General features: G+C 36.5%; 4 protein-coding genes and 1 pseudogene across 5 annotated transcripts; 3 read left to right on the forward strand and 2 right to left on the reverse strand.

The window, feature by feature from the left end:
- The first annotated feature begins 5,511 nt into the window (after positions 1 to 5,511).
- On the forward strand, positions 5,512 to 6,407 carry LOC113339472 (protein MAINTENANCE OF MERISTEMS-like). The gene is made up of 2 exons (XM_026584737.1): positions 5,512 to 5,958; positions 6,069 to 6,407. Exons 1-2 carry the CDS (start codon positions 5,512 to 5,514, stop codon positions 6,405 to 6,407), a joined length of 786 nt encoding a protein of 261 aa, XP_026440522.1.
- Positions 6,408 to 12,235: 5,828 nt separating this feature from the next.
- LOC113339473 lies at positions 12,236 to 20,318 on the reverse strand (annotated as a pseudogene).
- A 14,054-nt stretch (positions 20,319 to 34,372) lies between these two features.
- LOC113339833 (mitogen-activated protein kinase kinase kinase 7-like) lies at positions 34,373 to 37,249 on the forward strand. The gene is made up of 2 exons (XM_026585063.1): positions 34,373 to 36,739; positions 36,829 to 37,249. Exons 1-2 carry the CDS (start codon positions 34,813 to 34,815, stop codon positions 36,987 to 36,989), a joined length of 2,088 nt encoding a protein of 695 aa, XP_026440848.1. The 5' UTR covers positions 34,373 to 34,812; the 3' UTR covers positions 36,990 to 37,249.
- A 9,748-nt stretch (positions 37,250 to 46,997) lies between these two features.
- Positions 46,998 to 48,778, forward strand: LOC113340188 (cysteine-rich repeat secretory protein 3-like). The gene is made up of 3 exons (XM_026585402.1): positions 46,998 to 48,028; positions 48,126 to 48,275; positions 48,398 to 48,778. Exons 1-3 carry the CDS (start codon positions 47,278 to 47,280, stop codon positions 48,403 to 48,405), a joined length of 909 nt encoding a protein of 302 aa, XP_026441187.1. The 5' UTR covers positions 46,998 to 47,277; the 3' UTR covers positions 48,406 to 48,778.
- Positions 48,779 to 49,348: 570 nt separating this feature from the next.
- LOC113340187 (protein SUPPRESSOR OF PHYA-105 1-like) lies at positions 49,349 to 55,714 on the reverse strand. 2 transcript variants are annotated; one of them, XM_026585400.1, is made up of 8 exons: positions 55,578 to 55,714; positions 53,744 to 55,484; positions 52,862 to 53,019; positions 51,697 to 52,537; positions 51,223 to 51,369; positions 50,648 to 50,965; positions 50,206 to 50,265; positions 49,349 to 50,085 (listed from the first exon to the last, which is right to left on the reverse strand). In XM_026585400.1, exons 2-8 carry the CDS (start codon positions 55,397 to 55,399, stop codon positions 49,894 to 49,896), a joined length of 3,372 nt encoding a protein of 1,123 aa, XP_026441185.1. In that variant the 5' UTR covers positions 55,400 to 55,484; positions 55,578 to 55,714; the 3' UTR covers positions 49,349 to 49,893. The 2 variants fall into 2 exon arrangements, with proteins under 2 accessions (XP_026441185.1, XP_026441186.1); XM_026585401.1 differs by having other exon boundaries at positions 53,744 to 55,677.
- Between the last annotated feature and the right edge of the window lie 16,375 nt (positions 55,715 to 72,089).

Below are 72,089 nucleotides of genomic sequence, written 5' to 3' on the forward strand. Positions count from 1 at the left end.
AGGGTTCAGAATTGTGTGTGCACAAACCTATTAAAGGTTGCGTAACCCTACATTCCTTTTTCCTTCCCTGAAACTTCTTTTATCTTAAGATTGCTTGTTGAGTTGCATTGAGATTTCCTCTCACAAACCCATACGCTTATGGATACTCCACATATTATGTCTTCTGATGGAAAAGATGTTAATATGATTGTCAAGCCATCAATCATGAAAAAAAAGAGAAATCTATGTTGCCTCCAACTTTGAAAAGAAAAATAAGGAATGTGAGGAAGCCAAGAGCTGTTCCTTCAAATTCTCAGAAGTTTTCTGATGTTCTTGAAGTATTGAAGGAGACACGAAAGGAGATTCAACAGATAAAGGCTGTTGTGGTCAAGACTCTTGAGATTCAGAAGGCTCTGGTTCGACATCATTCAAGAAGGTTTATTGATATTAACTCCTATATTCATGAGCCTTATGTCCCAATGACTGTTGACGACAAGGAGTTCGGGACGATAAAGAATTCTTCAAAGGTCTTATGTCTAGTAAATCTTCTTATGAGAATTTTATTCTTGTGTTTTTAGGAAGAATAACTAGAATTTGGAATAGCCATTATTGTGATTACATATAGCTATGTCCAACGTTTTCATCTTTATTGTTTTTAGGTTTATTTGTTTAAATTCTAAAAAATTGTTTGGAAGATGATTTTTGCAGTATTAATCTTTATGGTTTTATATATTGCAAACTTATTATAGGATATGTGTGTTTGCGTCCGTGAACTCTAATTGTCCCATACCTTGTCAAAAGTTAAGTCTTTCATATGTCGATATGCATGTATTGATAAAAGAACGAATGAACTTTTGACATTACAAAAGTTTTAAGTATATTATGTCATTATGCAAGTATTGATGAAGATAGAAGGAACTTTTGATTACGAGGATTATGTCTAATGTATTTCATTGTGCAAATAGTGATGGAAATAGAATGAATCCTTGTCTATTCCGCAGTATTGATCTTCCATGATCCATTTTTTATGTATATACTGTGCGGCTCCGTAAGTTCTCTTATGTCGAGCATGACCAATTGAATTGATCACACTCTTGTGGTAATTTAGTTGTGTATTCCGATTGAATTAATCATGGATTTTCTTGTGGTTAATTTAATTGAGTATTTTTGGATTTAAATTCATATTCGTATGTGATTTTTTATGTCCAAAGAAATCCTTCTTTTCTTGTGAAAGTAAGGTCGCTCTTGTTGTTCTTTCGGGAATGACATTTTATGGGGGAGAGTTCTTAATTGAACTTGTGCTTAATTGCGAAATCTTTGTGGCGAGTGCGGCTGTGGAATATTATAGGGGTTATCTTGTATCTTTATAAACTCCTTGATGAATGCATTTATCTTCGGCTATATGATGACTTCTAAAAAGTTGATATGTACTTGATTTTGGTCATGAAATGTCTCTATGGAAATTTCATCAGGATCCCACTAGTTTTCGTACCATTGCAAATTTTATTACAAAAAGGGGGAGAATTAATGTGTAGTTCATACTACAAATACATATGGTTTCCGGATCATTATGTAAGAGGGAGTGGTTTCCATGTGAGATGGAGTATTGACTAAGGGGGAGTGATACATATCACCATAGTATTGTTATCGAAGTTGTGATACAATTGAACTTTGATGATGTATAATAATACTATGACACTATATAACAATGATTGAGAATTCTTGTTTTCTCATTATTATAGCTACGGATTTTCAACAACGGTGATACTAAACTTACAACCTTTGGGATCATTGGAGTACTTGGAAGTGACGAATATTTCGAATAATGTTGAAGATCAAGCATGGGGAAGAGAAGTTACAAAATTTTATTTATCTATTTTTGTATTCCATATGTATTGATAGTTTTGACAATAAAATTGACAAAGGGGGAGATTATTAGAGCACTGCTCGGTCGAACTCGCATGCGTTGCTATCTCAAGCATGTTTGTCAATGTTAGTGATCAAAACTATAAGTCTTGATTTCTAGTCTCCTTATAGCTAAGTCTCGGACTAGGATAGAAAGTGTAGTTGAGCTCAAGACTCCATGGCGATCATCATACAAAGACGAAGAACTACTCAAGGAACTGGTGGAACTTCATCGACTAAAAGGTATGTGGAGACTTGAACTTATCTATCACTCAAAATTCTATCTATTCTATCTCCTATCTTGAGACAAAAGTCGTTTTGCTATATAGACTTTGATTATACATATTTGCTATTTCGAGCCGAGTTTATCTCGCTTATCTATTTCTAGAAATATGTGTTGGTAAGCTTTCGCTTTGGTCAAGTTCATTTTTACTAGTGACGAAAGTCATATTAAGTTTCAATTACTTGAAAATGGCTTTGACGAAAAATGGTTTGTGAATAACAACTATATAACTTCCTCTAAGAATGTTTCAATGATTGAAATGAGAGTTTAGATCATATAACCATTGTTAGATTTAAGCATTGTATGGTAACTCATGCACGTAAAAATCCTTATTCCTTGAACCAAAGTATGCGTACTTTGCTTCTCAGGAAAACCGGAACAGGGTCCGCGAACCCAGTCCGCGTACTGTCGGAGGTTCTCTTCCCGAGAAAATCTGTTGGAGTTTGTAAACTATTTACAAACTTATTCCGGGTACTTCAGTCCGCGTACCAGTCCGCGTACTTAAGTTGGTTATTTTCTAAAAACAATTATTCGTGAACTTAAACTTATATAAACTAAGGAATGCAAGTTTGCAAACTGTGGGTATAAAGTTCATGCATCGAATCGAGTGAATCAAATCGTTTTTGTTTCAATTGTGTCTATTATAAAAATCTAAGCAATTGAACAACTCTCTAACTAGTTCAGTTGAGTCATTTGAACTAGTTGTGGTAAAGAAGAATATGGTTGATATGAAAGTTCTCATATGGCTAACCATTTGGTTAACAACTGTTGAACCAACTAGATGTGCATGTTTGGGTACGGTTACACAAACCTAGATAAACGTGCATTTCATTTGTGTGTAACAAGCTAAGTTTCGATCTAACGGTTAAAATATATTAGCTTGAATCTAATCAGGTTCTAATCTAACGGTGAATATTGAATGCTTTGTTACTAAGATAACATTGATTGCAAACCCTGATTTGAAAGACTATATAAGGGAGAACTCTAGCAACTGGGAAACCTAATCTCTACACCTCTTTTGTGATACTAGTTGTATTATCTAGAGTCAATTGTCCTTTAACCTTAGGTTTTTACCGAGACCCTGTAGGTTAACGACTTGAAGACTTCATTGAGATTGTGAAGCCAGACCGATACTACTTTTCTTGTAGTTATGTGATATGATCTTGTTGTTTCTATCGTACTAAGTACAATCGTAAGTATTATCTTGAGATTGATTTCTCCGATGGGCAAGATATAAAATTAGTCACAAACATATTCGTCTCATCGTTTGTGATTCCACAATATCTAGTTTCGCCATCATACGGTTTAGATTATTGGGAGGTAATTGATAATACTGAGTTGTTCTTCGGGAATATAAGTCTGGTTTGTCAATTGGTTCCTGTTCACCTTGATTTATGAAAATACAGAACAAAAACTCGTAGGCATTTCTGTGGGAGATGGATTTATCTATTACCGTAGACTTTTCTTTGTGATACAGATTTGTTTATTAAAGTCTTCAACTTCGGGTCGTAGCAACTCTTAGTTGTGGTGAGATCTAAGGGAATATAGTGCGTAGTATTCTGCTGGGATCATAGACGTAGGAGCACAATTGTACCTTGGATCAGTGTGAGATTTATTGGGGTTCAACTACAGTCCAGACCGAAGTTAGTTTGTAGTAGGCTAATGTCTGTAGCGTCTTAATACAGTGTGTGTGCAATCTGGACTAGGTCCCGGGGGTTTTCTGCATTTGCGGTTTCCTCGTTAACAAAACTTCCGGTGTCTATGTTATTTCTTTTCCGCATTATATTTTGTTATATAATTGAAATATCATAGGTTGTGCGTTGAATCAATCAATTGGGAAATCCAGCCTTTGGTTGTTGATTGTAATTGATTGATACTTGAACACTGGTCTTTGGTACCGTTCAAGTGATTTCTCTTGTATTCAATTAGACTCGCAATCTTCTATTTGCTTGAGTAGGTATTGAATCGAGAAAGAGAGATATAACTCTTTGATATACTTTTATTAAGATTGACTCTGACTGTCTAGTTGATTCTCTTAAAAGTATATTAGAGTTAGTCCATACAGATTGCTAATCGAAATATTGGGTGTGGTTGTTAGACCCCCGATTTTTTAACCGTTTTCCTGTAAACAGTTTTCGTTAGAATTGGATTACATATGTGTCCACATAGCCCGATTGAATATCCACTGCTTAGCCATAATCGGATTTCATTTGCATATATAAAAGATGATTTTTGATGTGTAATGTTACAATCGGGTTTTATAACAGTATCGAGTAAATCGATTATTGTAAGAAAGAATGCCCAAAGTTTCTGTGACTTTTCTTGCTAGAATCAGATTACATTAACACTTATATAAATCGATTGTCGATGTGCTGTGTTAGGAATCGGTATTTATATGTATATCGAGTAAACCGATTGTATACCTTGAATTCAAAAATATGCATTGAATTCCATTGTTTTTTGTCGCTTATCTCCGTATTTTACAGGCCAAACAAGTGCAAGCAACAACGTCAAGCAGAAAAGAAAAATAAGAGGAAAAATGATTCAGATTCTCCTCAGAGTTTGAGACCTCGTCAAGAGGGTGGTCAAAATATAAATGCTTCCCGCCGAAGGGGATCGGGGAGTAAATCCAAAGAGATCCACATCAATAACCCACCACCTCAAGCAGAGAAACCAGCACAAGAAGAATCTGATTTTGATACACCTACTGAAGAAGGAGGTGGTGATAGAGAAGTTGCTGAATAAGAAAGTGGTGAGGAGGAAGTTAATGAAGAATAAAGTGGTGGCAAGGATATAAATGAATAAAGAAGTGGCGGCAAGGAAGGTGATGGATAAGAAAGTGGTGTCAAGGAATACGATGGAGAAGAAAGTGAGGATCAAGGTGATGGAGAAGAAAGTGAGGATGAAGGTGATGGAGAGATAGGAAAAGTTCAAGAAAAGTGCAAGAAAAAGTCCAAGGAAGAGAAGTGCAAGAACAAGTCCAAGGAGGAGAAGTTCAGCAACAAGTCCAAAGAGGAGACACCCAAGAACAAGGTAAGACAGATGGTAAGAAAGATAGTACAAAGAAGAAGAAATGGGACCACATGCCCGACCCGGAGATGATGTTTCCTCGCGGCCCTAATGATCGTGTTTACGGGGTGATGGAGGACGGGTGTTATGGGGGTACAAAGAAAGTTGGGACGCGGTCGTTTTCCATACCATAGTAACTGCCTAAACCTTATGCTATGTAATATAAAACTTAGTATCCATATAATGTTTCGATTATTGTCTATCATATTTGTTTTATTTTATAGGAAGACATGTATGTCGTTCGTCATATGAAGCTATGAACGTCAGTGAGTATGATGAGGAATTGGCCACTGCAAGGAATAGAATCAACCGTTGGAGAAGTTGATTATGTAATCTATCTAGTCAAATCTACGGGGATGTTGCCTACGGTCGAGAATTTGGATCTTGGTTACGACAAACCTCTTTGTTCCGCCTTTGCCGAGAGATATTACAGGGAAACGGATACTTTGCATCTTCCGTATGGAGAAATGACGATAACTCCAAATGATGCGAAGTTCATTACCGGGGCAAGCATAGATGGTAAAGCCGTGAAACACAAAGAGTACGCGCAAGAGCTTGAGTGGGACAAGATTTATGCGTTCACCAAGGAAGTGTTCCAACGGGATGAGGAGATGACTAAGTCACAAATGTTAGTAGTCAAAGCAAAGCATAGGATATTCCATCTCTCGAAGTTGAGGGAACTCTTTAGTGGAACAAAGAAACTTTGTGCTGAGGGAAAAGAGGTGACCAAGGAACGTATCTTCACACGGCCAATGCGTATGTCCTCTACGTCATGGGATCTGTTATCTTTCCCGACATTTCCGGTGCCCGTGTGAACGCCAACTTTATTCAGTTGTTGCAACCATTTAAAAAGATTCACAAATACTCTTGGGGGACTGCTATCCTTGCACACTCATTGAACGAGTTGAGAAAGACTTTCAGGGCTGACAGGAACCAAATAGGAGGGAATATGAATTTTCTACATGCGTGGATATATTTGTACTTCCCAATATTTGCTGAAAGGGCTTTTAAGAACAAGGAATGGGATGGTAACTTTTATGGAGACATGTACATCTACAAGAGTAAGAAAAAGTCCCAAGATGTGGTTTATCTGAAATTGAGACGCCAGTTGAACAACTTGACGACGAAAGATGTTGTCTTTGACCCTTACAAGGGGGTTTGTCCAAAGTAAAAGGAAAGATGGTTGGGTGCGAAGAGTAAGCTCATTATTTTGGTCTGTTGTTTCACCCAAGAGAATATGTAATGTACAACCCGACGAGATTCGCAAGACAATGCGGATACATACAAAAAGTCCTAGAGGAGCACAAGAAGTTTCAAATCAATGAGATAAAAACCAAGTCATTTGATAATGATATTGCTCACGACCCTTTATCATCATGTAAATATTGGGATGAGAGAAGGTACAACGGACATGCTATGGATGGTCGATTGAAAACAGATGATGAGGTAATTCCGGGTTACATGCCGTGGTACCTCAATATTTCGCATACTCGAGTGATACTATTAGATGAGAGGCCCCGGATAGAGGACAAATATGCATCTCTTGAATTCCTGGTGTGTATTATTTCTCAATTACATTTTTGTTAATTATTTTATCATTATTTGTTTAATGTTTATTATTTAAAATGGAAACAGAGAAGACAAGTCGGGCACTTGATAACCCAAGCACAACTAGATATCAGGGGAGGGAAAAATGTTAAGGCCAATGAAATGTTTATTAATGAATTGAACAGTCTCGAAGATGTAGAAGCGGGTGCAAATTTTGGGGAACCGGTGGAGGAGGAGGAGCCAAAGAAAAAGAGGAAGAGAGTCGCCTCAAAAAAGTATTCTGAAAGTGCATCGAGAAACGCCAAATTAACCTACTAAACGAGGACGAGGTGGTAGTGTTCATGGAAGTGGTCATGATGGGGATGTTGATGAATGAATGATTTCAAATTTATGTCTTTACTATGGATAATTGTGGCATCAAAAATTATGTCTTAAACTTATTGTCGAATTATGTTTGGTTATATTTCTAGTTTATGAATGACAGAATCTGGTTTCTTTTGAAAATTCTTTGTGTTTGTCTAAGACGCTACAAAAGAACCAACTATAATGTGTGTGTGAAAAAATGCATGACTCTGGAAGTTTTCGATTCTGACAGTTCACCAGGGGCACAATTTCAGAATCGGGTTTTGAAGGTGCACCACATAGACCGATTCTGTAAATTTTGTTCACCTGGTTTTTAAGTTTTTAGAATCGGTTTATAAGGATACTTTTAAAGTCTAATTCTGATAAAACAAAAAAATCCATAGTCTTGTTAACCTTGAGAATCGGTTTATGTGGCATCCCATGTAATCCGATTCTAGTGAGGAAAAGTGACAATGTTCATGTATCTTTTTTTGACAAGAATCGGATTACAATTGACATATTAAAAACTGATTATTGAGAGACAGATTTTGAAAACCTTTATAATAGGTATATGTTTGCATCACATGTAATCCGGTTCTTGCAAGGAAAAGTGGCAGTTCTTCTGTAACTTTTTTTGCCAAGAATCGGATTACATGTGCAATATTAAAATCCGATTATTGAGAGGCACATTTTATATGATTTTGCAAGGAGACAATTGGACTATGTGGATATACCTAAACTCCAATTGTTTGAATTGAATTTGAAAAAATAGTCGTTGAGTCTTTATCTATATAAAGACAACCTCTTTGAGCCACTCCCACATCACACACTTAGCCTAGAAAATGGAGTGGGATCCGGAAGTAGACGTGAAATGGGAACCGCATGAAGATTTGTGTCTCATTAAATCATTTGCTAATATGTTCCGTGAGCGTTCGAATGAAATCTATTCAATATTTTGGAAGAGAGTTAAAGAGTTCTTTTACAGGCGTACCGGGAATCCCAATAACCACAAATGGAGAGACTTGGAATTTCGATTCAACTACATAAAAAGTGCAATGCGAGAGTATGTTAAAGTTAGAAATATGGTTTACCAACATCATCCACAAGATCCTCTTAGGAAAAAAGTGAGTAATCCGATAATATTTATACTTATGTCATCGTTAAAAGTTAGCATATTAACATTTAAGAATTCACTGAATTTCAGCTGGAACGATTCAATGGGCTATGGAGAATTTGTAATGGGGAAACTAAGTTCATTCACCACAAAGAATATACGACGTTGTACTGACGTGCTCGGAGGTTCATTGACGAACATTTGATGTGTCAAATTCTAGAATACCCATACTGGATCCTATATATGTAATGCGCTAATTTCCTAAACTATGTAATGAATATTTTGTTTCTGAAAGTAAGGTATAGTCGGATAATGTGGGCATATACAAACACCGATTCCAGTAATCGATTTATGTGGGTATTGAAAAAACCCGATTCTGGGTTTACTTCATCCTTTGAAAAAACTCAAGCCAGAATCGGTTTACAACTGCACTAACATCAACCGATTCTGGATCGAGTTTTGAAAAATAAAAAATAAAAAAATTTCAAGTTTTGATGATGAATTAATAGCAGTTGATTTCAGGGTTAACTTGATTAAACATCATTTAATCTCTCAAATTAGCATTAATCAATCAAGGGTAGTTTTGTTATTTAGTAAAATAATTGGATACGGAATTATCCATTTTACTTCAAAACATTCTTTTTTGTCTTGTAGTCGTAGACCCAATATAATCACTCTAGGTCCCAATTTAGCCAGGATCTTAAATAAGAAGTCAATTTATGGGATATGAGGCATATTTTAGTTCACAAGAAATAGTTGGGTGAAATTCTTGGACCATATAAGAGTTATTAATTATTAGTAAAAATCGGGTGCAAATTTTGGACATCAGGTCAGGGTGATCAAGCAGGTTCTACAAATGAAATTGTATCATTCAGCTGTTTCACTTCAAAAAGTGCCTATGTCGATCATGAATAATATGTGGCGGAAAACTGATGATGGAAACAAACTACTAGATGGAAATGCGAGGTCATGATCATTTTTTGCTAGCTTCATTCTTGTAAATGTCATGATCATCTAGAATTTTCTGAAATTTTGGGAAATTTGAGCCATGTATATCAGAACCATATTAAATACCTTGAAAGGATGCAGCCTTCAATGTTTCGTGTACCTGAGGTTATGTCAGGATATGCTCGGACCCAATTCATTAATAATGCACGATATAGCAGCCTGCTATATCCATATTCTCGTGTATCTCAGCTCTGAGCGTTCACAAGGGTGGCTGCCAAAGAGAAATTTGGCCAATATACTTACCACGTACTTGTTATTTGTTTGGTTAGTCACATATTTTTATATTTTTCAAATTAATTTTGTGATTACGTGATTGCTTATTAGTGTGTATTAAGTGTGATCCATCGCCCGTCGGCAGTCGCACACTTTTGATCAAAATTTCCTTCATCCCACCGTACCTAAGTTTAAACCCCAAGTTTATATTTGCCTTCCTTGCAGACTGTCTTATATAGAGAGCACATCCACAATAGAGGAAGCCTAAGTTAACCCAAAGTTACCTTTAGAAATAGGATTTGGACAAAATCCACGATGAGCAAGGGGACTATACACCAATACAGTGATACATAGTTTGAAAGTGAGCCAAAACCTCCCCCATGTAATTCAATTGGTAATTTAAATGTTTCAAACATTAGTTAAAAACTTGCATATAAATCAAGAAAGGCGTGGTTTATAAGTGTACCACATTGAGGCTCACTTTTAGATCCCGCTCGTATGATTTAATTTAACTGATACTCCCTCAATTTCTGGAAAAGAAATACTTTCACTTTTCCAATTTGGTCTATTTTTAGGCTAAAATGAAAAAGTGAAAATATTTCTTTTTCAGAATCGGAGGTAGTATATATTCGGAAAATGGGTCATTTGTCCAAATATTTTTAAAACATGGTTCAAATGAACGAGTAAAAATTAGTATGGGTGAAATGGACAAAAAAAATAGCAAGGATGAAACTGGATTCATCCCGGCTTAAACTTAAAAAATAGCGAGGATGAAACTGGATGCATCATGTGTAAATTTAAAATAAGAAAAAGTAATTGAAAATAGGCAGGATGAAACTGTTTGCATCCTGGCTATTTTTACATTTTTGTCCATTTAAACAGTATCAAAATCTAAATGTCCTTTCCACCCAGGAATTGTTGGTTTTGATCTTTTTAACCAATTTTGTGGTATATATTATACTACATCAGTCTTACAAAAAATTATGGAAAAAATGAAAATTTGAAAGACTTTTTTTTTTCTGTACGGAAATAGTATATATGTTGGAGGTATTTTTACCACAAAATGTAAAAATAGCCGGGATGTAAATAATTTCATCCTGCCAATTTTCAAATAATTTTTTTTATTTTTTAATTTACACAGGATGCATCCAGTTTCATCCTCACTATTTTTTTAAGTCAGGATGAATCCAGTTTCATCCTTACTAAAAAAATTTTGTCCATTTCACTCATACTAATTTTTACTCGTCCATTTAAACCATGTTTTAAAAATATCTGGACAAATAACCCATTTTTCGTATTTTAATCCTCCCGTTCTATCACCAAACGTAGTTTAATGAAGCACTCGGTCAAATTTGACAGATAAATTTTTGCCGATTTTGCATTTGCCAAGTTTGTCTGATTGTGCTTCACAACAAAGCCATATTCAGCTTTTTTGGGGCGTCCATTATGGACTCTCTTGGAAGGCGTAAACCACCTTGGATCAGTTGGCAGAATGCAAATGAGTTCGGTTCATAACTATGGAAATTTGTGTCAAGATGTGGAGTTTTAAGGAAGAACGCAAGAACGGTAAATCCAATCACATATACTCCTTCCGTTTCTGGAAAAGTGTTACTTTCATGTTTTCAATTTGATATATTTTTAGGCTAAAATAAAAAAATGAAAGTATTTTTTTTCCAGAAAGGGAGGTAGCATATATTTAGAACATAACATAATTATACAATACAACATTACTAGTTATTCATATATAGAGAAATACAATTCGATGATGACCGGTATGTAATTCATCTTCATCTACTAATACAAACATTCATGATATTAGTGTTCATTAGCTCCCCTTGACACTCTTGTGAGTGAAAGTTCTATTAACTACTGACTCCACAAGAAAGCCCCCATGGCGAAGTTTCGTTTGTGAACAATATCACCGGTAACAGGTAAACCGTACTGTTTGAGCAGAGCATCTATCTTCCATTCAGGCATGGTCTGGTACTCAGCTTTGGTGTACCTAGGATAGTGTAACGGCATCTGAAAGTACATCCCCCCACATGATGAAGATGATGTTCTCTCGTTGTTTTGTTGTCGTGCCATTTCGTTGTTTCCGTAACCGGAGATTACTGATTCACTTCCCATGAAACCAGTTTTTCTCTTCTAGCTTATCTTTTTGCTATCCTTTTTCTCTCTATGGAAACAGATGAGCTTCTGAAGAGATGCAGATCTTTGGTACTTGTCCCCTACCACACTTCTCATCTATTTATATAGAGGGACTTGGCAAAGAGAGAATGATCTCGAACACAAAAACTTCAATGTGTAATGTGACCCGTAAATCAATATTGAACACACGTATGGTATATGGTTTCAGCTAACCACAAGAATGACATGTTGGTAGAGACCAATGAATGTTAAACATGAGATGTTGCTATTTGGGCAGATGGCCAGTAAGGGTGGTACCGTTAGCTGTAGGTTCATAGATTTTAATATTAATTCTAAAGGCCTAGCTAGTAGCTAGTGGCCAATTTGGATCAATCAGTGTATGATAATGTGTTTACGTTACGTCGATAAGCAACCAAAGCTTATTTAATTTCAGCAACAACACTTGTATCTTCCAAAATAACAATACTATTACGCTTAGCAATAGTTAACTTAGCACTAGCTGTAGTATAAAATTCAGTATAAATAAACAATGGAGATAGATTTCTCATTGCAGTGTATTATTATAATGGTGTTAGTCAACATGCAAATAAGAAGAAGGATGAAAAAGTAATTGACACTTTGAGAATCTACTCTTGGTTGAACTCCCAAGGAACATCAGCCTCTTCTTTAACATCCAAGAATTCTTCGACCTCGACTAGTTCAGCTTCATATGATGATGTTTCATCATCACTTGCTTCGCCATTTATTAGGAGCTGCTGCCTCTCTAATTTCTCTTCCTCGTGCAGTTGCTTCCATTCCTTGATCCACGAGTCCCACTCTTGTTGCATCATCTCTCGGTTCTGCCTGCCTTTTTCATGCAGCTGAGCAGCAGCATCCTGATCTTCGGTTTCATATTTCTTGCTGTATATATCAAGATTCTTTGAAATTTCTGTCCGAGAAAATGAGTTTATAAAATAGTTTGGTTTTTGGTGTTGGTGGGATTGGAACTTAGGATCTATTGGTCACTAAGGACACTAGCTCATTTTCACTATTTATGAATGAACCTTTAGTCCCAGGGAAAACTAAAGATGATACCTCTCCATAAGTATTGAAAATTTTGATATTAGAGTGGCCCTTGGATCATTAGCACTTTTGTGCGAGGGAGAGGACTTAGGCAATGGGCTAGTTGGTGCAATCACACATTTTCACACACGTGAAGCACACCGCCGTGCGGGCGGGCCGGGCTCGGGTGTGGGTGTGGGTCAAAATAATTTTCTCTTAATTGTGGGGGGGGGGGGCGTCTGACCCGGCGAATGTTGACATTATTTTTATTTCCATTTTTATGTCGACATTATGTGCATGACCGTTTTATTGTTGTTACAAAAAATCTTGAATTTAATTCGAATTTATTTTGTTTTTAATTCAAAATTTATTCTCTCTTTAATTCGCCTTTATTGCACAATCAATTCGACCTCTCTCTTCTCCCCTGTATAAACCGATCACATTTTTCATTTCAACTCGTGTCCAGAAGAGCTACTATCCTCTTCTTTTCGTCTTCTCCCCATGTGTGGTCCTTTATTTTTCATTCCGTGCGCAATTGTTGTTGAGGTCGTAAGAGTGGGCAAGTACTGTAGTGCTAACAGTGCTTGCAACGGGCAGTTTTATCCTGGATACGAACTTGACCACAGGGTATAGGCATCACTCATTCTTGAGGCGTACCGGTCAAATATCGTGTTAAGGACAGCGTGTTGAACACGTGACTCTGTCCTCTGTTAGCAGTCCAATTGAGTGTCTATTTACTTTCCAGAAATTAATCCTTTTATTCTTACATCTTTCTAACATCCTTCTTGAGTGTTTTATTGGTACAGACGCAACAATCTTAACACGATATTTACTGTTTTCTGTCTGTAACAATGGGTAAAAATGACGTTCAAAGGCCTGCAAAGTTTTCTGGAAAAGACTTTAAAGAGGTGGCAGTCAAAATGTTATTCTTTCTAAGTTACCATGAGTTGGATTCATATGTTCTGAAACCTTTTGATGAATCACTGAATGATGCTGGTCGTGAGTCTTCTTTAGAAGAATGGAAGAGGAACAATTACATGTCTAAAAATCATATTCCGAATTGCTTAGAGGATGCTCTGTATGATTTTTACAATGCTAAAGAAAACTTTTCTGCTTTTGATTTATGGGCTGCTTTGGAGGCGAAATACCAAGCTGAAACTTCCGGAAGTAAGAAATTCTTGGTATCTAGGCTTTATGAGTATAAAATGGTGAATGACAAATCTGTGGTTGATCAATTCCTTGAACTCCAGCAAATTATGAATGAAATTCTAGCCGAAGGTATGGTGATTGATGAAACTTTTCAAGTGTCTACTGCTGTCGAGAAATTGCCTACTTCCTGGTCCGAGTACAAGAAGAAACTGAGACATGAAACTGCTGAAGTTACTATGGTTGAACTGGGTAAGAAAATTCAAGTTGAAGAATTGTTGTGCTCCAAGGACAAAAATGTATCTTCTTCAAGGGACATGTCTTACAAAGATCATGTGACTGAACACAAAGGTTCCAATGCTGATAAGAACCGAAACAACTCCAAGAAACCTCCAGGCAAGAAAGGTATGTTTCAAAAACCTAAATCTAGCATTAATAAAATTAAGGGTAATTGTTATGCTTGCAGAAATCCTGACCATATGGAGGTTCACTGTAGAAACCGTAAGGACCTTAAAAAGAAAAATAATGCTAATTTGGTTGAAAACAACAAAGATGAATTTTCTGACACGCTGTCTGAAGTATATTTGGTAACAAATGTGAGAGACCGGTGGGTAGACTCTGGGGCTACCAAACATGTCTGTGGGAACAAATAAATGTTTACCTCCTACAGTAAGGTAGGGGAAGGAGAGAAACTCTATATGGGTAACTCATCTGCAGCTGCAGTTGTAGGAAAAGGCAAAGTTGGGCTCAAGCTCACTTCTGGCAAGACTCTCACTTTGAATGAAGTTCTTCATGTTCCGGACATCTGCAAAAATCTTGTTTCTTGTGTTGTTTTAGATGATAAGGGTTTTAAAATTGTAATAGAATCTGGGAAATGTGTTGTAACTAAGGGTAAGGATTATGTGGGGCAGGGTTATAAGACTGAGGGTCTATATAAGCTTAATGTAAACTCTGATGTAATGAATAATAATGATTCTTCTGCTTATGTTTGTGAGTCTTTGAACGTTTGGCATGGTAGACTTGGACATGTAAATTATAAATCAATGCTTAAACTAGCCAATGTGGGCTGCATACCCAAATTTAGTTTGGAAAAGGAACACAAATGTGAAATATGCGTAGAATCAAAGTATGCTAGAAAACATTTTAGCAAAAATGTTCATAGAAATTCTAAACCCTTAGAATTAATTCACTCAGACCTAGTTGACATGAAATCAGTTCAAACTAGAGGCGGTAAGAAATGGTTTGTTACTTTATAGACGACTGTACTAGGTACTGTCATATTTATTGCTTAGAGGTAAGGATGATGCCTTAGAAGCATTTAAGAGGTATAAACTAGAAGTTGAAAACCAATTGAATACTACCATTAAAACCATTAGGTCTGACCGTGGTGGTGAGTACATAACTCCTATAGGAGATTTCTGTGTAGAACATGGCATAATACACGAGGTTACCCCTCCTTATTCACCTCAGTCGAATGGAGTAGCTGAACGTAAGAACCGCACCCTTAAGGAGATGATGAATGCCATGTTAATTAGTTCAGGATTACCTTCGAACTTGTGGGGGGAAGCTGTCCTCTCAGCCTGCTATATCCTGAACAGAGTACCTTTTAAAGGATCAGATAAAACTCCATACGAATTGTGGAAAGGTAGACAACCTTCTTTAGCATACTTTAAAGTGTGGGGGTTTGGCTAAGGTTCAGATCCCTAAACCTAAAGCAACCAAGATAGGATCCAAAACTGTTGACTGTGTCTTCATAGGGTATCCTGAGCATACACCTGCATATAGATTTATGGTTGTGAATTCTGATGTTTCTGAAATTGGTGTAAATACTATTATGGAGTCTAGGGATGCTGTGTTTTTGAAAATGTTTTTCCTTTAAAATCTGACTCTCGTAAGAGAGGTGTTGATCCCCTAGATGTTCCTTCAACCAGTCATTTACCTTTAGAGGAAGATGAAGTAGAATTTGATCTTAGGAGGAGTAAAAGGGCTAGCACCAAAACCTCCTTTGTACATGACTTCATAACACTAGCAGAGTCTGATCCTCAGACTTATAGAGAAGCCATGACTTCTTCTGAAGCTCCGTGGTGGAAAGAGTCTTCTATTAGTGAAAAGGAATCCATCAAAGAAAATGATACATGGGAGATAGTATATTTACCTCCAGGGTGTAAGGCCATAGGATGTAAATGGATATTCAGGAGGAAACGTAACATAGATGGAACTATTCAAAAATACAAGGCTAGGTTAGTAGTCAAAGGCTACAAACAAAAGGAAGGTGTAGATTTCTTTGATACTTACTCACCCGTTACGAGAATTACTTCCATTAGGATGTTAATTGCTATAGCCGCGGTTCATAACCTAGAAATACATCAAATGGATGTAAAGAAAGCTTTTCTACATGGTGAATTAGATGAAGAAATTTACATGGAACAACCTGAGGGCTTTGTAGTGAAAGGTTGTGAAAACAAAGTTTGTAAACTGAAAAAATCTTTGTATGGATTGAAACAAGCACCTAAACAATGGAATGAAAAATTTGATCATGTAATGTTTCTAGTGGTTTTAGAATCAATGAATCTGACAAGTGTGTGTATACTAAGCTTGTAAATGATGCATGTGTGGTTGTATGCTTGTATGTTAATGATATGCTTATACTTGGTACAAGCATGGATGTAATTAATTCCACTAAGAACATGCTGAATGATAACTTTGACATGAAAGACTTAGGCCCTGCAGATGTAATCTTAGGGATGAAAATTAGGAGAAATTCTAACGGTTATAGTCTTAGTCAATCTCATTATGTTGAATCTGTGCTTAGAAAATTCAATCATTTTGATTGTAAACCTGCTTATACTCCGTATGATCCTTGTTGTAAACTCAAAAAGAACAGAGGTAATGGAGTATCACAACTTGAATACTCACGAGTTATAGGAAGTCTGATGTATTTGATGAACTGTACTAGTCCATAAATTGCTTATGCCGTGAGTAGGTTAAGTAGGTATATTTGTAATCCAGGGCAGGAACACTGGGATGCACATTTTAGAGTGTTGAGGTATTTGAAATACACGTTGACCTTTTGTTTGAACTATGAAAGGTATCCTGCCGTCCTTGAGGGATTTTGTGATGCAAACTGGATATCAGACTCAGAGGAGTCTAAGTCTACGAGTGGATATGTTTTCACTCTAGCATGTGGGGTTGTTTCTTGGAAGAGTTCCAAACAGACCTGCATAGCTCGATCCACTATGGAATCTGAGTTTATTGCGCTAGATAAAGCAGGAGAGGAAGCCGCTTGGCTAAGATGCTTTTTAGAAGACATTCCTCTCTGGAATAGGCATGTGCCGACTATATCTATACATTGTGATAATCAAGATGCCATAGCTAAAGCTAAAAACAGCTACTATAATGGGAAGTCTATACATATAAAGAGAAGACACGATACCCTAAAACAACTAATCTCAAAAGGCGTTATTTCCATTGATTGGGTTAAGTCCAAGGAGAATATCGCGGACCCTTTGACGAAAGGTTTGTCCAAGGAGATAGTTAGTAATGCATCTAAGGGGATGGGGCTTAGGCTCATTAAATAAACTTGCCATGAAGGATACTCAACCTTGTTGACTGGAGATCCCAAGATCAAGGTTTCGAATGAGAAACTAATTTGTGGCAGGTCAAGGTAAACACTATCAGAGAATTCATTCTCTGCCCCTTCCCTATGGTGTAGACGTGATAGTGTGACTGCATGTGGGGATGAATTTCTATTAAGTCTTAATGAGTTCTATAGTTTCAATTTTAGATTGAAGTGGGGTGTAGCAGTAAACACTCTTGATAGAACTCACCTATCTGAATGTGGAAGTGGGTCGCTTCCTATGAGAAAAGAGCTGATTCTCTAGAGCATTCTGAGAAACGGGATTTGTCCATGGCCAAAAAGGACACAACGGCACGAACTCGACAGCACCTAGAGAGATATCACGCGTGGTTATTATCGCGGATTACACCAAACGATGGTAGTTCAAGACATCGCGTTCACTGTCCATCAAGTAGTTCCGGCAATTTCTCACTAAGCAAAGGTTCAAGACCTCATGGACACCTCTTGCCTAAGTGGTATTTCTCGCTTTCCGTTTTCTGATTTTTTTATCGGTATTTCATTCATGTGGGGGATTGTTAGAGAAAATGAGTTTATAAAATAGTTTGGTTTTTGGTCTTGGTGGGATTGGAACTTAGGATCTATTGGTCACTAAGGACACTAGCTCATTTTCACTATTTGTGAATGAACCTGTAGTCCCACATAGGGAAAATTAAAGATGATACCTCTCCATAAGTATTGAAAATTTTGATATTAGAGTGGCCCTTGGGTCATTAACACTTTTGTGAGAGGGAGAGGACTTAGGCAATGGGCTAGTTGGTGCAATCACACATTTTCACACACGCGCGGTACTTCGCACCGAAGCACGCACGCGGCCGCCGCCGTGCGGGCGGGCGGGCAGTTCGGGTTCGGGTTCGGGTGTGGGTGTGGGTCAACCAAGACTTATCTTTTTGGCAAAACTTATTTTTAATTATTACCTAAAAGATTTTAAGAGAAAATAATTTTCTCTTAATTGTGGGGGGGGCGTCTGACCCGGCAAATGTCGACATTATGTTTATTTCCGTTTTTATGTCGACATTATGTGCATGACCGTTTTATTGCTGTTACAAAAAATCTTGAATTTAATTCGAATTTATTTTGTTTTTAATTCAAAATTTATTCTCTCTTTAATTCGCCTTTATTGCACAATCAATTCGACCTCTCTCTTCTCCCCTATATAAACCGATCACATTTTTCATTTCAACTCGTGTCCAGAAGAGCTATTATCCTCTTCTTTTCGTCTTCTCCCCCTGTGTGGTCCTTTATTTTTCATTCCGTGCGCAATTGTTGTTGAGGTCGTAAGAGTGGGCAAGTACTGTAGTGCTAACAGTGCTTGCAACGGGCAGTTTTATCCTGGATACGAACTTGACCACAGGGTATAGGCATCACTCATTCTTGAAGCGTACCGGTCAAATATCGTGTTAAGGACAGCGTGTTGAACACGTGACTCTGTCCTCTGTTAGCAGTCCAATTGAGTGTCTATTTACTTTCCAGAAATTAATCATTTTATTCTTACATCTTTCTAACATCCTTCTTGAGTGTTTTATTGGTACAGACGCAACAATTTCTACTTCTTTTCCAGCGGTCAAGAAAGATGGTGGCCTTGGACGCCATGAAAACTGTTGGAAGTGATCCTTTGAGATTTTGTATAGCAGCTTTCCAGTAAAAGACCATATGTTGAACCCGTTTTCCATCTCATGAACTGAAGTAACAAAACTTGCAACATATCTTCCAGTGGGATACCATTCGATGTTTGTTGCCATGAAATGCTCCGCAGTTGCCATTGTTTGGAGCTCATCAACATCGTAGAATTCCAGCTGTCCGTTGAGACCGGCAATAACTATGAAACGACCAGAAGAAGACCAATGTAGCTCACTAGCAGCATTCTTTCCTTGGAGTGTTGTGAGCTTTGAAACCCGCCCAGTATTTGTAGCCGTCCGCATCGAGTAGAAGCTAACATCAACCCTGGAGGAATCTCCATGGATAATAGCAAACCTATGTCCTTTTGGCTCCCAAGAAAAGGCAATAATATTGTCATTCTTGTTCTCCATCTCCAGGACCTCGATGGGAATGTCTCTTTCTTTGATTCGGAAAAGCTCAAAACTAGCACAAGTGTTTTTCCTGGTTTTTGTGTAGTTAACAGCTAGGCATTTTCCATTGCCTTGCCAGTACATTTTGCAGTCAATAACACCAAAGAGATTCTTCTGCCTGAGATCCTCTTTTCCAGGAATTTGAACAAGGCTCACCTTGGCGGGTTGATTGCCTCCATCTAGTTCAGGAACGAAGAGAGCAATGATGGGATCAGCAGGTGACCAGCTGAAGTCGAGCACATTCTCAACTCTCAAAGATTTCTTGTCGATTAGAGTGTGAAATTCTTTGTTTCGTAAACAGAGACGACATTCTTCCCAATCCTTGCAAAGTACTTATCATCTTTTCCACCACCCCATCTGAAAAAGGGCCATGAAAATCCATATATACCTCCAATAGCGAACTCATCAACACTTCCTCCGAAACCACGCATAACTTTACCCGTCTTCACGTCAAAAATATTCAAGACAATCCTATGTGTCTCACTAGGACTGCTAGGTTCATGACTGCTATATGTAACCAGGTACTTTTCCCCGGGAGAGAAATCAATGAGCTCAACCTGCGCATGAGCACAGCTAGAAAGATGGCCAAATGTAGCTGCACCTCCCCACACGTCAACACCTTTCCCGCTCAGCGTAGCTAAGTTTTTTTTTTTTTTTTTTTTCCTAATCGCATAATCCAAGTCATCAATCAAATCATTTACATCCTCGATGCCCAGAGATATGCGAATAAATTCGGGGCAAGAAATTTTAGCGGAAATGGTAGCTAAGGAAAACTACTCCCTTATAATGCACCTGCTGCTTTTGAACACGTATAGCCATGTTTTTAATTCCTCGTAAGCAAACCCAGCAGTCAAACGGAGCTAAAACAGCCCCTCCTTCCATTTGCAGGAAAGATTGTGATCTTTAACTCTCTCACTAATCTAAAAACTCTGACAGACTTCAAATGTACGCCATAAAAATATGCAAGACCTGATTCCCTGAGAAATAGGTATTACCAATCCAAATATATAAGTGTAAAGTGTATGTAGTACATTGAAGTAGTAAGGACAACCTAAACCTTGATTTTCCAGAGTGTCCTTGCAATATGATTTTACAAAATGTTTGACTAAATAATCAATTGAACAATTAGATTACAAAGTGCTCGACTAACCAATCAATTGAATCAATAAACTACAGGGTGTTCACTGAAAGTAAAAGTATCCCCTAAATTTGAATACAACATAAACCCTAGTTTAAAATTTCGAAAATTTACATTGCACATTAAAAAAAATTAAAATCAGATACAAACCCAAGGTTTCCCTTTGATCACTGGAAAAGAGAAAACGGAATCAAATGATGAAGATGGATAAGCTACTACTGCCTCTATAGTTTCATCATCGTGAATAAGATTACAATCGAGGCATCATGAAGCGGCTCGGGAAGAACAGAGATGGAGAACAGAGAAGAAGAACCGAAGGGATTCTGTATAATGTGTTATGTAAGAAGCGCTATTATCAAGGGAGATTAAATCCTAGGCGTTCGTTTTCATTGAGACGAGATAGATGCTCATCCTTATAACACGTGGCGGCACTATATTTGTTTTATCTGATCCGTTAACTTCTTCAGGGATTAACCCTAGTATTAGATCAAACAATAAAAATGATTACACGTGTATAAGGGTATAAGAGTAAAGTGTGAGTCATTAACTTATCACATCTGGGGAGAAATTGACCAAATTGATCGAGAAATTGACAAAACTAACGGATTTGGATGGAAATATGGATAGAGGTAGGAGTGGGCAGAAAAACTGAAACCGCAGTTTTCACCCGCAACCGTCCGCAAAATTGCGGGTGAAAACCAATCCGCAAGAGTTTATGGACCGGACACGGTTGAGTTTTCAAATCCGAAAGGTTTAGCGGTTTGGTTGCGGTTGGACATTGAAATTCCCCCGCACCCGCAAAAATTGAGTTTTAGATTTTAGATTAGATTGGATATCTCTAATTTAATTTACTGGGAATAAGAGGTTCGTCCTCTTTCAGAGAACATTTCAAGACTTGCATAATCTTCTTGAAGAAACTGAAGGTTTTGAAGTTTCTCGATGCTTACATGTGATCCACTCCGTGCGTTGTGAGAACTAGTGGAAAAAGAAGTCATGACCTACTCTTGATACTGAATATAAACACAAAACAAGGTAGCTAATTATCCGCCAAAGGTGGTCTAATGTGGACAAGAATCCTGCTAAAGCACTAATCCAGGAAATTTATCCTGTTGTATGTCAACTCATAGAGGAAATTAAATTCGTTTTCAAAAACAAGGTGCTACATCAAATGATTAAAGATCACTACACTTATCAGTTGCAAGATTACTACTTAGTAAGTATATATTGCATGTACTCATAATATTGTGCAACAAAACTTTGGCATTTGCTTCATTGTTATTAATTTATTATCATGGGAGTGAGACAGTGAGTTAACATAAATAGTGAGATCAATTACCCATACGAAGGGATTTTTACAGGTAGACAGACTTTTTTCTTTTCTTTTTTAAATTCTAAATTCGCGGTTAATCCGCATTCGGCACGTACAATTCGTTGATCCGCAAAGGTCAAATCCGCGGTTGATTGGGCCGATTACGGTTCCAAATCCGCAACTTTGACGGTTTGGTTGCGAGTGACCCATAAACCGCAACCATCCGTATGTTACACACCCCTAGATGGAGGCCTAGATTTGTAAATTGGAAAAAAAAAATGGACCTATGATAGTCTATCGGATACAAAACTAGGCCTATATCTATTTATAATCCTAACATTTCCAAATTTGTAGTTAACTAGTAACTACACGCGGAATTGCTAAATCACAGAATCTACTCAAGTTAGGAAACTACCTAACTAGGGAGAATTCTACCGATTGGGATTGGGCAATCTACTTGTTGTACTATAACCAAACACAATGGACGGAGCCCGACCCCGAGCCCTATATCGGCCCGGGTAACACCTAATGAATGGAGTAAAAAAATTCAATAAGTCTAGATTCACCGTGATTTTTTCACGGTCATATCCTCGCAAGACACAGAAAATGGTGGGGCCCACTGATAAACAAAAATTCACCCCCTTTTTTTCCCGGTGGGGTTTCCGGGGCTGTGAATGTCGGTGAATTTTCGGTGGAGAATTCACGGTGTGTGTAGCATCAGTGAAAAAAATTACTCATTCCCAAATCAAAATTCACAAAGGCTGAAGTTTGCTGGAGTCAAATGTGGCAAAGGTCAAATTTTATTTTGACAAACTTGCCTATTTCTATTTGTGCTCCGAATCAAAGGCATATTCTGATTTTGGTGTCCAGTTTAGACTGTAGTCGAGAAATAGTCAAATTCGGATCACAAGACAAGACCTTCCCATGAGAGCAAACCACACTATATTTCCAAAGCCCATTTCACAGAATACAAGTAAATTGCCTCCACAACTAAAGCCCATTTTAGATTTCTTGTTGATGTGAAATAGAAAAAATCTATGCTTGCTAGCAAGAGAATAGCAAGACTCGAACCATCTAATACCTCATTGTTTGGATTTTCCTCGTCATATTTTCTTGTTTGTTAGTTGACAATATGTTATTGTTCAGAAAAAACGAAAGGCTGTAAATAATACATCATGTTATTGTTTTTATTATTAAATAAATTTTTTCCTGTTTAAAATTTTTTTTACACTCTTTCATTTTTTATGAGATCGAAAATTATATTAAACAAAAACTAGGCAGTATAAAATGAAAATATCTTTGCTCGTACACGGTTAAGAGGATGAGGAATTCACGGTTTTGGTTATATTAGATTTCCTAGCGAGTTTGGCTGGAGAATCAGCTACTCAATTAAAGTTACGCGGAACATATTTACAAAAGGTCCGTTGCAACTTCGATAAACCATCTATACATTTAGCCACATAAGAAAACTATGTGCATTTGATATTAGACATTTCTTCGTTGATAGCATTCGCCAAAGATAGATTGTCCCACATGAAAATTGAATGTGGCATGTGGTCTTGCTTAGCCCATCCGATAGCGTGAAGAAGGGCTTGAGCTTCTGCTTCGATTACTGAATTTGCATCGGATGCTTCTACTTCGATTAATGAATTTGCATTGGATGTATAGCATCTGAATGCAATGAGCTCTTCATTTGGCCTACAGTAGATGATTCCACGAGCAGCATTTGTCGAGGATTTTATTATAGAAGCATTGATAAACATTGGAGCACAGTTTTGAACATTATTTAGAGATGCAGTAGTTAAAAGATACTAGTGATATTGCAATCAATAACAAAAGAAATATGTATAAGACTGCCATAATGTTCGTGAGTTTACTCCCTCTCACTTAAGATCTTGGCTCAATCGGGGATTTTTCTCCAATAGACTAAAACCCTTGGCAGATGTGAACCACTTTATACCAAAAGAATAGCTCTAGGAAGGAATTTAGAGACCAAACCAGACAAACTTAGATGGCTTCTCACAACATTGGGTAATTTCACAGTTAAATCGATGTACTCAAAATTAGATGAACGAACAATTAGATGAACGAACAATTAACAATTATAACTTAGGTCTGTGGGACTTCTTTTGGAAAGGTCTATGGGCTTTAAATGTGTCTCAAAGAATAAAAAATTCACATGAAAGTGCTTTCAGAATGTAGTCCTTACAAACCTCAAGTTATCCATATTTATGAAGGATCGATGTCTCACCTAAGTGTACCTTTGGTTGTGAGGGGAAAGAATCCATAGAACATCTATTCTTCCACTGTCATTATGCAAAATCAGTATGGGTTATAGGTTTATTTCCAGTTCAGTTACACTTTAGTATTTCAACCTCTTTTTTAGATATCTGTAAGGGTTGGATAGAAAAGGCAACCCAGTTTCCTATAGAAATTATAATGACAAAAATTTGGTTTGTATAGAAAGAAAGATGTACCAGAACATTTAAAAAGAAGCAACAATCTTATTTACAGCTAGCTTTAGAAATATAGAGACACTTGAACTTCTGGCATAAAATAAACATAATGCCACAAACAATGTAGTCAATATTCCTGGTAAGACAACAGCAACTTGGAAGACTCCCATGAGTCTTCAAAGTAAAATTAATTTAGATGCAGCCTAAGTTTCAGAAACGGCACCAGCAGGTTTTTCCTTATGACGCAGCTAATTTTGAACAAGGAATAACGGGACCCATCTCAGCATCATCTCCAGAAGAAGCAGAAGCACTAGGACTTTTACAAGCAGCTAAATGGGCAAGAGAATGCAGATTTTCAAACTTCAGTGTTGAAGGAGATTGCAAGAACCTTTTTGATTACTTGAATGACTTACCTTCCCAGTTAACTTGGCAAAATCAAACTATTATGGAGGAAGTAAAACAGAAAATTAGCTTTTATTCAAACTTTTTGGGTTTTTTCTTTGTTCCAAGAATAGCAAACAATGTGGCTGATGTTCTAGCTAAGGAAGCTAAATCTTTTAGAATTGTTCTTAATCGGGTAAATAAGTTGTCCTTCTTGTATTGTAAAAGCTTTAAAAGTAGATAAATCTAATGTTAGGGAAGAATCTATTATCTGAGCATTCGATGGCTCTACTCATTTTGATGTAAGGGTTGCTAACTCCCTAAGTTAACTCTTTAAATGACTATTTAACTTACCCAAAATGGGAAAAAGAACCCGGATGGGCGCTCAATTTACGGAAAAATCATTTAAAATGGACCGAACTATTTAAGGGCGGAATTTTAGTGGGGTAGTTGCGGCTCCGACGGGTACATCTTTTATCAACGGCAGTTAACTGTTTGCTTATGCAGCTAGCATGCACTAAAATTTTTCCTTGAGCAAAAGAGTTGACTTTAATTTTTATGATACAAATTATTTCTTCCTGTGACTTTGAAAATTGATTCCTGCTTTTGATATACAAACTACTCTACAAGAGAACCACATAAGATGAACCAAGTTTCTATTGTAAGAGGGATAAAAGTATCGCCAACATGTAAATAGTTGTGCTTGTTTTCGGTTTAGACGCATCGGCACCATATATGGAGTTATGCGAGCTAAAATGTTCAATACAATTTCCCAAGTAGACCCAAAGACACCTTATATATGTGTGTATGTGTATGTGTATATGCATATGTATATGTATATATATATATATATGGAACCTTAGGATACTCCTTGTGGTCTTCGAATTCAACTTTCAACTTTTCATCCATGTTATCTTAAATTGAAGACTAATTCATATGGTTTTAGTCGAATCAAGTAGTAATCGCCCAAGGATTAAGAAAAAACAGTAGATCTGTTAGATCACCAATAGATCCCTGTACCTAATGGTTCAGATTTCTCAAATTTTTGGGTGAAACAGTAAAAAATTTATGTGCCAAGTAGTTTGCTGCTCCAAACTTGATTCAACTTTAAATTCAAACATCTGCATGATCCGCTAATTGAATTAGCACTTTAGGTGGAGGTTTTCCAACTTGAATTTTGAAGTTTATGTTGACCCTCAAATGTGATTGACGAAAAAATTGAATCACATTCTAACTATCTATATATTATTCTCCATTTGAAAATGAAATATTGAAGCTTCTATGAGTGTGATTTCGAAATTTACCCATTGTTATTAATCATAGTTTGGAGAATGATGTTATTATTATCTAGTTTACTTAATCGATTATATACACAGCTTAAGATGATAATATTTTAGAAAAAAATTATGAAAGAGAATACAACATCATTCTAAATCTTTCTTGATTATTCGAATATAATATATAACGAAGGGAAATAATTTGCTCAACGCGCAGTCAAAGACAAATACGTCAGTTTTTTATTATTTTCAAAATCAATAAAACGATATAATTTCAATGAAAAAAAAATCATAAGATTACATGAACGATATCCTTCAAGAGTCCTTGTCAAAATTCAGACGAACTAACGAGAAACTGTGGAATGAATTGAAGATCCTACATCAGTATTTTAGAAACTCAAATTTCAGACTTATTGGATGAGAAGGAATGAAATGCAAATACAATTAAACTAATTTGTAATGCATCACATATACCCTCGATATTTCTTTCCAATTTAGACTTAATTTGATTCTGCCCAAGATGCCTAGAAGAATAAGTGATCACTAAAATTCTATTATTATTATTATTAAAAATAATTAACACATCATTTTTTTAATAGTTGAACCTTTAACAAGTAAAACACATGTTCATAGTTTAGTATCGATGCATATATTGAAAATGTAAATATTAAATTAAGGATATTACCAAACTTACCTTATAAAATGTCAGTTGATTTAAAACCATAACATAATAACTAATAATAAAGAACAAGTTTAATATCTATTGTTTAATAGAACTTTAAATGATCATAATATACAAATTGTAGATGCATAAGTAGAAGAAAAGGCATTTCTACATGCTCTCTTATGGATTAAAGAACTGAAAATTAATTCCTGCCTTTTCCTGAATGACTGCGAAAATCTTATTTCTGCAATCAATGGTGATGATTATTTTCAATCTCACTGGGGAGAACATAACAATATTAAAAAATGCCTTAATATTTTTAATTCAGTTAGAAATGTGTGTTTTCAGTTTAGGAAAAGATCTTTACTGTTTTACTTAGATAGACTAGCAAAAGAAGCAAGATCTCTTAAAGTCTTCAATTTTTCTACGGATTCTCTTTTGTGTGATATGAAGGCACTATTTTTTGAAAGACAAAGAAGGAACTCAGTTCATATCTTAAACTCTGTAATCTTAGATTCTTCTTAATTAACCACTTGTAAACGGAATTGAGACTATAATCCATATTAATTTTGGTTTCTCTTTTATTTTTGACAGGGATTTGAGACAATGATTAGTGGGATTCAACTATCTGGTGGGCAAAAATAGAGGATTGCAACTATTAGAGACATTTTGAAGAACCTAGATCCTACTTCTTGATGAAGCCACAAGCGCATTAGATGTTAAATATGAGAAACTAGTGAAACGTGCTTTGGAATGAATTATGCTTAATCGAAAAATTATTATAATCGCCCATTGTTTGAAAACCATCAAAGATGCTAAAACCATATCTGTGGTACAACAAGGAATAATTGTTGAGCAAGGTAAGTTAGAAAGTGATAAACAAATTTACGTATAATGTGTTAACTTTCATCAATTTGATTGGTACATATGTTGACATTGGTTTAGGAAATCATGAGGAATGGATCTTGAAACCCGATAGAGCCTACTCTCAGCTTATACGTCTTCAAGAAGATGCTTATAAAGTTGAATACGTGCTACCTTTAGATGATATTTCTAGCGATGATATATCTATAAAGTCTCTGAACATGAGTATAATCAATTCAGTAACTGCCCAAGAAATGGCTAAATTAGAAGATGCGGAAAACTATGAAAGAAATTATCAAAAAGATCAATTAATACAAAGTTTTTTTTTTAAAAGATTAGCCTACTTGAACAAGCCAGAAGTGGTGATTTTACTGTTAGGATCAATTGCCTCAGTTATTAAAGGTTTGATGCAGCCAACCCCCGGACTCTTATTCTCGAAAATATTCAAAACTTCTTATGAACCACCAGATGAACTTCGAAGAGATTCAATTTTTTGATCTTTAATGTTTGTAGCACTAGGTTTTACTGGTTTCATTTTTATACCAATGCAACAATACTTAATAGGACTTGCAGGAGGTAAACTAGTTCAGCGGGTTCGATCCATGTGCTTCGGAAAGGTAGTTCACCAATAAATGAGTTGGTTTGATGACCATGAAAATTCAAGGTAACACATCCCCCATATTTATGCAAATACCTGCAATAGCTCTAGCTATACGGCAATCTCATTTTATGTTTCATATCCAGCGGATCAACTGAAACATGGTTATCTGCGAATATTTTGAGGGTTAAAAACCTTGTGGGAAACTCATTGTATTTATGGGTCCAGAGCTTAACAACAATTGTATTTGCAGTTATCATAGCATTTATATCCAACTGGAAGTTCACACTAGTAATTCTTGCATTACTACCATTATTATCTTCGGAAGGATACATAAGAACAAAGTTTTTACAGAGCTCAAGCAGTGATGACACGGTCAATAAATCACCATTTTATATTTGCAATAGGACGCGCCTAAAATACTAACCAATTTCTATATGTATATACATGTAGGTAATGTATGAAGAAGCAAATCAAGTTACATATGGTGCTATAGGAGGAATCCGAACAGTTGCATCATTTATTAGAAGAAAAAGTTGTTCTCTCTACGAGAATAAATGCACAAATTTTATGGAACAAGGATTTCAACGTGGATATAAAAGCGGAATTTGCCGTTACGTTGCGATGTTCATAATCTTTTCATGTGGTTCTCTTTGTTTTTGTGTTGGATCACGTCTTGTGAAAGATGGGAAGGAAACTTTCGAGAAAGTTTTCAGGGAATGTACATTTCTGCATTTTCTTATGGGAGTTTTTTCATATCTAGATTTTGTTTTTCTTATTTCCTTTAGAAAACACAATTTCTTTTTTGATTTGCAGTTGAGGAATTTGAATGTAAGTTTCTCTGCAACAATATTAAAATTGGAAGAACATATTAAAGAAGTTAGGGGAAAGGAAACAAAGAAATTGAAGTTTAGTTGATTGTTGCAAGATTTACACCAAATGACTATCTCCAGACCTAGGATTAGGTAAACAAAACGTTTTAGTGCTTTCTTTTGACAAGTAAACTTGAAAACGTTTACTATACATATATATATAAATTTCAAATCACTTTTTCACATTTTTTTCCCAAAATTAGTAAAAAAAAGTTTTGTATTATTGTGTTTTTAATATACAAAACATTTTTAGGATTAAGTTATTGCTAATATATATAATAAATATACCGAAATAATAATTGAGTTTTGTCAAGCTACATGAAATGTTCATTCATGTAGCTTATTCATTCATGTAGGAGTATATATATATATATACTCCTCTCTATAGTTCTTGATTCAATCTGTACAGTTAAGTTTTAATTTAATCTTGGTAACTAATCCCCAGTCAAAAGGATTTTAGATGATCTCTAATCAATTTGTTCACTTTATATTTCTAAAGTTCTTCTGTTGGGTTTAGAATCGTAACACCGAAGCGCTCTCTAGTCATAATTCTCTCTTTACTAAATTGATTGATCCAATAAGTAATTCTCTCTCTTCTTCTCTACTTTATTTGAATTCTCTGATTAAGAAAAAAAAATCCAAAACCAAAGAATTCTCTGAATTTTGGAGGGAAAACTTGAATTTTTGAATTTCATACGGTCAATCCAGCTCCATCGAATCCGGCACATTTACCAGGACCTCCTAATTCGGAAATAGTCCTCCACCAGTTCATTCTTAAACGGTATTTTTATTTTTATTTTTTTACAAAAACAACCATAAATTTCTTCAGAAATTATCTTATTCTTTTGAAATCATAATTCACGCATGATAACACAAGCTACAGTCGTCCATGCTTCCTTGGCAATAGGATTTTTATGTTGAGAAAATTTCAGTACTTCCTCAAAAGATACAGGACATGGAAATCCAAATTACATACCCAATTCCAAATTTTGGCAATGAAATAGCAATATCAGAGAAAGTGACTCATACTATCTTGTTCATTTCTACATATGCAGCATTTTAGAAACCATGGAATACCGAATGCTCACCATCAAAACATCATCCACATAAACCCGTTGTAAAATTTTCCATACACTACTTGAAATCCCAGGGTGCATGAAGTTTTTCCAGATCTTTTTAGGCCATCGCAGATTAGTTTCTTTTGCTCTAATCTTCTCGACAACTGCAGAAGTGTAGAATTTACCTTTAATATCGCCGCACCACATCCTCTCATCTTTACCAGCCCCCATTGTTAGTAATTAAACTACAATTTGGTAATAGTGGCAACATTTCAGTGGGAATGGACTTTAGGGATGTCAGTGGATACCCATTATCTGGACCCGATGGATTAGGGTTTGGGTTTGGTCCTAAAATGGGACCCATTATCACCTTAGGATCCGACGCGTAATTACCCGATTGGACCCAAATCTTAACGGTTCTAAATGGGTAATACTCGTCGGGTATCCACGAGTATCGGGTTCTTTTGTTTATCTAATGTTAGGAAAGAATCTGTTATCTGAGCATTCGATGGCTTTAATTATTTTGATGTAAGGGTTGCTAACTTCCTAAGTTAAATCTTTGAAATGACTATTTAACTTACATAAAAAGGAAAAAAAGAACCCGCATGGGAACTCAATTTACGAAAAAATCATTTAAAATGGGCCGAATTATTTAAGGGCGGAATTCAAATTTTAATGGGGTAGTTGGAGCTCCGCCGGGTACCATCTTTTATCAGCGGCAATTAACTTTTTGCTTATGTAGCATGCACTAAAATTTTGAATTAACATAGGAGACAGTTTTGAGCAATTTGATCAAATTTGTTTACTACTTTAGTACAATGAAATAGATGGTTTGTTGGCCTCTCGTATAAATTAAGCAGCACAATCCATCCAAATCAACAAGCCATATGTACTAATTCTTAATTGATGACCTAAAAATTAAACAGCATTATCTAAGCTAAGGGACATGTTCATCCAGATAATTTGACTAGGTTATGTGTTTTTCTTTTTCTTTTTTTTTCTATTTTTTTTTTCTCTTAAAGGAAACTTATATAATTGTTTAATGGAATATAGTTCCAAACGGCAGCATCTCCGTAAAACAATAAACAGCTGAGGTAATTTGAAAACGTCTGGGGATGATTATCTTCCAAAGTCTAAACTCCAGAGTAAGAGAGAACTCTTAGTTGTTGTAATATTAATGCATGTCTACCAGTAAGGATTCTTGCCCACCTAAGGACATCGCCGGCACTACCAGGTTATATGTGCGTTACACCTAAAAGATCCCAATTCTAGTTGAACAACCAAAGGAATATATATATATCAGTGTTGATCAAATTGGTTTTGTTTATTTGGTGTGAAAGAAGAAGAAAGTTGGAAGCACGTTTGTCCGGACGTGGACTGGTTGCCGTTAAACCATGCATCACCTAATTTTTCTTATTAAAATTGGTTTTTGACGTTTTCATGCATCACCTAATGTAGTTTGATTAACACTAAACTAATTAGTCTGGCTCACGTCTTTCTTCCATCCCAAATCATGCCTGCGACGTGTATCTTTTCATTACACGTGGCACTTAATCTTGATTGATTGGGTGCTTTGGTGGGCCAGCTTAAAGACATTTGGTTGACCGCACAAGAAAGATCGATGAACCTTAAAACTTCTCATTTCATCCAAACAAACAAACAAGAGAATAGAAAGATGGGTCGATAAATCCTAACAGGAGAAAGTTCATTTTTCTATATTATCTCTGCAATTTCAAGATCATAATCTGCCAAATTTGCTTTGAATAACTCTTTATTTTGGTGTGAGATCAGATTAGACCCCAACAAAATCTCTCAAGAGGTTATCCCGAAAGATGATCTAATGGCAATCAGCCCAGCTCTTTATTTTGGTGTGAAACTAAGCCCACAATAAAAACTCCCAAGAAACTTAAAAAATGATCTAACTGTACTATATCCAGCCCTTTTAGCATTGAGATAGATGCCAGGCAAAATAGGTCTTTCGTTACACTTGTCTTCTGGTAAATCTGAAGCCATTGAATATGGCCTCTGAGTAGACCTAGCCCCTCAGAAACTTAATTATTGATGATGTTAAATAGGTTTAACAACATAGCACTAGATTTATAAAAATTCTGAAAACTCAAAAAACAATCGAGAAATGAGATATTAAACATGCATAAAAACAAAATATACGTCTATTTGTATTTAGAAAAGTTTTGCTTTTGCTGAAGGGCAAAGCCAAGCATAGACAAGTGTGAGTAATCGGGCGGAGCGAGGCTATTACAAGGGTAAATAACTAATGGAATGCCTAATTTTTTTTATTACTTGGGCTCAGAAATCCAATTTTATTATCTTACCTATGTTAAAAAAGATTTACCTCATACTTCTAATCCCGTTCCTCTAAACGGTTGCATCCCTTGTCAACGGACCTAAAACCACGGTTATGTACATGTTTATTGATAAGTATCTAAACTCGACTTTTTATTCGTTATTTATACCTTGTACCTATAGTTATTTGTTTAAACCTTTGATCCTAGCTCCCTACACGAGAAAAATTATTTATTTAAAATTACTGAGTTACATGAGTAGCATCCTCTCGAAGTTGCAAACCTGATGTTATTAAGAGAAGGATTGTCCATAGTCTGGTAATTCTTTTAACTATGTCTATAGTTTAAAAAGTATATAAGCAACTTTATTTCTCTCTTTTACAACGTCCACAATGTAGGAGCAAAAGATAGAACAGAAAAAAATATGGTTAAAAGACCAATCACAGTGGATTAAAATAAAACCAAATATAGTCTGGTTTTCTAGGGTTCAGGAGCATATTTGGTCTGAAATCCCGACCAAAACTATATTTGCTTGGGCGGAGGTGTAGTCAGCATTTGAGAGTAGGCGTATGTATAATCAGCGTCTCGTAACAGGCGCAGAGTAAAGCATATGCTTGATAGTGGAGCGGAGATATCAAGTTCGCCTAACAAATTGCACTACCATCAGGCGCAAGTATAATGTTCGCCTGATCACAAAGCATTATAAACTACACTACCATCAAACGAAGGTATAATATTCGCCTCACTCCAAGCGCAAGTATAATGTGTGCTTCACACCAAGCACATGTATAATGAGCGCCTGACTAAATATACTCCTTTTCCTATTGCTTTTCGCATCTAAAAATATCAAATTCTTTTGGCTTTTAGTTTGTTTTTGCTCCTTGCTCCGTCTCATGATTGTGGACGCTCTTGAGACACATAATAAAATTGCCAGGAATTGAGTTCTCTAAAAACTAATCTAATGTTTTTAATAAAAAAAGATTTTTTTTTTTTTGGAAATCACATTTCAATTCATTCAAACAAAAATAGTGATTACATGATTGTTTACAAGATTATCAAAAACACCAAAAATACAAGATAATCAAAACCCAAATACAAATGATGACACCAATTGCAAATACATCGCGAAGAAAAAGAGCCATGCACCGCAAAGACATCCAATTTTTGTACCAGCAGTATTGACGAATGATGGTGTGAACCGGAATCAACTCCGACCATTTGAAATAATTATCTTCTTCAATAATAGATACTCCAATTAAAATGGAGTAATTTGCCCAAATCTTGTAGATCCAAACGAATTCGGATGCCCTAAATCCCTCTTGTTGAAGATGAATCCAAAGCGAATCCGAGCAGAATTATTGATGTTCTTGATGAATCGAGAGTAGCAAGCCAAGAAATACCATGGAGATTTGAGAGAATCGCTATTAAAGCGAAGAAAAAATCGTCTTAAAAACGAAAAAATATCGCCTAAATAGCGAAGAAATGTGTCCATAGACACCAAAAACAGAACCTAAAACTACAAATTAGACTACTTTTATTCATAAAAACTAAAAATCCTTGCTTAGATCTAGCCCAAAAGGACTAAATCTGAGCAAAAAGAAGAACTTCATAGTTTTTTTCTCTTTTTCCTTGGGAGAGAGAAGAGAAAGAAGAAGACGGTGACACTTTTTAATAAAATTCTAACCATGCCCTTTATTAACCGCAATCTACCACCAATTTGGGAATCAAGCTCTAAATACACCCTCTATGGCTCCGTCACTCTATCCATAGAGAACCAAACGTCTACTCATACGCGTAGGTGGTGAGTAGTTATTACTAACCCAAAAACGTGTACCCTATCACATAAACCAACCGACGGTTCCATGAATACGGTTAGCCGTTACAGCGACATAAATACATATTTTAAAACCGAAAGTCGCGGGAGTTCTTTATAAAGGACTTCCAAATAAAACGGATTCCAGTCAAAATTCCCATTTTCCCATTACCAAACCAATCCAAATTAAGAAAATATTAAACCAATCAATCTCAATCAAAACAAAACAAAACCCATCTTGATTTTTCCGTTTTCAATCCGATCATCATATTTTTCTTCATCAAATTCAGTCAAATTCTCTGTTTTTGATTTCTTTTTCAAGTCAGAAACCCTTTAATTTTGATCATCAAATTCAGTTTTTTTCAGTTTCTATCCCTTCAATTTCTTCTTTATTCATCTCTGTTTGATCGGTTTCATCTTAGTTTTCATCGACCGATTGAAGAAAATCCTGATTCTATTTTTGATCATGATGAAATTCTGATTGAATTTTTTCTGGAAATTCTGGTTTGTGATCAGAGGTATACCGTGGAAAATCCGATACACACTTAGCGTAGATTTTCGGATATTGATCGGTTTTGTGATGGATCAATTTCGCCAAATTGGGAAGGTTTTGGGGAGTTTAAAAGCTTTAATGGTATTCAAAGATGAAATACAAATCAATCAAAGACAGTGTTGTTTATTGGTAGACATATTCAGTCAAGCGTTCGACGGCGTCGCCGAAGAATTAAAAGAAAACCTTAAATTCGAAGAACGGAATACGAAATGGAAGATCCTCGAACAGCCATTGAAAGAATTACACAGAGTTTTCAAAGAAGGTGAGTTATACGTTCAACAATGCTTAGAAACAAGAGATTGGTGGGCAAAAGTCGTTTCGCTTTCGAAAAACAAAGATTGTGTTGAATTCCATGTACATAATCTGTTATGTTGCATTCCTGTTGTTATCGAATCTATCGAGATCATCGCGGAGATTTCTGGCGTCGATGATGATGAAATTCAGAAGAAGAGGTTTGTGTTTATGAAGAAGTATGAAAAAGAATGGCAAGATCCCAAGTTATTCGAATGGAAGTTTGGGAAAAAGTATTTGGTTTCTCAAGATTTCTGCAAGCGGTTTGCCGCGGTCTGGAAAGAAGATAGATGGGCGCTGCTGCAATCGATCATGGAGAAGAAAATGTCTGGGACATTGACGAAGCAAGAACAACGGCTGGCCGAATTACTGTTTAATAACTTGAGTGAAATGGATTCTTCAAAGTTCAAGCTGTTTCCGAGCTCGATTTTAGTCGGTTCCAAAGATTACCAGGTGAGGAGACGATTAGGAACTGGAAGCCAATTCAAGGAAATTCAGTGGTTGGGTGAAAGCTTTGCGTCGAGGCATTTCTTCGGCGAGATTCATGAGCCGTTAATGCGCGATATATCGGTTCTGTCATCGTTAGCGCATCCGAATGTATCGAACGTCTTCTGCGGATTCTCTGACGAGGAGAAGAAAGAATGTTTCATGATTACAGAATTGATGAACAAAGATCTTAGCAGCTACATCAAGGAGATATGCGGTCCGAGGAAACGTATACCGTTCACCGTTCCGGTTGCGGTTGACATAATGCTTCAAATTGCAAGAGGAATGGAGTATCTTCATTCTTTGAAAATCTATCATGGAGATTTGAATCCGTCGAACGTTCTTATTAAGGTAAGGAATCCGGTTGCAGAAGGATATTTACATGCGAAAGTTACCGGATTCAATCTATCTGCGGTGAAGACTATGTCCCGAAGCAATTCGAATCTTAATGGGATACAAACTTTCATCTGGTACGCGCCGGAAGTACTGCTAGAGCAAGAACAGCCGGGGAATGTTTGCACTGCGAAATACAGCGAGAAAGCCGATGTTTATAGCTTCGGTATGATGTGCTTCGAACTTCTGACAGGAAAAGTTCCATTTGAGGATAGTCATCTGCAGGGAGATAAAATGAGCAGGAACATCCGTGCAGGGGAGAGGCCGCTGTTTCCATTAACTTCGCCGAAATACATAACGAACCTGACAAAGAGATGTTGGCAGACGGACCAGGCTCAGCGTCCGAACTTCTCATCCATATGCAGGGTTCTGCGCTACATCAAGCGGTTTCTGGTGATGAATCCGGATAATGGCCAGCCAGATGCACCGTCGCCGCAAGTTGATTATAATGAACTAGAGATTGGTCTATCTAGTAAGTTTGTTGGTTGGGGTGGAAATGTACAGCCAATGCCGGTATCTCAAATTCCGTTTCAGATGTTTTCTTATAAAGTTCTGGAGAAGGAGAAATCAAGTACTGGGCATATTAGAGAAAAGGGTTCGGAGTCGGGGAGCGAAGGAGCTTCCATCTGCGGAGACGAGAGTTTGAGTATTGTGGAAGATCCATTCTCAATATCAGTGGAGAAGCCAACACCAACCGAGAAAAAGAATTCGTCCCAGCAGGAACCAGGCATAAGAAGATCTTCATCTGCAAAAAAGCTAGACCCAAAAGCGATCAAACAAGCAGGTCAGAAATCTTTTGTTTACGAATATGTATTTGAAATACTGCATTAGGCACTTAACTGAGTTTTGTCATTGTCTTTGTGGGTTTAACAGCGGCAGGGTCAGGGACGCCGAAAGGAAGATCATTAAGACCTCCACAACTCACTTCATGTGGAAGAAGTTTAAGGATGAATTCAGAAAGCCAATTACCAATGGTAAGTCCAAACACTAGGCGGAGATCGTCAGGCCACGCATCAGATTCTGACATATCATAGATCTTCTCCCTTCTTCATTTTGTTGCAACAAATACAATTTTCCTTCTGTTTTGTTAGTGTTAAGGTTTCGAGTTGCAGATTTGTGTGCTTAAATCATTTATTCTACAACACACTTTGGGTTGTTTGTCTATTGGGAGGGGGTTTTCCTCGTTATACAAATTACACAGTTCATTGTATAAAGCCAGGCAAGTTAAATGTTTTTCTCTTGTAGGTTGTTGTTGTTTGTTTTTAATTCTAACTCTGAAACTAGTTAATGTTCTCATCCCCATCGTCCTTGTCACTGTCTTCTGGTTCATCATCAATACGCTGGAATTGAAAAAATAGAAATATATCAAATGATTATTCACTACACACATGATAGTAAGTTAACAAATGTAATGCCAAAACTTGAATTTTGTTATTTTGCCGGTGTGCTGCATAATCATTAGTTCTCAACACTTGCCCCATCAAATACGAGTGACTCCAGATTAGGTACTGCTTTGAGCAAAGCAATTAATCCTTGATGAGAGGTCAGGGCGCGGGATATTTTGACATTATGTAATTTCAGCAGATTGTTGGACAGACCGTATGTGGAGTATTTATCACAAGGCAATAACAGCATACAAGTACCATGAAGGTCGAAAGAAATACAGAAACTAACTATCGTAAACAGTTAAGACATTTTTACAAATAAGCGAGGAAGAATACCCGAAGGGTGCAATCATAAACAGTTAAAGGCACTTCACAAGTGCAAGGGCACGAAGTAACTGACTTATTCCTTTTTCGACTAGTGCTAGAGAGCTAGACAAGACATATTCTTTTGGAACATAACTCCAGCAGGAAAAAGTGACAAGCCTTGGTGCATCATCCACCAAAGTCAATTCTTCAAGGACAGCGGAATTCGAAAAGAGTTCCTAATTCCAGGACTCACTGCAAAATCCACCAAATTCATCAAGTTGAAGGCGCTGGAGTCTTGGAAAAGAGACATATTTAGGAAGAATACGGATACTAGGGTGACTATGTAGCTGCAGTGATTCACAAGTTACAAGAGACGAGGGAATGAATGATGGGGTTTTTCGTCTTAAGTGTAAACCGAACCCCTTATTACAGTTGATATCCAAGACTGAACCCGAAATGCATTCAAGAACTTGTCTATATTTGACGAATTATGACGACTCAATGTTCCATCCATGAATTTCTCAGTCTCAGAATAAGAGAGAAATGGATGGTAACAACCCGAACTCAGGCTGTAACAATGCCGACTCTTAAAATCAAGGGCGGGGACAGTGGTCCAAATGTAGTTCCATCCTTGACGGGAAGAAAAGAATGGATATGATGCAGAAGTGAGTCTGGTAAATTACTGATCCTATCCTCTGCTGCCTCCCTCATATTCACTAATACAGTAACAATTAAAGATGTAGAGCTTTTCTGGTTACTAAAATCTCATATCTCTTCAAAAACCTAGACCTAATTGAACATTTCATGGAAGTGAAGATTCAAGTCATGAAGAGTTGGACGGATTCACATACCTTATATCGCAACAACGCTGATTTGTGAATGATATCAGAGAAACTAAGAAGAAAGAGAGATTGAGAGAAGAAAGTGAATTTATTGAAGTAGGAATTACCTATAGATCCTATTATAGTGTTCTTAGTTAATGGGAGGTCCATCCACTAAAGCCCAGTAACCGGAGGTCCATAATTAAAAGAAAAGAAAAAAATGGACCCAACTTTTTAAGCTCAGGTCCTGCACACGTGTGTAACCTATTACGTGCATTTTAAGAATTCCCAGAATAGCCTTCACTATATATAACAAAAATAAAAACAGCTTTCCTCAATTTTCTTTTTCTTCTCAGATGCGTTTTCTCTCTCTCCCTCTCCCCTTCTCTGTTGCTGCCGCTTATGAAGTTTAAACCTAGGGTTTGTGAAGATGTTTAGTGATTTTACAGGTATGTTATTTAATTTTTCTCCAGTTCTTCTTTGTTTTTGTTTTTTTCTCAACTGAATCATGAAAATTCGATCGATTTCATGATGTTTTCACTTTCTTTTTGCGGTTTTGGTAGTTCGATCTCATGATGCGTCTCTTGTTTTTCACGTGCTGCTGATTTTTAGACTATGAATCAACAGTACATATTTGGTATACTGAAATATACTGCTCTAATCTTGTTGTTTTTTATAGTTTTGGAGATTTTTCTTGTTTGATCCAGAAGTACATATATGGAATACTCAAATAAAAGTGTTTCGATTCTATTTTTTCATAGATTCGTTACTTGTTTTTCACATGCAGCTAAATTTTAGATTATGAATCAGCAGTGCATATATGACGTACTGAAAAATTATGCTTTAATTTTGTTATTTTTGTAGTTTTGGATATTTTTCTTCTTCGATCTAGAAGTATATATATGGAATACTGGAAAAAAAAAGTGTTTCGATTCTGTTTTTTATGGATTCATTACTTGGTTTTCACATGCAACTGATTTTAATAATTTTGGTTCTCAGATGCGTTTTCTCTCTCTCTCTCTCCCTCTCCCCTTCTCTGTTGCTGCCGCTTATGAAGTTTAAACCTAGGGTTTGTGAAGATGTTTAGTGATTTTACAGGTATGTTATTTAATTTTTCTCCAGTTCTTCTTTGTTTTTGTTTTGTTTCTCAACTGAATCATGAAAATTCGATCGATTTCATGATGTTTTCACTTTCTTTTTGCGGTTTTGGTAGTTCGATCTCATGATGCGTCTCTTGTTTTTCACGTGCTGCTGATTTTTAGACTATGAATCAACAGTACATATTTGGTATACTGAAATATACTGCTCTAATCTTGTTGTTTTTTTATAGTTTTGGAGATTTTTCTTGATTGATCCAGAAGTACATATATGGAATACTCAAATAAAAGTGTTTCGATTCTATTTTTTCATAGATTCGTTACTTGTTTTTCACATGCAGCTAAATTTTAGATTATGAATCAGCAGTGCATATATGATGTACTGAAAAATTATGCTTTAATTTTGTTATTTTTGTAGTTTTGGATATTTTTCTTCTTCGATCTAGAAGTATATATATGGAATACTGGAAAAAAAAAGTGTTTCGATTCTGTTTTTTATGGATTCATTACTTGGTTTTCACATGCAACTGATTTTAGTTTCATTTTGGTTGTTTTTTATATGCTTTTGAGTTGCTTTTGTGTATCAATCATCGGTACGTATATGATATACTGGTGGATTTTGATGAAACAAGTTCATATCTAAATAAAAAATCATGTATTATGTTTATTTCATTAGTAGATCTGATATTTCTATGGTTTTTGGTTTGTTTTTCAGTTTTCTTTTGTGTATTAACCATCTGTACATATATGACGTACTGTTTATTTTTGTGTTTACTATGAATTTATAGATTTTTTCATATTTTTTTGGTTTGATCCAGGAGTACATATATGGAATACTGAAATATGTGCTTTGATTCGGTTAGATTTTACGGATTCATCACTTCTTCTTGACATTCAGTTAAGTTTTTCTCTACCTGATCAGGTGCGTATTAACTTTGATTCTTCGTTTTTATTTACTTCTTTAAAAAAATGAGTTCGATAGATTTACAAAATGAGTCTTTACAGGGATACCAGGTAACCCTAGATTTGTTAATTTTCAAAGCACCAAATTTGAAATTTTGAAGTTTCGTTCAAAACCCTAATTTTGATTTCCTTGGATGAGCAAATTAGTTCTGAGCTACTAGAGGCATTATATGAGAAATTTCAGTCTGAATGTGCAAAGTTCTCGCAATATCAGGTCAGTTAAGGAATGCGGGACAATTTTCAGGTCTTAACATTACTTTGTTCTCATTTACTTGATTTCCTCTTGGAATCCACTTTGAATAACGATATTTTACCTTGATTTGTTCTTATGGGTATTTTATTTTGCAGTTTGATTTTCTTGCTTCTAGCTAATTTAGGATATCGATCCCGATGCAATAGGATTTCTCGGAATGTAATGCCTTTCTATTGGAGCTTAACAATAATTTTTCTGTTTGACTAGATATTTCCCAGCATATGTTTAAGAATTACACATCATATACCAACTTGAACGAGTTCCCCAAGTTGCATGATGCTAGGTCATGTTTGAGGTGATTCACACTAAGGAAAATGTGGTTTGGGTTCTGATTTAGATGCGATTATTTTCGACTTAGCAGACCATCATTCTCAGATGTGAATGATGAATACAAATACAAAGGGTAATATCCGCCATCAGACGACATTCCATGTACAAAAAACTTTTCTCGCATTTAGAAAAATTTGTAATATTGTAGGTTTAGAAATCATATTCTATTGTGTTCATAATTATAGGCATAAATTTGGTGCATATCAAAGCACTTAAATGAATCTTAATTAGAGATTGCATAGGACGGACACAGAAATGACATGAATTATTGCGAGATAAATTAATCATCTTTTAGATGCCTATATGATAACGATGTTTTACTTGCATTTGATAGTCTGTGTTGCAGCAGAATTGAAATGACAATGGTGTTGATGTAGCTATTGCAGTTGTGGTTTAAGCTAAGAATATTGTGATGCAGCAAGATAGAAGATTACTGAGAAGATGGAGCTGAAGGCAGTGGTGAATGGTTGACTGCAGAGGTGCTGGTGCTGCAATAAAGTAAAGTGAATTGAGGAGTACTTATATTCCTAAGTAGTGTAGCAGATGTGTACTCATATTTGTAAGCAATGTGGCAGATATGTACTCAAATTTGTAAACAGTGTAGCAGATATGTACTCAAATTTGTAAACAGTGTATCAGTTATGTACTCAAATCTATGGTAGTATGTTATTTCACACGTACTTAAACAGTGGGGTATATTAGTCATTTCCATGTTTTCAAATAACTTTGGACCTTAGAATAAGAGTAAAATCTAGTTGGACCCTGCTATAAATAACCTTATGGGCTTAGGACCAAACAAGAAATTTTCCTTTATTGAAAGGTAAGAAGAACTCGGAGTCGGAGTGTTTGGCTTTATCGTATTTAAAGAGTGTGTCTCACTGCGGAAGTGAATTTTAAAGTAAAGGATTCCCGGCAAGCAGCTAAAAAGCTCCAAAATGCTAAAGCTGAGACAAATAAAGTAGGTCAAATTTGGGACAACCAATCTTGACCTTTGACTTCATCCCTACTACGCTGACAATCCCAATGTTAGAGTTATTCTCCTCTCCACTATTCAGATTGTGTCATGTCTTGTCCCAAATCTAAACTAGTCTATTTGTTGTCCCAATTGTAATAAGTTATGAAAAGTTTTACTGTATCAATAACCGAAATCTGATTCGCCTGAAATTATGGCACCATAACAAAGATAACAGTGTAAATCTGATTAAAAACAAAGGGTATAATGGTAAACTGGGCTTTCAATATCATTTCCCTTTTAGCTAAGGGCAGTTTCTGTGAGATGAGATTGATCAAAAGAGAAAAATGGTTAGGAAAAGGAACGGATTTATAGATTTTCCCATTGCAGTCCAATAAAAGTAGTGTGTTTCTTCTCATTCCGCACGACACTACCTCAACCGCCAGCGGCTTCAGTTAAACCGCGCGTTTTAACCTAAACCACTGGTGATACCACACATTCCATGCATCCCGAGTTTGCTCGCCAACGGATATATCTGAGCGGATAAACATTAAATCATCCAACGACTTTCTTTGAATTTCCTGTAAATACTCATTTCTCACATCTCAAATTAAACCTGCTTCAAACCTCAAAAAATATCACATGAAATCTCTTCACTTAATATAATTTATTATTAAAAGATGTCCCGATCCTTGTTAGTTCGTCGAGCTCAGTACACTCAAGAAGAAAATTTAGCTATTTGCAGAAATTGTGTGTTGTTACAAACTTAGCTTGTTGAAGCCCACTATCCAGGTGTGAATTTTTAGGAGGTTATTTACGAGAAGTTCTGATGTTACACCCGTAACCCGAGTCGTCGTGTTATTTCTAACCTACAATCTCGTTTATTAAGAAAACCTGATTAGATTAGTGAGTCAACTCAGTCAAAAAGACCGAGTTCAGCGAGTCGGCTCATTCAGTCATTTGACTGCTGAATAGTACAAGGCCTGAGCCATTTGTACATGTCATCCACCAATATTGCGCCATGATGGCGCTTCACCAAGAATGTTGCGCCATAGGGTGCAAAATGATGTACTCTATCTGAGTATAATTTTACCATGTAATAAATTCACGGTGATTGGCTCAGTTAGTCATCTTACTGCTGAAAACTACCCCAGCCGCCAATCGCTTTAGCTAAGTTGCACATTTTAACCTAAGCCGCTGGTGATACCATACAATCCGTGTGATCCTTGTTTGCCCGCCAACGAATATATCTGAACGGCCAAAAATTAAATCATCCGATGGCTCTCTTTGAATTTCCTATATATACTCATTTCTCACATCATATCAAATTACACCTTCATCAAACATCAAAAAATATCATATAAAATCCCTTCACTCAATAGAATTTGTCGAAAGATGTGTCGACCTTTATTAGTTCGTCGAGCTCAATATACTCGAGAACAAGATTTAGCTATTTGCAGAAACTGTGTTGTTACAAACTCATGTAGCTGAAACACACTATCCTGATGTGAATTTCTGGGAGGTTATTTACGAGAAGTTCTGCAGTGACATCCGTAACCCGAGTCATTGTGCTATATTTCTTTTTTGGAAAGGTGAGGGGGTTAAGGAAACCCTAACCGTACAAACTGATGAAGAAAAAAAAACTAAAAAAACGACTAAATTACAACCCAAACCAAACAGGCTGTCACGAAAAGGAACCATATAACTTATCTATAATAGACCTTTCCCATAGCGTCGTCTAAAAGGATGTTTGTCACTCCATCGTTCTAAGACAATTAAGAAAGACGTAAGTGAATTTTTAGCTTTATGAAAGTCAATGGTTTTAGAGTGAGGGGTTAAACTAATGCTGAGTTGGTAAAAAGATCTTTAGATGAATGGCGATGATGGAAAAATATGGTTTTCCGATTGGTTGTTCTGAATTCCTTAACAATTTCAACCTCTTTTGTTGGTGTTGTTCCGTCAAGTAAATTTCAATAAAGATGGTCCATTAGAAAATTTTTGATTGGTTAATTAAGCTAGTAAATTGAATCATAGTTTCCAACTAGAAGTAAAAGCAGTGCTTAATTTATAACATATGTAATTTAATTTCAACTGAAAGCAATACTTTTCATTAATTAAAATTAGAATTACAAAAATATCAGAAATAAAAGTTACAAGTTCTCTAATATCGTTAATCACTGCCTTCTTCCGTTTGATTTCATTCTCTAAGACTCGGAATACTTTCAGTTACCAATAAACTTGAAAATTGACATATATCTTCGTAATTTTGAAAAGAAAATGCGGATAGTTATAAACCAGAAGTTGCTAAAAGCGTAGAGGAGTTTTCTTATGGTGGTGGGGCAACGATATAATAACCCTCGTTTGGGTTCTAGGGCGGGAATGATGCTGAAATGCTTCTCGGATCTGGTTGAATTACTTGATGTTGGAAAACAACACATTTTGGGGTTCTGTTTCTGGCACTTATGTACTTTCTACTTGTGTATCTTTAGGGTTCTCGTGCCATGATGAATTGCTTCTAGAAGTACTAATGTCGGAATTACCACGACAATATGGATTTACAGATGGATTATATCCAAACATGGTATCCATCTGCCATTTATGAACTGGCCACAAGTGCAAAGTCATCATTTGTTGACTAGCCAATACAAATCGTTAAGATCTGCTTTCAATTGATCTTCATTGCCCTTAACATTGTAGTATGGATAAGTACCTTCCTTAGATATTGAAATCATCGAAATCGTGATTGGTTCTTCTTGTAAAGTTATACTTGGCAACTCCCAACATATTTCAGGCATATTTGATGAAGACGATGAAGAAATTCCATTTGTGGTTGGGTAAGTCATAAAGCCTGGTTCTTCTGGAGGCGTCTGGATATGAATGATTAACTTATCATGACAAATACGAGTTACCACCGGGAAATCAAACCCCCAAATGTGCATGTTGTGAACACCAATCGTCGGCTTCGCAATTTTCGAGTACCGTTCGAGGCACAGTGCTTCAGTAATATGTATATCAGCGTTTAATTCAAACTTCTCCCATGACCTCTGTGGCAACCTATCAAAATACGATGTAGAAACTTGCATCTATCTTGGCGGATTAATCGCCTTTGCGAAAGTATGTTGTAATTGGAAAAGTAGTCTTTCTACCAAATACCAAACACCTTTGTTCATCTCCGGGCAGAAAAAAACAAATCCTCATAGGAAAGACACAATCATGATTAACATAGTCATGCATCATCTTTTCGTGGTAAAAATGCCGATCTCGCCACGTCCATCTTCTAGTCGTAACTTCATATGGCTCTAAAGGCTTTGGTATGATCCCAACATAAATTTTCGCCTTCTTCTATCGTGAATCGCATCTTCATCCATTTGACGCAAAAACTCCATACACATTTCCTCCTCTTCTTCGTACAACGTTTCATCCTTCTCCATATCTTCCTTAGAAGAACCAAAATTAGGATTCATGGTTGAAAATCGAAAACAATTGAAATTAAGAAAAGATTGATCGGATGAAAGATTGTTGTGAATTTGTGAGATCAAGCTCGAGCTGTATTTATGGAGGTAGAAACTAGTCGTTCTGGTGACTGTTTAAAAGTAGCCATTGGCGGTCCTAGTTCAAACGCCAGAGGTTCGCCTACGCATGCCAGCGATTGTCTTTCAAACGCCAGCGGCAACAATTCGTCCTGGCGCTTGACGGTCAACCGCCCACTTCTTTTCCATTGTGGGAAACCACGTTTGACCATCCACCTGGCTCAACAGAAATTTGGTTTTGTATATTGCCATTGAAATTGCCCTTAAAGAGTATGCCCAGATACCATTTAGAAGTTATTTTTCCATTTTTGAAAAGTCAAAAATTAGTTTCGTGACGAAGTGTAAAAAAGTCTGAAATAGACCATGAAACGGTTTTGCTTCTGAAGTTGATTTCTGCTTGTAGTGGGTTTGGATACGCTAAGAGCAACTGCAGTGGACGACTAAACCCAAATTTGGTGTCGAGTGGGCTGGCGTAGTGGGACGGACCATCGATCAAAATTTGATCAAAGAGTAAAACTCGGACCAAATTTGGTCGGCGATTAAGACCAAATTCAAATATAGTCGGGCGTTTATATAATGTCCGCCTACCCGACGGGCGTTGGTATAATGTCCACCTGTAACCGCGCGTTCGTAAAGTTAACGCCTGATGCAGGGCGTTGGTATAATGTCCGCCTGGATGGGGCGTTGGTATAATGTCCGCCTGAATGGGGCGTTGGTATAATGTCCGCCTGGATGGGGCGTTGGTATAATGTCCGCCTGGATGGGGCGTACGTAAAGTTAACGCCGGACACCCAGGCGTTGATATAGTCATGATCCCACCTTCACAAAGTTTTGAAAACTTTGCTTGCGGCGTTGTCTTTATCAACGCCCCAATTTTTTTTTTTTTTTTTTTTGAACCCGGGCGAACGTATAATCTCCGTCCCACACACCAGGCGTTGCTATAGTTCACGCCCTATACAGGCGTTATCTTTATCAACGCCCTATACAGGCGTTATCTTTATCAACGCCCCATACCAGGCGTTATCTTTATCAACGCCCCATGCCAGGCGTAATCTTTATCTACGCTGGACGATGAAGCGGACTTTATATCAACGCGCGACCAAATTTACTCGTCACCCGCTACGCCACAGGACGGACTAAACCCAAATTTGATCTTTTTTTTTAGTCTTTGGTCTTTAGTTATGCTCGCACCACTGTGGACGCTCTAAGTAGAATCACAACCAAAACAGTTTTGCTTCAACAAAAAAAAAAAAAAAAAAAAAAAAAAAGGAAAACCTCTTTAAAGCAAATGTAAAAAGTATAATTGATGGCCTGCCTCACCACCTCCTTGCTGCAGTGCACGCAAAGACAGAGTACCAAAGTGAAAATGTATTTCACCCCCTGGTTATTATAAAACTACATGATTAAAGGGATACAGTGCAGTGTTGTTATCTAAGTTGTCAGTGTAGCTAATAAATTAATACCTTAATACAGCTCCCGTGACCTCACAATCACATGGAGAAAGAAAGAAGATCCCCTCCTATAGCTATCACCTAGGTTGAATGACCAGAGAAAAAGACTAAGAAAAAAAAGAGAGATTGCTTCTGAAAATCACCATTAAACCTGCAACATCACTCCCAAGTAATGATTTGAGCAAAAAAAAACAACCAAAGAAATCCAAAAAAGAAGACCCATCATCAAATCAGATGGGTTTGTTCTCTTCTCTCACTCTAATCCTTCTTATAATCTCTACTACATTTGCGTCTCTTTCCAAATCTGCTCCAGATTACTCTACAGTAGTTTACAAAGGCTGTGCAAACCAGACATTCTCAGATTCAACAGGAGGAGGAGTCTATTCACAAGCACTCTCAGGTCTATTCACTTCACTCATATCCCAATCTTCAAAAACCAAGTTCTTCAAAGCCACAGCAGGTGGTAACGGTGGTGGGTCAGTTTCATTCACTGGTATTTTCCAATGCAGAGGAGATTTAAGCAATGGAGATTGTTACAGTTGTGTGAGTAAACTCCCAAAGATTATAGACAACATGTGTGGTAAAACCATCGCCGGCAGAGTCCAACTGTACGGCTGTTACGTTTCTTATGCGGTATCAAACTTCCCGGTGATTTCTGGTGTTCAGATGCTTTATAAAACATGTGGGAGGTCTCAAGCATCTGGTGTTGGGTTTGAAGAGAGAAGAGATACTGCATTTGCTTCAGTAGCTGATGGTATTATGAATCAAAACAATGGGTTTTATACTAGTCAGTACCAGTCTGTTTATGTGTTGGCTCAGTGTGAAGGTGATTTGAGTACTAATGATTGTGGTGAATGTGTTAAGACTGTTGTTCAGAAATCACAAGTTGAGTGTGGGAGTTCGATTTCTGGGCAGATTTATTTGAACAAGTGTTATATGACTTATACTTATTATCCTAATGGCATCTCTAAGAAAGATTCACCAGGTACATTTCTCATTTCTATTTATTGATTGTTTTATCTTTTTAGTGTGTTTTTAGTATCTTCATTGATGATGATGGGTTTGGTTTTGATTGTTCAAAGGAGATGGAGCAGGAGGAGGTGGTGGTGGTGGGGCAGCACAGAATACAGGGAAAACAATCGCTATTGTAGTGGGAGGAGCAGCTGGTGTTGGGTTCCTTGTTATCTGTTTGATGTTTACTAGATCTTTGTTGAAGAAACATGATGATGATGGTAAGTTTATTGATTGATTAAGAAAAGTATACTAATCACTAAATTGATTTCTTAATTTATTCACCTTTTAGTGGAAATTAGTAGTCTAATCATGGATAACTTATTGGGAATTATGTGTGCAGATTACTGAAGATCATGGATTGATGGGGCAGTAAAAACTATTTTGATGAGAAGAGAGGGGTTTAGGAAGAGATAGATAGATAGAAAAAGGAGGGGTTTTCACTTTTTTGGATGTAAAAAGAAAAGGGGATACTTTTTGTTGGGAAGAGGAGCATATTGACACATTGTTGTTATGAATTGTTTAAAGAATGAATGAATGAATGTTTTTTGTTTTAGATTAGCAACATCTATGATTTTACTTTTAAGTGGGATGGACTATGGAGAGAAAGAGCAGTTGCAGAAGAGATTATTTTTGGAGCACAGAGATTTCCATCTTTCTTTACTAATTTCTGTTCTGAATTTCTAAATTTCTTAATACACATATCTGACACACAAGGGTTGTTGGAAAATCTTGCTTATATTTTATGCAACTACTTGCAAATCCCATTACTCAATCTCTGGTGACAATCCATTGTTTCAGGGTTCATATTTTGAATGGTGGGGATGGCTTTTAGCATCAAGGTTGGTGACATTGTAGTTCAATGTCTTTTCACAGTTTTCTAAAACTGGAATTGGGGTCTTGGAAACCCTAAACTTGTGTTTGTCCTTTATTTAGAAATCAGAATAAAAATAATACCATTTGTAAATTTGTACTACTAGCTAGCATCATATGCATTTGTGCCCATTCAACAGTCACATGGCTTGTCTGCTTGTACTTTCTGTTTTTCCATGGGCTGGCTCTCTATCTCAAGCTTCTTTTGGTTCATACAATGCAGTCACCAAGTCAAAAACAGTACATTGTTGAATTATTAACAAAGGAAAAGACAAGGCAAAGAAAGAAAGATACTAACCAACTTGCTGCAGAGGTGTTTCTGGATGGGTTCTTCCTTGGCTCTCTCTGATCTGCAGGGATTACTGCAGAGATATGTTCTGAATCTGGAAGAAGGATGAATAGCAAAGAAGATAATGAAAAATGTACAAAATCAAATGTATTGATGATATTTTTGCATTATAACTGAAGTTAATTTACATTCACACCAAGAAAGGAGAAATACATTTTTTTGCTGATCTAGAGATGTACAAGCCTATGAACAAAAATCAGTAAACTAACCACATACCCTTCAAAATTTGTGCTTGTCATGAATCTGTCTGGCTCAGGGTACCCTCTTGCATTTGTTAAGAGGCCTTCACCATTCAGGCATTTCATGTAAGCATTTGTGCAGCTTGAGAGCATTGATCTAATTTTACATAAACCCACATTTCTTTTCATGTGTTTAAGGTGACCCATCCGCCTAAGATAATTCCTTGTTCAAAATTGATTGCTGTAGAAGCAACGGTAGGATGGTAGAGTCAGGAATTGTTATCAAAATCATGCTGGAACATTTTCCCTACTGAGAGCTAGGATCTTGATCGTCTTTCACACAAGAGATTCACAGTGTCTCAATAGCTTTAAGCTTCCTCAAATTCTTAAGCATCATCCCTAAATTTCAAGCTTTTTGATATGGAGAGATACCTTTCCTTACACCATTTGTAACACCTTTATAGTACCGGTGGAGTTAGCAGCAATGAACATATTTGATTTCCTTCTCCAGCAAACACTTGAAACAAACTGTCCATTGTCGTCGCTGGACTCTTGTCCAGAAATGGGATCAATAGAACCAAACTGATGAGAAGTGATTGGCACGGGGAGAGATCTATAGTAAGAATAAATCTGCAGAAAACAAAAAGAATTAAAAGCCTCTCCAGCAATTCCTGACACGTGTATGCAGCACTTTTTGGTTAAAAGTCAGAGTGTGAAAATGCAATCAAATTTGAAAAGAGCAAAGAATACCTCATTTGTTTCTGAACCGCAAGCAATATATCCATCTGAGACGGCCAAGCCCACAAAGTTCTGAAGAAGCAAGTTTGAAAAATTAATAAACAGACAAGGAATCAACATTTACTTTACATCAAACAACTTTTCAATGGATCAACATCAGAAATGCATATCAGAACCTCCTATAGCTAAAGTAGTTGAGGAGGATAAACAAAATGCATTCAGTTTAATTAGTTCATGCATATTTTTTTCTTTGCATTAAAACCAATGTCATACGTGATGGTTCTTTTGTTCATCCAGACCCAATAGAAAGGTATTCACCATTTTATCCCTCCACTGGATTTGGACAAGCGTACACCCTACGATACTTTTACTCGAGATATTTTAACATCCAGTGCGTACAAATGAGATTTGCAGGTTCAAAGGTGAACAACATTTAGGAATAGGGCAAACCTACCTTTTCATTAGTATGACCTTTAAAGGTTAAGCTGCAAGCATTAGTAGACAATGAACCAGAAACCGTTTGGTTGAGATCCCAAAGCTTTAGCGTATTGTCCGTGGATGCAGAAACAAGGGTTTCATGGTCCAAGAACTTCACATAGCTAACAGCTTTCGCGTGCCCTGCCAATGAGCACCAAGGGATCCTTGTATTTCGAAGATCATAGCAGTGCATCTTATGATCCGCAGACCCAAATGCCATCAAATGCGGGGTATAAGGAGAGAACTGAACACAGCAAACATTTGCGGCACTGCGTATAGTGCAGGTAGACTTTCTCTGTACAAAAGTTGTTATTGTTCAGTTACTTCTTTCTAACCAGGTCAGAGTATTATTTATCAGCACTCATGCAGACTTACCGCCTATCAAACCCATCTTACTTTCATCTCGATTATGAATTTATGAACTATAACACTCTATGTTCCAACTCCAGTGATGCAAATAATATCATCAGGCACAAACTACAGAAAGCAAGTTCCCATCTCTAGTTTTCAATCTTAAAAGCATGGAATTTAGGATAAGATAAGAGAACGTACCTCATTAAGGCTCCATAATTTCACACAACAATCGTCACTTCCACTGGCTAACTTCATGGGATCCATTTGAGAAAAATCGATGGACCAAATTCTCGTCTCATGTTCTTTGTATCGAGCAAATCCCTGACCAGTGCTTGCATCCCAGAGCTGCAATTCAAATAATGTTATGAACTGTTCAAGAATTTAGTAAATAACATAAAACATTCATTGACTAGTGACAGATATACAAGTAACCTTAATCTAGTAAAAAAAAATGATTAGCAAAGAAAATTGTAAAGGAGAACCTTGAGTTGTCGACTCACAAATGACCAACTAAAAGAGCTTATGGTAGCCAAACCCTCAGCTCTTTGTTACATAAAGTGAAGTTTTCTAGAGTTTGTATCAAGCTAAACTACTAGTTTACTACACATCTATGCTACAGACACATAGACATATACTTTTAATGAACACCATTTAGTGCATAAGAAAACCCACCTGTACAGCACCATCATAATCAGTTGAAGCCAAATAATTCTTTATGTAACTATTCCAGCAAACGCAACTGAGCTTACATTTGCTGGACATCTCAGCCACTGGATACTGAATATCAACAGAATCATCCAACAACCCGTTGAAATCAAAGATTTTAATTTTCTTTGATACTCCTGCAGCAGCAAAGTACTCCTCATCTCGGTCAAAACTCAATGAGCAAATTACATTCGCAGAACTGAGAAGATCCCCATTTCTTAATGTCCCACGCACTTCAAACTTTTTATAGCGAGTATACTTGCATAGACCATCAAAAAAGGCACTCACGCGATCTGCAGGTTTCTGGTTCACAACACGTGGTGTATTCCCATTTTGTACATGTGACCATTTATCCCGCCTGTTAAGGAAATCAGTGTCCAAACGACCAGTGGCAGAAGCATCTGGAAGCAAGAGTTGGGATCTCATGGAGAAGTAAGCATTTTCAAGCTGGCTCATATTCCTCATCAACCTATCATCATTCACATTTAGCGAAGGTGAAACCTTATCGCATGTGTCTAACCTTGGAGGTTCTTTGGGAAGGAGGTCCTGTTCTCTTGTATCCTTATGTTCCAAAGAACGAATACTCCTTGTTTCTATTGAGCGTCTTTTCTCAATTTCCTTGATATCTGTTTCTAAGCTGCTGATGTCTTCAACTAATTTAGAGGCCTTTTGATCTTTTTGTTCCTTCAAAGATGTTAGAAATTGCAGCAGCAGCTCTGATTCAGCAAAATCTTCTTGAACAGACGGGTACCCATCCTCAGATGTCAACTCTTGAGATTCGCCCATAAGTTCAGATTGCAGGATTGCCCTGTTTATATCATTACATATAAATCACTTTGCTGCTTAGAACAAAATATGACAACAAGCGTATACTTACAGCTTGCAACTTTTTTGCTAGTTTTCATATGCCAGTTGAGGAAACCGGAAAAGATAGAAAAAAACAGGTATGGTATACAAGCTCTTAGGCTTCTACTACCAGGTGATTTATGTCTAGTAAAATATACCTTCCGATACAAACAACGTTATGTATGCGCTATCTTGAAGTGTGGAGCACTCTAGGTTATCAGGCTTGCGCTAACATATTTTTTCTATGCTAACTATGATACAGGGAGTTGGACGGAATTGGGAATACCTTGTTGTGGGCCGTGATGAGGGCACTGGATGAAGAAGCCAGAGACAAAAACCAGCTTCTTTTGGGTTTTCTGACAGAAAATCTGGAGGAAGAATTCGATGCTGAATCTTTAACATTGCTTCGGTATGCAGTTCCGATGACTCAGAATGGGAAAGCAGCTAAATATAATGAGGCCAAATTAGTCTAACTCGGGCTAATATATCCTTTCTATCAAAAATACGAAAAACAGGGATAGCTTGACTAGCGACAAACAAATGTGGAACCTGTAGGAAATACAGATTTGTATAAAAGTTGTTTAATAAGTTGCAACAGGTAGCAAATATTATTTTATTCTACAGTTGCATTAGGATACTTTTATGAGGAGGAAACATTTCAGCACAGAAAATAGGCTACATAGAGCGTTATTTCAACAGAACAAGAAGTCCAACTTATGATCTGTGTTTTAGTATCTTTGTATCACAAATGTCAAGATCTACATAGTACTACTAAACAATGCCAAGAGGGCATTGTATTTCATCTGAAGAAAAATCATTCAGGGACATGAGCCAGAAAAATCTTAAAGACATTTAAGTTTCCCTTATTTTTCCAACTTCTGGTATAAACCCAAAAAATACGTATAAGTTCAATGCAGGTGAATCGAATAATAAAGGATCTTTTCCAATCAGACATTTATAATCCAAACTAAAAGAATTTCTCTCCTGATGTCTACTAATGAAGTTGTTCGAGTTCATTAGCTTTTTCAGTATATCATAAATTCTTCCTTTTAGCAATGAATATCATTACCTAACTGAATTGGTAATATTAAACAGCATGAATGTGTCAGTGTAGGGTATAAGAAGGACTCTAAAGTAACAGCTAAAACAATACAATATATATACCAACCTCAAAGAGAAGAATCCCAAGAGAGTAGATATTTGAGAACAATGTGGATCGCATTCCTTGAAGCTCCTCTGGGCTAGTATACCACCTCTCTTCGGACTGAGAATTTACAGAGACCAACTGTGGCCAATTGCTATTAGGTATTATGCCGTTGCTGGACCTTTTGCGAGGTCTGTCTTCTGAATAACCAGAATAATGCGTCTGAGTGCTGCTGATATCAACTGTATTGCGCTTGTAGTCAGTTTTAGGTAAAAACCCGAACTGCTGCCGAGTAGATGCTATGTTCTCATTGAGTTTTCGATGCTTTGTTGTAACAGTATGGAGGGCATGCTCACTTGATTCCACGTCCTTATCGGCACTCAACTGCCTCTTTGAGAAGGGAACATCTAAATCACGCATGTTCTCTGACAATGCATTCCGTGCCAATGTGCCAACATATTTGACTCGATTTGATGGCAACAACTTTAAACAAGACGGACGAAAATCTCGCAATACAATCTGTTTGGAGTGTGCAAGATCAACAAGCTGTACAATCTGCATAAAAATATCCAGCCTCTCAGCTTTATCCAGTTTACGCAACCCTGGTTTCATCCACTCTCTTAAGGTAATTCCATCATCTAACCTCTTACGCTGAACTCTAGAAACACTTTGCCGAGATGGGTTTTCAGCTTTAACACTTGCATCCAATGGAGCATCTAAAACTACATCATCAACACCCCTGCGAAAACCTGGTTTCATCCACTCTCTTGAGGTAATTCCATCATCCAACCTCTTACGCTCGACACCAGAACCATTTTGCCGTGATGGGTTTTCAACTCGACCACTTGCGTCCAGCGGAGCATCTAAAACTACATCATCAACACCCCTATGAAAAGCTGGTTTCATCCACTCTCTTGAGGTAATTCCTTCATCTAACCTCTTACGCTCGACACCAGAAACACTTTGCCGTGATGGGTTTTCAGCTTTGACACTGACATCCGACGAAGCATCTAAAACTACACTATCAACGCCCCAACTCTTATTCTGACTCGTTTTGGAAACACCAAAGCCATCAACACCTTCTGGATACTTGCACACAGCTCCCTTCCCTTTCAAACTATTCTTAACAAGAAAACTCGAAAATCCAGATGCCAGAACCTTGGTCCTCAACCCTCCCGAAGACGATATAGAGTCGTTTGATATAACATTATCATAAGTCCTAACCACATTCTTGGAGACATCGATACTAACCTTCGCTTTATTCTTAGCCTCCCCCTGTACCAAATTTCCCACACGAGACATATTTCTCATATCCTCTCCACCACCACCAGCTGAATTAAACGGCTGCTTACCCCTACGTACGGAATCTCCACTCTCTTTCCTCGAAACAGCAGCAATCTGTCCACCACCTCCTCCTGCTTCCAAATTTCCAGCCAAACTATTCCCATCCACAGACAAATTCAAATTCCTGTAGTTCTTATATATCAACTCTTCCACCATATCAATAGCATCAACACAAGGACTATTATTGCTACATCTCGGCTCGGAATTATCGAATAACTTGACATACTTCGGTGGCTCCACCGCATCAGCACCATCAGGTATCACACAAACCTGTTTCCCTCTATGGTTTATATCATCTACTCCAACCACCGTATCTCTCTCACTATGTGCTTCCATTCTACCCTAACAAGCTTTATCAAATCATACTAATCTTCAGTATTATTATCCATTCATGAACCCTAAATTAGTAATTGGTTTTGACCTAATTTGATAGAAAAAACAAAGTTAGGCTAGAAAAACAGTAAGATTAACCTAATTTGAGGACCATAAACAGTAGAAGAAGAAGGAGATATACCGAATTCGCAATGGATGGTTGGAGCTTCAGAGAAAACCCTAAGTTCTTCAGTAAATGATCAGAGGGAATTTTAATTTGAGAAAGAGAATTAATTTTGCGCCACTCAGTTTCACTGTGACAGACGGAATGTAGAAAAGGGGCGAAAATGAAAGAAAACGTTTTGTCGCGGAAATATATCCCAGGCGGCATTAAAATTAAAAAAATCTGTAATTTTGTTTCTTCGAATACTAGGTACTCTTTGTTACTGGACACTTTTAACGTGGTGATTTTTAGTCCGTCGGATAATGGCATTTACTCGGCTAAAATTATATCCTCAGGCTTGTGAACAACCGTTAATCTGTTGGCATCCACATCAGACTGCTAGCAAATAAACGGGTATAACTCGTGTTTAAACTGAAAAATTGAGTGCATATTGCTTAGATCTATGCTTTGTTGTACTACTTTTAATAGAAATAAATAAATTAGACTGTTAGATTTGTATAAATCTTTCTTCTTTATTGAGGCTTAAAATGATATTATTAGACTACACAAAAGTTACACGAGGATACGATGTACTCTGGTAATTTAGTTAATACAATTTGGATTATGAAAAATTAGACGATGTGCTTTCATAAGACATGCGGTTTCTTTCTGCTGCATACTCAGTTTGCTAATCTGTCTGTTTCCTGATTTTCTGTTCGATTTTCGTGGTTTAATGTGCAACATGAATTTTTTTTTTTCAATCCCTCTAGATAATTGTGTAACATTATTTTCGATGGTCGACACAAGAAATTATTAATGCCTCGAGCTGAATTGGGGATAATATTGAATAAGGATGATATCGCCTAGAAAAGATGGTTGGTACTTTGGGGAACGGTATGTGGTACATTGTCCCTTGGGGAAAGTTGTATGGAGTTAAATGAAGCTACGTAAGTACACAATGTGCAAGGTGCCCATTTTCCCCAATGCGAAATTTGGTCGTCCCAAAGTTTTATATGAGGTTCTAATAAAGGACACGCTTTCTTCTTCTTGGGGCTTATCATTTGTTTGTAGGTGGTGGTCCTAATCAGTGGGCAAACATATTACCAAATTCTTTGTTTTTCAAAACTAAAGTGTGCCCCGTAAACGCATGATAAGGGTTGGATTCACTTACATCGTCCTTTTTTTACCCCATCCAAGAGATGTTTCCAGCCGTCTAACACACTTACAGATGCATTTACGGATTTACAGTTATTTAAGTCTTTTTTTAACACCGTCCAAAATATGTGCAGTGTTCGTGGATTTAAAAGCAAGATTTTTCGCACGTGTTATTCATGCATTTTTAGTTCTAGGAGTTGGGTTGCACTGTCGATGTGTTTTTTGAGCCGTGTCCGACGCACCTACGTTCGCCGTGTCTCATTCGCGCCTGGTTTGGACGTAATGATGACTTGGGTTTAACGCGTTTTTTTTTCTTTCATTATCATTTAAACTTCTTTCTTTACGTTTACTATTATTAACTAAGCTAATTTTTCACCCGTACGATATGTTTTTGTCTAATAAGCTATTCATGGAAAATAATGCAATAGACAAAACGTAATTAAAAAATTATGGCTTGGAGCATTAGAAAGTTTATATTAGGGTTGTTAGGATGTCTTAAACTGAAACTATAGATATTTTACTGCTCATAATACAATTTTCAACTTCCTTCAAAATCATCGTATTTCTCAATAAAATAACTTAGAAGTTTGATCTTGGAGTCACATCTTGCCACTTCTTGAAGCTTAGAAGCGTTCAGGGACTAATAGATGGATCAACGCGTATGTGTAAAGTTTAACAAGTATAGAACTTTGTCAATTTTATGATATTACACATGAGATTCCTCATGGACTAACCGTAAATCTTTGAAAAAACTCACAATGAGAAAATATCTTGTGATGCACATGCAAATGTTGTACTTCCCAAAAGAAACGAGTTCACCAAAACTTAAATTTACGTGTCTTGTTAAATATTTAGTGTCTAATGTAGCATTATCTAAATGGCTCTGTTCAAGTTGTCTACTTCTTGATACACATCCTTGCATAGTCCTGCGAAATATGTATAAAGCTAGAATTGGTTGGTATAAATTTTTCTGCCAACTTTCATACACAACGTCCTCATTCAAGAAACAACGGTATGAAAGTGTACTTACAGTATTCTCATTCAACCACATGTTCATGCACTGTTTTTTCTCATTCAGTGTTTTGGATTATTTTATCAAAGCCTTAAGATTTCTTGGCCGATGCCATGCACTTTGCTGTAATTAATTGATGTTGAAACACCAGTGTCCTGCAAGGAAGAAGAATCAGAGAATTCTGGAAAATCATCCACTACGCTGTATGTTGGACTCTTTGGAATGAAAGAAATGGCCGAGTTTTTGGAGCAAGGAAGAAATGTGTTACTGAGGTTATAGATCATGTTAAATATTTTGTTGTTTTATGGTTTTGTGATGATGACACTTTCATTTATTATATGAACGGACATCTGGTTTGGATTACCATTATTTCCGATCATTATACATTTATTATATGTACTTGAACATAAAAGTTTACATATACTCTACGTGTACATGAATCCCATATACACCGAGTGTATTTAAACACGTAAATTTCCTTGAATATGTTACATGCATAAAGCGTGTGTTTCATTTTAGTCCAACAAAAAAATTAATCGATTATTCGAGTTGAAGGACTATATAGGCCTAGTTAGTGCGTGATTGCATGTGTACCTGGGGATTATAGGTTAAACCCCTATGATGACTGTATGAAGGATTATATAGGCCGAGTTGGTGTGTGGTTGCATGTGTACCTGGGTACTATAGGTTATACCCCTAAGATGATTCTATGAATCCAAGTGATATATATACGCCAAGTGAGTGTGCAAGTAAATTATACTCATTTATAGAATGAGCCTGACAGCCTGTGAATTAAAAGGCGAGTTATAAATAGACTTAACTCAAGTATGCCCGTGACTTAATAGGATACACTTTTGAATTGTAGGGAGGGTGAAACTGTACATGGAATTAGTTTGTGTAACGCATGAATTATTCCATCATAACCTGATAGTCAGACAAAGTCACTAATGAAACCTTGCTACGTATGGAAATTGTTAGAATGAAATTTTTTGCCAGGGTGGTTTTCAGTCTGTTAAAACCTATGACATATGCAGCGATTAAATTAAACGGTTTATCATGCGTTAACACTTACGCTTCTATGTAATTTCCTTGGCCAGCTAGGCCGATTCAAATCCGCATGCCTCAATTTACCCGTGATGCAATTAGATTACCAACACAATTCATGAAAGCCAAAAGACAACAACAATGTTTTATGTTTGTAATTGCTTCACATGTATTTGCTTCTCGCCTTCTCCTGTTATTTTGCACGTTTTATCAATCTGTTTTAATTACTATTTCTGCACGGAATATTCCACAAAAATCTCTTATTTCTGGTACGGAATGTTCTACCTTTCCCAATAAATTTGGCGAGTACAAAAAGTCTCTCGAATTATGCCTTCAGGATTCAATGAAGCCCTAACACCGTAATCGAATTCAAGGATTGTACTTCCTTGACCCGACCAAGAAACACACTGTATAAGGTTCTGATGATGCTTTTTAGAGAAGAAGAAAACAAATTGTTTTTGATGTGTTGGAATGGGAGAACATCTTCGCTACTTATAGTGATATTCATGCCTGTTGGTAGTGTCGTTTCATCACCAACAGACGCTTCCAAAACCCATTAATGGTGGCTTATGGGAAGAGACGCGTCTGTTCAATTTTGAATGGAAATTTCTAGATTTTACAAAGTAAAACCAGAAAAAAAAATTCCACGAGACGCTGTCTCGGACTCTGCTAGTGGGCGTTTCCCCCTAAACCCCCACGACTTGACCGGTCAGGTCGATCACCGTATAACTCCGCGTAGCGGCAAACCTTGAAAATATCCAACATAATAAGTACTGGTCAAATATTTTTAATTTGTTTATATGTTTTTTTTTCCTTTATAGATCATTTAGTTACCAGAAGTCTCAAAGAGAGTACAGCACACACACATATGTTCAAATGAACATAAGATGCTTCTTTGTATTTATCAGCTTTACTTATTTACTTAAAATGAGATTTCAAATCTTATATCTTCATTTTTTTTCTTTAAACACAGCAAGGGAGTTTTCTTTAAACTGCTCGATGATTCCATTACCTACAGATATGCCAACACAAGATAAACAGATACATATCATCCCTCGACGTCCAACATTAGATTGGTCGACTTATAAAGAACCACACCTTTCAAAAATAACCAATAACGAAAACACTCACCCGTAGACTGTTGATGTGTGTATCAACTTATTTACAGTTTTTAAATGGCTTCAAGCTCGCTCGCAGTTTTTCTAGAGAAATACATACTATAAACTTACCTCAAATCACTGCAGTAGTTTATGAATATGATGAATAAACTAAGAACCACTATTATTAAATACATTAACAGCGTGTTCGGTTGGGAGAGTCTAATCCCTGGTAATCGGATTACAAGGTAATGCAACCAATTTTCCCAACCGAACAGAGTTGTCGGGCCCGGAATCAGATTATACGGGAATCGGATTCCCTTCAAATCCTTGAATTCCATTGCAGCGTATAATGAGTGGAATGGAAACAGATTCTCGGGAATCAGTTACCATATCTTTAAAATTACTCAAAAATCCTTGATGGTATATAAGATTCAATAATTTCAATCTAGATTCGAGAATTTTCGTTCTGCTATTTTGATGCATGCAAAAGTTTAATAATGTCGTTGATTCTTCTCGTTTGATTATGAATCTTCATTATCAGAAGTTATGGCTTCTGGTTTGATGGATTTAGTTTAGATTATTTCATAACCAGGAAATCCTTTTGATTTGGGGTATTAAAGACTTCTTGTGTGGTATACAACTATACATCCATCTCCTGATGAGTTTAGTGGATTCTTCTAACCGAACACCTTTATCTATAATCAGTGAAGTGATTCCCTATAATTCGATTCTAGGAATCCAATTACAGGTAATTGGATTATTATACGACCGATTATCTCAATCGAACACGCTGTAAGATTCGAACGAGAAATACATTAAGATTTGAAAGAGACAATGAGCTTTACCAAAAATTTTCCACGCCACAACCACAACAATCGCATTGCAAAAATATTTTGCTGCAGTCCCTATCCGACAACGAAACCCTAAAAAATAAAAAGTAAATAAAAAATCATTAGTAGAGAGTGGCGGCACCGTAATGCTGGAATTTGGTATTTGCTTGTGTGCATTATATAACAATCCTCCAAGCCAAATAGTTCCATAGAAAGAAGACTTCATTTCGGAAATAATATCAATAAATATCTTAAAATTGACATAATTTTTTATGATTTTGGATAACTATATGGGGATTTTAATAAAGTGCCACACTTCGAATTGCAGTTTTAGAAAATGCCACCGTTTTATTCAGAGTATATTAAATGCCATACATTTGACCTTTTCCATCCAAAAAAATCGTTGCCATCAGTTAGTGCATAGGTGACAGTTATCCAGCTTAGTAAAAGACATATAAACCCTCAAATTTGTCACCAACTCACCAAACCATTCCATTGAATCTTTTAGTAAAAGACATATGTTGTGATGTTTTAGCTCTCACTCTTACTGTTTCACTGATTCTGTGAATTCCACTAATGATGTAAAGCTTATGCCTATTTACCACCATACAAGTAACCACAATTTTCTTTTGAAGAAAAAAAAAACAATAAATAATTGAGAAGGTAGTGAAAGACAATAATAAGTAAGACATGAGTAATGAAGGAAAGAGACCTTCCCAGTTATTAAGTTCACTATGTGAACAGAGCCATCCTTCAACCCTGTTATACCACGACTGAAATCTGAGCTGATAACCAAGCAAGTTAAACCTTCGGTATGATATGGATGACCTGGAGAAAGTAAATCCTTTAGGATTCGATTAAAATTATAAAAAAAATAGATGAGATAATAGAATCTTTATGTCTCTGCAGTACAGGGGGCACTTTCCTATTAGACTATTGACTATTATCAATTTTACTCAGCCATTATAGTGCCGGATCGGATGCAAATAAAAAATTTACAGTTGATAAGTACTGTTAATAACAACATGAACGCTCTCTCTGGTTTTAGGGTCCCAAACTCTCAGTGATGCATCATCAGAACCGGTACAGATTGTTTTCCTGGAAAAAGAAGGATAGAAGTTTACATCCTAAGACTGGGTAATGAAATCTAATTATTATTAACACAGCAAGCTTCGCTTCAAGATATACCATTCTCTCCGTCTTCTCACTTGGACGGAACAACACCTTCATCTGATCCGACTGATTTGTGAGAAAGAGAACGGCAGAATGAGCATCTTTTTCCTTGTATATTTAAAATTCTTCATCAGTTAGTCTAAAATCTCATGGATCTAATATCCAGTGAACCCTAAATTCTATCATCCTTACACTCGATCAGCCATAAGAACAATCAACACCATTTTCAAATCAAGCCCATCACAATGTAAGTGAACTTCGAATACTACTTGCCACCCATTGATTCTCATGTCTTCTAATTCGCAAGAACAACTGCCATTAAACCCAATCTCATCCACCGTCTCCTGTAATTCATGACCACCATTTGATCAAAACCAAATTGGGCAAAAACCCATCTTCAGATTACATCAAAACCCCCGATTCAATTCCTTGGTTGCTGTTTGAAGAAGTCCTGTATAGGAACGGTAGGCATCCACCATTTGATACTAGCACTGCCTCAATCGACCGAGACTCAGCAGAGAACGACATCCCAATTTATTCAACTCCACGAACTCAAACCATTGCTTCAAATTGAAATCGACCCACCAATCACAACAACTCAATTCATCCCAAATCAGGCCCAATTTCGGTTTCATACAGAATCCATCAATACGCAGCTGAACCCCAATTGACAGTAGAAGCTTTTTTCTTTCATCGACGCCATCCGAGACCTCGTATCCTCTTTTCTTTCTTTCAGAATATCCTCTTTTCAAGGGTAAATATGTAAATTGCGACCGATTCTTTTGACCGAGTCAGCGAAAAAGACCAAATGTGTGGGTCCTGACGGAAAAACTAACGGTTGTGGCATTTAATTAATACTGAAAAAAACGGTGGCATTTTCTTGAATCGGGATTTACAAGTGTGGCAGTTTGTTAAAAATCCCTAACTATATTTATGTATTGCAAGGTTTTTATCCAAGAATCTTCTATATGTCTATGAATACATTTTATTTTCTTTGACGGAATTAAAAATATTAACAAATATAAAATTCAATGGATAGACTTATATACTTACTGCAATATTTTCCGCGGAAAAAAAATAATTGGGTATATATTTTTTCACACGGTTTAGGAATAAAATTGATCTTTTTCTTTTATTATGGAATGAATAATATCACGAAAAATAATAATGAAACCTATCTATGACTTTATATTTTTGGACAGCCCCGTTTATTGTTGGTATATTTTTATATCTTTCAAAATAATATCACGAAAAATACCTTGGCAATTATTATTTTTAGGAAATGAGTAATATAACAAAAAAATAAATAATGAATTCGATTGTTTATCGTGTATTTCGCGTTTATTAAAATTTCTCATTCTCTCGTTAAAACTTCATATCATGTTCTAGGACTCCATGATTTTTATTAACGATTTCGTATTTGACTATTGGGAAATTATAGGGAAGAGGAAGCATGATTGATCTACGTGTAAGTATTTTGAACTCTATGCATGTATTTTTGTTTCGAATTTTAACCATTGATCTAAATTTGACCAAAAGCCATTGTAGGTCGCACATAGAATTACTTTAATTATTAGTTGTTTCAAATTATAATTAGGTTTTAATTTAATTATAAAAAGTGTAATAGGACATTGGATAATTTCTTAAAATTTTATGTTTCATTTGATTTTTTGATGAAATCATGATGAAAAACACATATTTCGATGTCAGATTATTTTAATTTTAAATTAGTTTTTTTTCTTTGGTAATGCTTTGAGATTTCATAAGATTTAGATGTTTTAGGTAAATTTTTCTTATTAATGTGATTAGCTAAGAAAATATATTTTTGGACGAAAAATATTTTTTTGTGAATGTTATTGCCAAAATCTAAAAACATTACCAAACATAAATAAAATGGTGGGGTCAGAATCAATGAGAAGCGAGAATCAACCAGAAGCGAGAGTCAATCAGGAGCTCCGGTGAATGAGAACGCTCGAAAAAACTCTGTTATTATATAGAGAATTTAGAAAGATAAACATTTAGATCAATCAATAAACTGATTCATCCGATTAGAATACGTAATAATAAGCTTAAGGAAATTTAACTGAACATTAACTAATTACATTACAGATTTATACACATTGATTTTTCGCCAGTAAACAATGATCACCAACATTTATTCTACATACATCGAGATACAAAACTAAAGTCTTTGAACAAAATTTTGTCCTGCTATCACAACATAGCTAACAGAGGATAAACATTGAAGAATACGGAAAGGAAGAGATAACTAAGCGGATGTGCATTTAGTGTTAGTAGAATATGAAGCAAAAATATTTGATGGTGAAGGAAAGTGAAAAATAGGAGGCGAGAATAAGAATACAGAGAGAATAAATGGGATAATTAAGTCTTTATTAGGGTTTTGTATTTGGAAATGACATTATGTAACTACCCTTGGTCGGGCATATGTCGTTCTAAGAATGCATTTTGAATATGCCATGTGTTTAATAGTGATTGCTTGCTTGACCTTCAGCGTGTATAAACAAACTATCTCTTCTTTCCTTTTGAAATTTATACACAAAAACAACATAGTGCAACATCATTTTCTAGTTTTCATGATCAAAAAACCTGACTTTGCTGTATAAATACATGATTGTATATATAAATAATATATAAATAAAATATGTACATACGTGTCTATGACCTAGTTTTTTTGAGAATTTAATCGTGTCTGAGTCCGCATCGTGTCATGTCTTGTCCGCGTCTCTGCGTCCGCGTCTGTGCAACCCAGTCTATTGATGTGTTTTGTAGATAGTGGTAAAAAGTGATTCGATTCTCGAACTTGTGAAGGATAACTTTAGACTTAAATTCAAAACTAAATAGAAAACTCGCTAATAATTATAACAAATACCGAAAAAGTTGGTATCAATATTAAAAGAACACTAAGGCTAAGATTCCACTATTTTCCAAGTTCAAAGTGATTTGGTCCAAATATTTATATTCATGCAATTTTCTCGTTTAATTTGATTCTAAAATATTGCAACTAATAGATTTTCAAAAGTAATAATTGTAAATACCAAGTATGAAGCATCAAGAGTCTATAAACTAAGCATACTCCATCAAAACATATCACAATCACTCAAATAAAAATCATATTCAATAATAGTTCAAGGCAAATAATCATAATAATAATTGCAATAAATTAAATAAAATAGATTGTACCGCTTTTTGTTGGAAAAATAGCTTCCTCTATCGCCTCAGCAATTGGGTTTAGCTCCTCACATTAATCATGATCTCAAAGTAATTGTTTATGGATCAAAAGATGAAAAGTAATAATACAGACGATTCGCAACAGTTTGCTGGTGTTGCAGAATCACTGTTACAGGGAGAAATAGTAGCTAAAGACCTAATGCAACATCCGTGATGAAGGACACATAGGTACTGCTGTGAAACAACGATAGTTTTCTGCAACAGTTTCTTGTGCGTCAACGTTCTTCGTGTTCTTCCTCTTCAGCAGCAGCAGCAGAATATTGTATTCTTCCTGCAACTCGATCTCTGGAGCTCTCTATTCTCCTCTAAACTTCTCCGAAGGTTTCGAACCCTCGCTGTTTCGGTCCCAGCATCCTATTTATATACACAGCAACCAAAAATACCGATTAAATCTCTGGTTTTCTTTTCCAAAAAGGTCACAGCTTTTCTTCCCTGTTTTGATTAAAACTCTCATTAGTAAATATAGGATATGATCCTATGCGTCCATATACTCTCTCAATCATTCACGTATCTTCCCAAATCATCAACATACTCGACAATGTTTCCACGTACTTTCCAAATGCAAAGCCAATAAACCCGAGAATATATCCCTTCTCTGTTTTCTTTGAGAACGAATATTAATCTTCTCACACGTCTTCTGTGCTAATACAAACTCTCTTACCATCGCTGGTTTGTCGCCAATACTCATTATCAATCCAAGTTTATCCATTCCCGTGAATATCTATCGCACTGTCTTGCTCCAACACGATGCTGCAACGAACTCTGATCGATCCAAAGGCATATACCAGCCCTGTTATGCTTAAACAGGGCTTTATCAATCCCCTAGAGTGAAAAACTCACTCTAAATCTCTTCCCAAATCTTCCAGCGAAGCTCCGAGTATATTTCCGACATTGTCTTGCTTCAAATCGATTATCTATCCCAGCTTCACCGAATCCATTAACTATACCTTTCATGTTAAGCCAAAACAGGCCCATACAAGAAGTTTTTGCGATTGAATATCTCTATAACCTCTCCAAAAATCAAATCCAAAACTGAACTTCGCTGCAACAAGTTTTCCGCCAAAAAGCAAAAATTCAAATGTAGAAGATGACGCCTCTTATCCTGATGCTGGGTTCTTTTAACACTTAGGGTGTCCTGGGTGTAAATAACAAGTAGGTGACCCTTAGTAATTGAGTGCGCCTTATCCAAATAAGGGGTGTCTTTAGTGATTTCCTCCCAAGAGCGCAAATACCACTTTTTTTGAGCCAATTTTCGCGCAAAAGCATATTTCTCCAAAAACACATATAAAAACATAAAATAATCAAATAAGTATAAAAGCGAGCACTAACAATACACATAATTGAGGTCAAAATAGACACATAAATGTGTCTATCAAATACCCCCAAACTTATTATTTGCTAGTCCTCAAGCAAAAATAAAATAAAATAAAAATCCTAACTCAGTGTCGCAGGCATCGTCGGTTGCATTTAGCGTATGCAACAAGCCTTTCAACCCCTAGGTGGCCCTAGTGGCCAGTTATAGTCTTGGGAGGGCTTAGAAGAGATATACCCACAAAACCTTTACTCCAGACCTTATCCATTTACGCAGAACCTTGGAAGGCACTAAAGAATCTCCTTGGTTGGCATACTTATTGACTACAGGAGGAAGTACCCTGATGCGAAATTCCAATTGTTGTACACGAGTTTGCACTCAAGCATACTAAAATTCATATATAAGTGACAAAGCTGTACTCAGATAGTCGCACTATGGACATCAATATCCGGAGTCAAAACTAATCACATGGATAGATCAAGAAGATGGATATAGAAAAACATAGATGGTTTTGATGTTTACTAGGTGAACGGTGTTTCTCATATCTGTCTGAAGGCCTCCGCTAAAATGAACCTATCCTAATCGACTGAGATACTAGTCTGACTAATATCAACACATTGGCATATACAAGGGAACCAGTGATTGATAATCCTAACTCTAGGTCAACACAACTGGCATATACAAGGGTTCCAGTGGTCGACTTTATTGAATTTATTCCAGTTGGTCTGATCTCAGTTTCTTTCTTCTTTTTTTTTTCTTTTTTCTTTTTCAACTTTTTTTTTCTACATTTTTTTTTCTTCTTTTGTATCTCAATTACTCTAATTCACCCTAGCATTGGTAACAACTTGAATCGTGAGCCCTACCTAATCACATAGAGAAACATAGTTTAAAAACAAAACAAAGTAAAAACACAAGTGAAAAGGACTCAACGAGATATGGTGAAACTATCATGTTATTTCTAACACCTGAGCTCTGTCTTTTATGAATAGAATCTTTAGATGTTTCCATCTAGTCAGATTGGTTCCTCAACTCCTACAACCAAAATTCTTCCAACCACTTAGATTGGTTAGTGCCATCCTTAATAGGCATAAATTTCTAGGATCAAAAAGTTATTGCAACGAAAAGGTAACAAAAAGTTCTACCCCACTCCCAAACTTAAATCTAACATTGTCCTCAATGTTTCTAATTAAAGAAAAGCACCAAAAATATAAGTAACATGAGGAAATAGTAAAGAGAGAAGTCGGAAAGATAGTACCTGGGTGAAGTGTAACCAAAAACCTATAAAAATAATATACAACATACAAAATCTCCTTGATGGCAATCAAGGTAAACAGGGTCCTCCAGAAGGCCCTCCTCAACATCACCTGTAGGACAAAGCTCTAAAAAGGGCTTCAATCGCTGACCGTTAACCTTCGAATAACTACTACCATCTGGTGTCTCAATCTCAACAGCGCCATGAGAAAAAATAGTACGGACCACAAAAGGACCGTTCCATCGAGAGCGCAACTTCCCGGGGAATAAATGCAACCGAGTGTCATATAGAAGAACATTTTGACCTGGAGAAAATGACTTTCGTAAAATATTCCTATCATGCAAAAGTTTAATTTTGTTATTATACTCCTTAGCACTATCGTATGCATCTCTATGAATCTCGTCCAACTCATTGAGCTGGAGATTTCTTTGAACTCCTGCCTTGTCAAGTGAAAAGTTTAAGTTCTTAATAGCCCAATAGGCTCGATGCTCTAATTCAACAGGCAGGTGACATGCCTTGCCAAATACTAAACGATAATTTGACATTCCAATGGGTGTCTTAAACGCAGTACGGTAATCCCATAAGGCATCAATAAGCCTCGACGACCAGTCTTTCCTATTTGGATTAACTGTTTTCTCTAGAATACGTTTAATTTCCCTATTGGAAACCTCTACTTGACCACTAGTCTGATGGTGTTATGGGGTTGCTACTTAATGGGTAATACCGTATTTTTTCATTAAAAGAGCAAACGGTCTATTACAAAAGTGTGAACCTCCATCACTAATTATAGATCGCGGCGTACCAAAAACGTGTAAGTATATTCTCTTTCAAAAACTGGACTACGACCCTGTGTTCATTCGTTTTACCCAGAGGACATTTGCTATTCGGACTCTCACTTTGGATAAGGGGTAACCTAATTACTAAGGGGCATCCCATTTTCAGGCAGCTCCTAATCGCACCCCTACCCTGGATAAGGGGCAACCATCTTCAACATTTCAAAAACCAAGTTTTGGCGGGAAAGTAGGTGCAGTGAAGAACAGATTTTAGGGTTCCTGATTTGGAGGAGTTTGAGGTCGATTAAACCTCTGATTTTCATAGGATAGACTCCTTATGGGTCTAGGAATCTTATATGGGTGTTGAAATTGATTAGACTGGGCTTAATCGACGGATTTTTATCACAACAGAAAATATGGAAAGTCACGTGTGTGACCTGTTTTAGGGAATTTTAGAGAGATTAAAGTGCTGTAAACCTTCCCAAAGATTTGTATCTATATAAGGAAGAGTTTAGGATAAAAAGGAAAGCTCAGAAACGCGTAGAAATTCTAAAACAAGAAATTTCCGCAACTTGGTCGTGAAGAGAAGGAAAGAGATTTTGGAAGATTTGGGAGAGATTTAATCGGTATTTTTGATATAAATAGATTGTTTGGGTCATATAGAAGGGGTGTCGAGAGTTTGGGGACCTGAGGAGAGCCAGAGAAGAAGAAATCAGAGTTTTATCAAACTCTGTTTCTGCTGCTGCTTCACAGCTCAAGAACGCGAAGAACATTGACGCACGGGAAACAGTCACAGAACAGTGTCGTTGTTTAACAGCTGAAGAACATTAAGCTGTGCAGGACAGTCGTATTCTAGGGTCCTAAATTTCTGATCCTGTAACAGTTGATTAGTAACGTATATCTTCAGTATTGCAACACCAACTGTAACAGTGACTTCTGTAACATCTATACACCATTGCAGATCTGCTGTTCTATATATTCTCTTCAATAAAACCACCTTTTGAGCCATGATTTATTATTTTGAACCTGTTTTTGATATGAGGAGCTAAACCCCATTGCTGAGGCGATAGAGGAAGCTATTTTTCCAACAAAAAGCGGTACAATCTATTTAATTTAATTTATTGCAATTATTATTATGATTATTTGCCTTGGATTATTATTGAATATGATTTTTATTTGAGTGATTGTGATCTATTTTGATGGAGTATGCTTAGTTTATAGACTCTTGATGCTTCATGCTTGGTATATATAATTATTGCTTTTGAAAATCTACTTGTTGCAATAGTGAGAATCAAATTGAACAAGAAAATTGCATGAATACAAAGATTGGATTAAATCACCTTAAACTTGGAAAATAGTGGAATCTTAGCCTTAGTGTTCTTTTAATATTGATGTCAACTTTGATTGAGTTTGCTATAATTTTTAGTGAGTTTTCTATTTTAATATTAGAATTTAAGTCTAATTAATATCCTTCACAAGTCTGAGAATCGAACTACTTTTACCACTATCTACAAATCACATCAATTTTTGGCGCCGCCGACGCGGATTTGTTTTTAGTGTTTTAGATTTTTTTTATTTTTTTTATTATTTTATTTTTTTTATTTTTTCATTTTTTTTGTCCTTTTTATGTTTTTGGGTATTTATCTTGTGTCTACAAGTTCTGGATCATAAAGAAAATTGATCCAAGGAGTTTGGTGATTTCATAAAGACTTGGAGCTAAAGATTAAAGCAAAAAGAACAGAAAAGAAGACAATTTTAGTTTAGGTTTTGTTTATTTTATTTAAAAAAAAAAAACTGTATTAGGGTTTATTATTTTTGTAATTTTTCTTTATTTTTTTGGACTTTTGGACTTTGGGACATTATTTTTTTCTATTACCCTACGGAAGGGTACTTTAAATATAAACTGTTTGCAGAGAAGGAGGACAATTACGATATTGTCTCTGCACTTTGGGTTCGTATACTAGACATTGGAGTTAGTGGCCCGAGTCGACTACAACCGATTCATCCCCCGTCTGGAACGGGAGGTAAGATTCTAAACACTCGCGAATCCCCTGTCAGCGAGTTACTGGACTCCTTCGTATGCATATATATTGAGGACTGAATACGGACATTTAATTTTTCTAGTAAAGGGAAAGGCCTGGCCATACAAGATAAGGGTTCGGATTTCATCACCGTTCTCTTCTTGCCCGCTTTAGGAACACGTAACCTACACGAACCTAAGCCTAAAATTTTGACTAGAACGAGACCGATAGGGTAAAGAGCTTAACAGGAAAGTCATTCGAAAAATATTGGTTACTCTTTTAAGCATACTTCGAAGTTCTTGACAGTTTCTGTAAGTTGAATGCGTGACTGCGCCGCCTTGTAATACCGGTGAGGCCTTGGGTATCAAAGCTCCACCGAGCTTCCCTCGCCTCTATTCAACTTACGTTAACTCGGATTGATTCCAGAGGGGTTTTCTTAAATTGTAATGAATTCCCGTTCGAAGGATTAAAAGCTGGTCTAAAAACAATCTAAGTGGAGCCATCATGCTTTTTGTTTGCTAGAAATCAATAGGTTTGATTTGGTTGAGTCGACCTTGATTTGTGTTTTCTTACCCTTCCAATTTAGAAAATTCTATTGTATGCCTGAACGTAAAAGAGACGCACTAGGTAGATTTGTTAAAGAGAAACCTAGTAGTTCGAAGCGTCTCGATTACCTTAATCTAGAAAGTCCGCCTTTTGAAGAGTCTGTTTTTGAACGTCCTTTGACTGAGGAGAGAATCCATGTTGCTCCGATAGCGCAAGAAATGTCAACTTTGAAAGCTTTGTTGAATCCAACTAGGACTACTCATCCTTCGTGTATTAAGTTAGCTGAAATGGAGGCACCCTATGAACTGAAACCTGGGACCTTACAAATGCTTTGAAACTTAGGTTATTCCCATTTTCCCTGAAAGATAAGGCCAAGTCGTGGTTGTATAGTTTGGACTCCGAGTCAATTGAGACATATGAACAACTTACATCTGCATTTTTCAATAAGTTTTTCCCTAGGCACAAAACATCGTCTCTTAGGACGCAAATATGCACATTTTCACAACAAGAGGGAGAATCTTTATACAGGTATTTGAAAAGGTTCAATGATTTATTATCCCAGTGTCCTCATCATGGTTTAGAAAAGGTTGGGCTAGTTCAGATCCTTTATGAGGGTTTAAATTATTCCACAACGACCATGGTTGAGTCTCTATGCACTGGTGGATTTGAAAACCAAACTGTTGATGCGACGATGGAATTTTTTAATGAAATCGCCGACAAAACCCAGCAATGGGAAAATAGTAGGGAACCCCAGAAAACAATTCTTTTAAGTAGAGGAAACGTTAATAGGGTAGAAGGAGGCTATGAATCAGATTCCAAAATTGCTGCTATAGCAAAAAGGTTAGAAGCCTTAGAAGTGGCCAGACTAGTGGTAGAGTGGAGCCTTTTTGGGAAGGCCAGAATATTGAAGAGCAGGCCAATGCTCTTTATAATAACACTAGATTTGATAACCGTCAAAAGATTGACCCATATTCAGAAACCTATAATCCTGGTTGGAGAAACCATCCGAACCTTTCGTGGTCTAAGGGCCAAAGTCAAGGTCAGTTTAGTAATTCTAATGCTCCCCCATGTTTTGGATATACTA

The sequence above is a fragment of the Papaver somniferum genome, unplaced genomic scaffold, assembly GCF_003573695.1.
Source record: "Papaver somniferum cultivar HN1 unplaced genomic scaffold, ASM357369v1 unplaced-scaffold_21, whole genome shotgun sequence".
Taxonomy (NCBI): domain Eukaryota; kingdom Viridiplantae; phylum Streptophyta; class Magnoliopsida; order Ranunculales; family Papaveraceae; genus Papaver; species Papaver somniferum.

Coding starts and splice junctions, on each gene's coding strand:
- LOC113339472 (XM_026584737.1), top strand. CDS start 5,512: ATGAGGAATTGGCCACTGCAAGGAATAGAATCAACCGTTGGAGAAGTT. Junction 5,959..6,068: donor TTTGTGCTGAGGGAAAAGAG/GTGACCAAGGAA, acceptor AACTTTATTCAG/TTGTTGCAACCATTTAAAAA.
- LOC113340188 (XM_026585402.1), top strand. CDS start 47,278: ATGGGTTTGTTCTCTTCTCTCACTCTAATCCTTCTTATAATCTCTACT. Junction 48,029..48,125: donor CTCTAAGAAAGATTCACCAG/GTACATTTCTCA, acceptor GATTGTTCAAAG/GAGATGGAGCAGGAGGAGGT.
- LOC113340187 (XM_026585400.1), bottom strand. CDS start 55,399: ATGGAAGCACATAGTGAGAGAGATACGGTGGTTGGAGTAGATGATATA. Junction 52,538..52,861: donor TCATCACGGCCCACAACAAG/GTATTCCCAATT, acceptor TGATATAAACAG/GGCAATCCTGCAATCTGAAC. Junction 51,370..51,696: donor ATTATGATGGTGCTGTACAG/GTGGGTTTTCTT, acceptor TTTGAATTGCAG/CTCTGGGATGCAAGCACTGG.
- LOC113339833 (XM_026585063.1), top strand. CDS start 34,813: ATGGATCAATTTCGCCAAATTGGGAAGGTTTTGGGGAGTTTAAAAGCT. Junction 36,740..36,828: donor AAAAGCGATCAAACAAGCAG/GTCAGAAATCTT, acceptor TGGGTTTAACAG/CGGCAGGGTCAGGGACGCCG.